Genomic DNA, 72089 nt, shown 5'->3' with positions numbered 1-72089 from the left:
CAGTCAGCTTCGCCGCCGCCATGTTGGCCGGCCTCAGATCCGCGTCCATCTTCTCCAGCACTGGCTTCGCGCGGGGGTCCGCGAGCTCAGCTTGACCGCAATCGCTGGAGCTCGTGGGCTGCTCCGTGGGCAAGATCAGCCGAGGGTGGATGCACCCAACATCCACCAAGACCCACTTGCTCCTGAAGCCCTCAATCCTTTTCCTGGGGTTCGAGATGGCAATGGCACCACCGTACGCGATGAAGCTCGCGCACGCGGAAGCAGGACCGCGAGAGGTCTGGAGGTAGAAGTAGTGGCGCAGCAAGGCCACTGAGGGCTGCACGCCTACGTGAGCCTCGCAGTAATAGGCGAAGATTGCCAGGAGAAGGACGGAGTTGGGGTGGAGATGCAGAGCCTGTAGCTTGTAATGGCGGAGGACAGAGAAGAAGAACTCAGAGAAGGGAGGCACCAGGCCGGCGGCAATGGCACTTACGAAGAACGGATAGAAGGTGCTCCCTTGGCCTTCCGGGGTGGCGGAGCCGGCCTTGAGCGCCTTCGCCCCATTGATGCCGTGCGCCGCCGCCATCCGTCGCAATCGGGCAAGGCTCTCCTCCGACACGTTTGGCGAGTCCAGGGAAGATGAGTACCAAGCTCCGGCCGGGGACTGACGAGGTGCCATGGCTTCCTAGGTCACGCGGTCAGAGTAGATCTGGAGATTTTGGAGGAAGGAAGGAGAGGCGTAAGAAAGGGGATCTGAGCAGCAACCAGAGAAAGCAAAAAGCGAAGCCTGGGCAGATGCCGCTCCCTTATCAACTCGCGCGGTTGCTGAGGCGCCCACGTCCAGTCAACCGCCATGCGGCGCCCAAGGCCGCAGGCTGTTAGGGCCCGCGGCGCTTTGCTCTTGCCCTTCCGCCTCCCTGCACAGCCAAGTCCGGGCGCGCCTTGGGTTCGGGGGCTACTGTCGGCGTTCTGGGAACGGGGGTCCCCAGACTTGCCTGCCTGCGGCCTGCGGCGTGGCTCAAGGGGGGGGCCCAGCATGGCCCATCTTCATCAACACAGACCCAAGACCCTCGTGAGGGGCCAAGCCTCGCGGGGCGGATGACACGGAGCTTCCTCAGGCACGGCCTCATCAGGCTGGCTCGCGAGGAGGCGGAGAGATCAAGGCGGGGTACCTCACGAGGTGCCCATGATGCAAGCCATGACGACCAAGGGCGCCAGGCAGGTGCCATCCCGCGCAGTGTCCTCCTTTCCTCTTTGGTGCAAGGGGGCAAGCGCAGCCGCAGAGTACCGAGGCATTAGGCAAAGGTTGCCATTTCGGTGCAACGAGACCAGAACCAGGAAGACTGCAAGACGGAGGTCATCGTGGAGCCCAGGACGGCGTCACCACCAGAGCTTTGTGCAGGCGAAGACTACTTTTGTCAGGGTAGCTAGTACTAGCTGTCCCCCTTCAAATTAGCCCGCCATTGTTGGCTCCCTTCCCGCTCGATATTTGGGAAGAGGACCAGGGCCTCTATAAATAGGACCAGCCACCCACAGAGGAGAGGGGGTTCGATCAGAGAGAGAGAGAAGGGTGGCTGAACTACTCCCAGTAGTTCATCGCCCCAGCCAAGAACAGACCCTCGCGAGGCTGTTCTTCCTTGTATCATTCATCATCATCAGCCCAAGAGGCAATCCACCACACCACAAACTGGAGTAGGGTATTACACCACAACGGTGGCCCGAACCAGTATAAACCCTGTGTCTCTTGTGTTGTTCTTTCCATAGCTTAGATCTTAGAGAGGTGGAGGGGTGCAGGTAGGTAGGAAGCGAAATCTCCGCGCGCACCCCAGTGTTCGAACCTCAAGGGTCTGCCGGAACCCGAAATCCGATAGAGGAGGAGGTCGCCGGAGAGGAGGAGGGTAGTATGGTGGAGGAGAGAAGGGAAGATGGAGTGGAGGAGAGGAGGAGATGGAGTGGAGGAGAGGTGGAGTGGAGGAGAAGAATGAAGAGGTAAGGAGGAGAGGACACGCCCAGCCATATATACGGCATAGTAATGGCGCACCATGGGCAGGTTCGCCATTACTAATTTTTTTATTTTTCTATTTATTTTGAATTTTGAAGGCGGGAAGATACTAATGGCGCACCATGGGCAGGTGCGCCATTAGTAACTTTTTATTTATTTATTTTGAATTTTGAAGGCGGGAAGATAGTAATGGCGCACCATGGGCAGGTGCGCCATTACTAAGTTTGATTTTTTTGAATTTTTTTGCCTCTCCAGATCTTAAAAGCCCCATATCTTTTTTCGGTTAGGTTTTTGAGGATTTTGAAAATGTTTAACAAGGTTCCCCTAGTTAAATTCGGATGTAACTTTTCGAGTAGATGATTTTTCTTATAAAAAACTTTTTCATCCGAGTTCGTATGCAAAAGTTATGCCCATTTTTACAAATTCTCGAGAGATTTTGCAAAAAAGTCGAAAATTCATGTTTGTAAATTTTGCTAACAACTAGACCACATATCACATGGGAATCTTATTTTTCTTTTATTTTTTTGACATTTCTATCGTTTTATTTTATTTTTTTTGAAACTGAAAAGGCGGTCCACGGGGGGAGGGGGGTGCATTCAGGGGAATGTTTGGGCCAAATTACTAATGGCGCACCGTGGGATAGTGCGCCATTACTAGTTCAACTAGTAATGGCGCACCACTCCCACGGTGTGCCATTAGTAGTTTAAAAAATAAAAATAAAAAAAATGATTTTTTTGAAACGCAATTACTAAACTAGTAATGGCGCACCATCCCACGGTGCGCCATTAGTAGTTTTGAAAAAAAAATTACTAATGGCGCACCGTGGATGTGGTGCGCCATTAGTATTTGCACACTAATGGCGCACCAACACATGGTGCGCCATTAGATGTTAGTAATGGCGCACCACATGTACAGTGTGCCATTAGTGTCCATATTGGCTATAGCTATTTTTGTAGTAGTGTTAGTAGTCACTAGCACATATGCCCGTGCGTTGCAACGGGAAAAAATGATGTTTTGTTCAAGCATAATGTCTCATAGCATCCTTCTATAAAATGAACATAAAAAATACTATGCAATTTAGCCGTGTTATATTTTCTTTGCCAGGCATAATCTTCCATCGATTCCATTTAAGTAAAATTCTTCCTTTAGTTACCATGACATCCTCACCCGTTTTAGTCGGGAATCAAATTATTCCTTTTCTAATTTAGTAGCCCAACACATTAAAGCCTACAAATCTTTTTAAAATTATGTTATATTTTTTTACCTCAAGTCCTTCCTTTAATTAGCTCGCCCTAAACACGAGGGCTGCCACTCATATATTTAGAACGAGTTGGGATTAGTAAATGTGAATGGTGTATAGGTCGTTGGTTGTTACATAAAATATCCAGATAGGAGTTCCTGTGATCAATTCCGACAATATTGATTTATTTTGACCTAATTATTATTCGCGGTCTCTATAAAATCCTATAAAAGGCCCATCAACGTACAAGTACCTGGCCCAGATCGCTTAGCGTGCACTCAAACCAAACTAAAAGGACTAAACCAAACCAAGAATACCTATTCCCTTTAATAGTAGGTATAGATGTGAATTTGGTATTTGTTCGATATTTTGATGAGATGTATGTTGTCTCTCCTCTAGTGGTGTTATGTGAACGTCAACTAAATGCCACTTCACCATTGTTTGGGCCTATAGGAAGGCATTGGGAAGTAATAAGTAGATGATGGGTTGCTAGAGTGACAGAAGCTTAAACCCTAGTTTATGCGTTGCTTCATAAGGGGCTGATCTGGATCCATATGTTTCATGCTATGGTTAGGTTTACCTTAATACTTTTGTTGTAGTTGCGGATGCTTGCAATAGAGGTTAATCATAAGTGGGATGCTTGTCCAAGTAAGGGCAGTACCCAAGCACCGGTCCACCCACATACCAAATTATCAAAGTACCGAACGCGAATCATATGAGTGTGATGAAAACTAGCTTGACGATATTCCCATGTGTCCTCGGGAGCGCTTTTCTCTATATAAGAGTTTTTCCAGGCTTGTCCTTTGCTACAAAAAGGATTGGGCCACCTTTCTGCACTTTATTTACTTTTGTTACTTGCTGCTCGTTACAAATTATCCTATCACAAAACTATTTGTTACCACTTATTTCAGTACTTGCAGAGAATACCTTGCTGGAAACTGCTTATCATTTCCTTCCGCTCCTCGTTGGGTTCGACACTCTTACTTATCGAAAGGACTGTGATATATCCCCTATACTTGTGGGTCATCAAGACTCTTTTCTGGCGCCATTGCCGGGGAGTGAAGTGCCTTTGGTAGGTGGAATTTGGTAAGGAAAAATTTATATAGTGTGCTGAAATTTACTGTCACTTATTACTATGGAAAGTAATCCTCTAAGGGGCTTGTTTGGGGTATCTTCACCCCGACCAGTAGAGCAAAGAGTTTCTCCTCAACCTACTGAACCTACTGAAAATGAAAATGTCTGCTTTGAAATTCCTTCAGGTATGATAGAAAAACTGCTAGCTAATCCCTTTTTAGGAGATGGAACAAAACATCCTGATGAGCATCTAATATATGTGGATGAAGTTTGTGGATTATTTAAGCTTGCAGGTGTACCCGGAGATGTTGTTAAGAAGAAAGTCTTCCCTTTATCTTTGAAGGGAGACGCATCGACATGGTATTGGCTATGTGATGATATGGGGTCTTGGAATTACAAACTATTGAAATTGGAATTTCATCAGAAGTTTTATCCTATGCATCTTGTTCATCGTGATCGCAATTATACATATAATTTTTGGCCTCGTGAAGGAGAAAGCATCGCTCAAGCTTGGGGGAGGCTTAAATCAATGTTATATTCATGCCCCAATCATTAGCTCTCAAGAGAAATGATTATTCAAAAAATTTATGCTCGGCTTTCTGATAGCAATCACACCATGCTTGATACTTCTTGTGCTGGCTCTTTTGTGATGAAGACTATTGAATTCAAATGGGATTTATTGGAAAGAATTAAACGCAACTCTGAAGATTGGGACCTCGACAAAGGTAAGGAGTCAGGTATGACACCTAGTTTTGATTGTGTTAAAACTTTTATGGATACCGATGTTTTCCGTAAATTTAGCACTAAATATGGACTTGACTCTGAGATAGTAGCTTCTTTCTGTGAAACTTTTGCTACTTATGTTGATCTCCCCAAGGAGAAGTGGTTTAAATATCATCCTCCCATAGAATTAAAAGTAGTTGCACCTATTAAAGTTTAAGAAAAGATTGTCACTTATAATGATCCTATTGTTCCTACTACGTATGTTGAGAAACCACCTTTCCCTGTTAGGATAAAGGATCATGCTAAAGCTTTAACTGTGGTTCGTAAAAGCAATATTAAAACATATACACCGAATATTGCTATTGTTAAAGATCTCTTGTCTAATAATATTGATGGGCATGTTATTTATTCCTGTGATGAAACTGCTAGAATTGCTAAACCTTGTGCTAAAGATAAACCTAGACCTGTGGTAGGCATGCCTGTTATTTCTGTTAAAATAGGAGATCATTGTTATCATGGCTTATGTGATATGGGTGCTAGTGCTAGCGCAATACCTCATTCCTTATACAAAGAAATTATGCATGAGATTGCACCTGCTGAAATAGAAGATATTGATGTCACAATTAAACTTGCCAATAGAGATACTATTTCACCGATGGGAATTGTTAGAGATGTTGAAGTCTTGTGTGGGAAAACTAAATATCCTGCTGATTTTCTTGTTCTTGGTTCCCCACAAGATAGCTTTTGTCCCATTATATTTGGTATACCCTTCTTAAACACTGTTAATGCTGCCATAGATTGCAAAAGGGATGTTGTTACTATCGGTTTAGATGATATGACTCATGAATTTAATTTTTCTAAATTTTGTAGACAACACCGTGAAGAAGAATTACCTAGTAAGGAAGAAATTATTGGTCTTGCTTCTATTGCCGTACCTCCTAGTGATCCCTTAGAACATTATTTGCTAGACCATGAAAATGATATGTTTATAAATGAAAGAAGGGAAATAGATGAAGTATTCTTTAAACAGGAACCTATTCTGAAAAACAATTTACCTGTTGAAATCTTAGGGGATCCTCCTCCACCCAAGGGTGATCCCGTGTTTGAGCTTAAACCGTTACCTGATACTCTTAAATATGCTTATCTTGATGAGAAAAAGATATATCCTGTTATTATTAGTGCTAACCTTTCAGAGCATGAGGAAGAGAGATTATTGAAAACTCTGAAGAAGCACCATGCTGTTATTGGGTATACTCTTGATGATCTTAAGGGCATTAGTCCCACTCCATGTCAACATAAAATTAATTTGGAAGAAGATGCTAAACCAGTTCGTGATCATCAACGCCGGCTGAATCCTAAAATGAAAGAAGTGGTAAGAAAGGAAATACTAAAGCTCCTTGAGGCAGGTATAATCTATCCCGTTGCTGATAGTCAGTGGGTAAGTCCTGTCCATTGTATCCCTAAGAAGGGAGGTATTACTGTCGTTCCTAATGATAAAGATGAATTGATTCCTAAAAGAATTATTATAGGTTATAGGATGGTAATTGATTTTCGTAAATTAAATAAGGCAACTAAAAAGGATCATTACCCCTTACCTTTTATCGATCAGATGCTAGAAAGATTATCCAAACTTACACATTTTTGCTTTCTAGATGGATATTCTGGTTTCTCTCAAATACCTGTGTCAGCCAAAGATCAATCAAAGACTACTTTTCCATGCCCTTTTGGTACTTTTGCTTATAGACGTATGCCTTTTGGTCTATGTAATGCACATGCTACCTTTCAAAGATGCATGATGGCTATATTCTCTGACTTTTGTGAAAAGATTTGTGAGGTTTTCATGGATGATTTTTCTATCTATGGATCTTCTTTTGATGATTGCTTGAGCAACCTTGATCGAGTTTTGCAGAGATGTGAAGAAACTAATCTTGTCTTGAATTGGGAAAAGTGTCACTTTTATGGTTAATGAAGGTATTGTCTTGGGGCACAGAGTTTCTGAAAGAGGTATTGAAGTTGATAAAGCCAAGGTTGATGCTATTGAAAAGATGCCATGTCCCAAGGACATCAAAGGTATAACAAGTTTCCTTGGTCATCCCGGATTTTATAGGAGGTTCTTTAAGGACTTCTCAAAAATTTGTCGGCCTCTGACTAATTTATTACAAAAAGATATACCATTTGTTTTTATGATGATTGCGTAGAAGCATTTGAAATACTTAAGAAAGCATTGATCTCTGCACCTATTGTTCAGCCACCTGATTGGAATTTACCCTTTGAAATTATGTGTGATGCTAGTGATTGTGCTGTAGGTGCTGTTCTAGGACAAAGTGTTGATAAAAAATTAAACGTTATTCAATATGAAGTAAAACCCTAGACAATGCTCAAAGAAATTATGCTACTACTGAAAAAGAATTCTTAGCAGTTGTATTTGCTTGTGATAAGTTCAGACCTTATATTGTTGATTCTAAAGTAACTATTCACACTGATCATGTTGCCATTAAATATCTTATGGAAAAGAAAGATGCTAAACCTAGACTTATTAGATGGGTTCTCTTGCTACAAGAATTTGATTTGCATCTTGTTGATAGGAAGGGAGCCGAGAACCCCGTTGCAGACAACTTGTCTAGGTTAAAAATGTGCTTGATGACCCACTACCTATTGATGATAGCTTTCCTGATGAGCAATTAAATGTCATAAATGCTTCCCATACTGCTCCATGGTATGCTGATTATGCTAATTATATTGTTGCTAAGTTTATACCACCTAGTTTCACATACCAGCAAAAGAAAAAGTTCTTCTATGATTTGAGGCATTACTTTTGGGATGACCCACATCTTTATAAAGAAGGAGTAGATGGTGTTATTAGACGTTGTGCACCTGAGCATGAACAGGAACAGATCCTACGCAAGTGTCACTCCGAAGCTTATGGAGGACACCATGCTGGAGATAGAACTGCACATAAGGTATTGCAATCTGGTTTTTATTGGCCTACTCTCTTCAAGGATGCCTGTAAGTTTGTCTTATCTTGTGATGAATGTCAAAGAATTGTTAATATTAGTAGACGTCAAGAAATGCCTATGAACTATTCACTCGTTATTGAACCATTTGATGTTTAGGGCTTTGACTATATGGGGCCCTTTCCTTCCTCTAATGGATATACACATATTTTAGTTGTTGTTGATTACGTTACTAAGTGGGTAGAAGCTATTCCAACTAGTGGTGCTGATCATAACACTTCTATTAAAATGCTTAAAGAAGTTATTTTTCCAAGATTTGGAGTCCCTAGATATTTAATGACTGGTGGTGGTTCACATTTCATTCATGGTGCTTTCCGTAAAATGCTAGCTAAATATGATGTTAATCATAGAATTGCATCTCCTTATCATCCTCAGTCTAGTGGTCAAGTAGAATTGAGTAATAGAGAGCTCAAATTAATTTTGCAAAAGGCTGTTAATAGAACTAGAAAAAATTGGTCCAAGAAACTTAATGATGCATTATGGGCCTATAGAACTGCATATAAAAATCCTATGGGTATGTCTCTGTATAAAATGGTTTATGGAAAAGCATGTCACTTACCTCTCGAACTAGAACACAAAGCATATTGGGCTATTAAAGAACTCAATTATGATTTCAAACTTGCCAGTGAGAAGAGGTTATTTGATATTAGCTCACCTGATGAATGGAGAACCCAAGCCTATGAAAATTCCAAGTTGTTTAAAGAAAAAGTTAAAAGATGGCATGACAAAAGAATACAAAAGCGTGAGTTTAATGTAGGTGATTATGTATTGCTATACAACTCTCGTTTAAGATTTTTTGCAGGAAAACTTCTCTCTAAATGGGAAGGTCCTTACGTTATCGAGGAGGTCTATCGTTCCGGTGCCATAAAAATCAACAACTTCGAAGGCACAAATCCGAAGGTGGTGAACGGTCAAAGAATCAAACATTATATCTCAGGTAATCCCATAAATGTTGAAACCAATATTATTGAAACCGTAACCCCGGAGGAATACATGAGGGACACTTTCTAGAATGTTTCAGACTCCGAAAAGGAATAGGTATGTGGTATGTTAAGTAAACCTACTCCAAAATAGTTTTTAAGCCAATATTTCTCCGTTTTGGAATATTTAGAAAAATACAAAAATAAGTTGTAGTCCGGGAAGGACACGAGGCCTCCACGAGGGTGGAGGGTGCGCCCCCTACCTCGTGGGCACCTCGTGTGCTCTCCGGACTCCGTTTTCGTACACGACACATATTTTGGTCGGTAAAAAACCATTATATAATCTCCCAGGGGTTTTGACTCCCGTATCACGCAAAAAATCCCCTGTTTTTGTTTCGAGCTATTTTTCTAACAGATCCAGGTCATCAAGTCATCTTCAAGCGCCCCCAAGGACCAGTTCTTCGAGAAGGTCATCAACCCCTACCTCGCAGAAGTGCTGCAACACCCTCAAACCATTGAGATGCGTGAGGGGTTATTGCACATCAGCGATGCTGAGGGACCAAGGAAGATCGGAAGTACGGAGGCAAGGCTCAAGGCATTGGAGCAAAAAGTTTTCAAGTGTCAGGAGATGTTGGAGCGTGGACTCGATTCCAATCACATCATGATCACGGAGTTCACCAACAACCACAAGCTCGACGTCAAGGACATTAGGGAGGCGATCTTCACGCTTCATGAGAAAAACGAGCACCTCCAAGCCCAGATCTATGACCTGCAAAACCAAAACTGTGAGTATGAATATAGATTCAAGAGGATGAGTTTGGCTGCAGATTTGAGGTTCCAGGAGACTCAGTCGTCCTTCTATGATGGTGAGCCTATGCCTTGGAAGAAGGACGACAAGCCTACGCCATCAACAAAATCATCACCGTCTCCACCAACAAAGAAGAATTGATTATCTGGTATGGGCACTCCCCTTGGCAATTGCCAAGCTTGGGGGAGTGCCTCGGTATCGTATCACCATCACTTTTATCTTTACCGTTTTTCTTAGTTCGATCCTTTTGGTAACATCTTGATCTAGTAGAATAAAAGTTCTTAGTATGATCTAGTCATGAGTTTTGCTTTATAATTCCTCTATATAATCGAGTCCATGAGCTATATAATAAAGATTAGTGTTAAGTCAAGGGCTTGATTATTTTTCCATGATCCTAAGGGAATAAAAGAAAAGAGAAAGAAATAAAAATAAACAAAGAGATCATGTGAGTCTTATGGAGAGTAATGAGCTCACATAGAAAAAGTATGATGAATAAAAGTTGTTGAGGGTTGACAAATATAGTTTTGGTCATCATTGCAATTAATAGGAAGTAATAAAGAAAGAGAGGTCTTCACATATAGATATACTATCTTGGACATCTTTCATGATTGTGAGCGCTCATTAAAATATGACATGCTAAAAGAGTTGACGTTGGACAAGGAAGACAACATAATGGTTATGTTTCTTACATCTGAGATAAATTATATTGTCATGGATCATCCAACATGGTTGAGCTTGCCTTTCCCCTTGTGCTAGCCAAATTCATCGCACCAAGTAGAGATAATACTTGTGCTTCCAAATACCCTTAAACCAGTTTTCCATGAGAGTCCACTATACCTACCTATGGATTGAGTAAGATCCTCTAAGTAAGTTGTCATCAGTGCAAGCAATAAAAATTGCTCTCTAAATATGTATGACTTATTAGTGTGGGAGAAATAAGCTTTATACGATCGTGTGATATGGAAGAAATAAAAGCGACAGAGTGCATAATAAAGGTCCATATTACAAGTGGCAATATAAAGTAACGTTCTTCGCATTAAGATTTTGTGCATCCAACTATAAAAGCGCATGACAACCTCTGCTTCCCTCTGCGAAGGGCCTATCTTTTACTTTTATCTCCTACCCTGCATAAGAGTCATGGTGATCTTCACCTTTCCTTTTTACATTTTATACCTTTGGCAAGCACAGTATGTTGGAAAGATCCTGGTATATATGGCTAATTGGATGTGAGTTTTCATGAACTATTATTGTTGACATTACCCTTGAGGTAAAACGTTGGGAGGAAAAACTATAAGCCCCTATCTTTCTCTATGTTCGATTAAAACTCCATACCCATAAGTATTGCGTGAGTGTCAGCAATTGTGAAAGACTATATGATAGTTGAGTATGTGGACTTGCTGAAAAGCTCTTATATGTTGACTCTTTCCTAAGTTATGATAAATTGCAATTGCTCCAATGACTGAGACTATAGTTTGTTAGTTTTCAATGAAGTTTACGGTTCATACTTGAAATTGTGATTGAATTATTACTCTAGCATAAGAAGTCATATGACAAGAATTATATAAGTTGCTGTTCTAAGAATGATCATGATGCCCTCATGCCCATATTTTATTTTTATCGACACCTCTATCTCTAAACATGTGGACATATTTTTCGATTTCGGCTTTTCGCTTGAGGACAAGCGAGGTCTAAGCTTGGGGGAGTTGATACGTCCATTTTGCATCATGCTTTTACATCGATATTTATTGCATTATGGGCTGTTATTACACATTATGTCACAATAATTATGCCTATTCTCTCTTATTTTACAAGGTTTACATGAAGAGGGAGAATGCCAGCAACTGGGATTCTGGGCTGGAAAAGGAGCAAATATTAGAAACCTATTCTGCACAGCTCCAAAAGTCCTGAAACTTCACGGAAGACGTTTTCAGAATATATAAAAAATACTCAGCGGAAGAAATTCACCAGGGGGGCACACCCTGCCCATGAGGGTGGGGGGCGCGCCCTACCCCCTGGCGCGCCCCCCTACCTCGTGGGCCCCCTGGTGGCCCTCCGGTGGCCATCTTCTGCTATATGATGTCTTTCGATGGGAAAAAAAATAATAAGCCATCTTCTCGGATGAAACTCCGCCCCACGAGGCGGAACCAATCTAGGGCTCCGGCGGAGCTGTTCTGCCGGGGAAACTTCCCTCCCGGAGGGGCAAATCATCGCCATTGTCATCACCAACGCTCCTCTCATCAGGAGAGGGCAATCTCCATCAACATCTTCATCAGCACCATCTCCCCTCAAAACCCTAGTTCATCTCTTGTATCCAATTCTTATCTCCATGTCCGGGATTGGTGCTAGTAGGTTGCTAGTAGTGTTAATTACTCCTTGTAGTTGATGCTAGTTTGTTTAATTGGTGGAAGATCATATGTTCAGATCCTATATGCATATTAATACCCCTCTGATTATGAAAATGTTTATGCTTTGTGAGTAGTTACTTTTGTTCCTGAGGACATGGGAGAAGTCTTGCTATTAGTAGTCATGTGAATTTGGTATTCGTTCGATATTTTGAGAGATGTATGTTGTCTCTCCTCTTGTGGTGTTATGTGAACGTCGACTACATGACACTACACAATTGTTTGGGCCTAGAGGAAAGCATTGGGAAGTAATAAGTAGATGATGGGTTGCTAGAGTGACAGAAGCTTAAACCCTAGTTTATGCGTTGCTTCGTAAGGGGCTGATTTGGATCCATATGTTTCATGCTATGGTTAGGTTTACCTTAATACTTTTGTTGTAGTTGTGGATGCTTGCAATAGAGGTTAATCATAAGTGGGATGCTTGTCCAAGTAAGGGCAGTACCCAAGCACCGGTCCACCCACATACCAAATTATCAAAGTACCGAACGCGAATCATATGAGCGTGATGAAAACTAGCTTGACGATATTCCCATGTGTCCTCGGGAGCGCTTTTCTCTATATAAGAGTTTGTCTAGGCTTATCCTTTGCTACAAAAAGGATTGGGCCACCTTGCTGCACTTTATTTACTTTTGTTACTTGTTGCTCGTTACAAATTATCCTATCACAAAACTATCTGTTACCACTTATTTCTGTACTTGCAGAGAATACCTTGCTGGAAACCGCTTATCATTTCCTTCTGCTCCTCGTTGGGTTCGACACTCTTACTTATAGAAAGGACTACGATAGATCCCCTATACTTGTGGGTCATCAGCCCCTCCCCCTCTAGTCCGAATTGGACAAGGAGGGGGGCGGCGCCCCCCTTTTTCCTTCTCCTCCTCTCTCCCTTCCTTCCCTCTCCTACTCCAACAAGGAAAAAGGAGGAGTCCTACTCCCGGTGGGAGTAGGACTCCCCCCTTGGCGCGCCCTCCTCCTAGCCGGCCACCTCCCCCCTTGATCCTTTATATACGGGGGCAGGGGGCACCCTAGTACACACAAGTTGATCTGTTGATCTATTCCAGCCATGTGTGGTGCCCCCCTCCACCATATTCCACCTCGGTTATATCGTAGCGGTGCTTAGGCGAAGCCCTGCGTCGGTAGCAACATCATCACCGTCATCACACCATCGTGCTGACAGAACTCTGTGCTGAACTCGGAGGTGTCGTACGTTCGGTACTTGGATCGGTCGGATCATGAAGACGTACGACTACATCAACCGCGTTGTGCTAACGCTTCCGCTTTCGGTCTATGAGGGTACATGGACACACTCTCCCCTCTCGTTGCTATGCATCACCATGATCCTGAGTGTGCGTAGGATTTTTTTGAAATTACTACGTTCCCCAACAGACGCACGATCACGTATGTTTGTGTGCATGCAGTTGCGCCGGGCGCGGCGCGACGATGCAGTTACCCGCTGCAAAAGCTGCCATGCAGATGCGCCAAGAATCCATGCTGCCTGGCCCCTTTTATTCCTACGGCCATTTACCTTCATCTCTCGTCTCACACGACACAATAAGCACACCCACGAGGACACATACACAGAGGACATCCAGCGGTTCCAATGGCGCTCCCCGTGGCTCCAATGGCGCTCCCAGCGGCCGACGATGACAATGGCGGGCAATTCACCATGCAACACGTCGTGGACACCCACGTGAGGGGGAAGGCTCTCTCGGTGGTGTACACGAACAATCCGGTCTCAGTGGAGAGCTCCATCCAAACTATGGAGCAGTTCCTTGCCGAGGACAAGTACCAAGTGATTGGCTTCAACCTCGAGTACACCATGGGTCGTGTCGGGCATCATCAGAAGGTTGTCGTCGCCCAGTTCTGCATGCGACATGATGTCCTCGTCTACCACTACCACCTGGCCACAAGGCCCTGCGAGCGTTTCTCCAGGTTTATAAATAGTTCCGACTACAGTTTCGCTACGGTGGACACCACAAACGATCTAAAAGCGCTCAAGGTTTCAGGTTTGAAATGCCGAAATCTTGTCAACATCTAGCACCACTACAAGGTCTGGGGGAGCGACAACAACAAAGTGAACTCCCTGGTTGACCTTGCCTCAACCATCATCGACCCCTACTACGCAAAGATGAAGGAAGAGAGCAAGAAGAATAAGAATGCCTGGCACAATGTTTGGCATGAGAGACTGGATGAAGAACACGTCAAGTACGTGGCCAAGGATGCACACACAAGCTACGAGATGTATAGGTGGATCGTTGACATGAGGAACGGTCTTCTTCCTGCCCCAGATGAGGGATCGAGCCACATAGCAGTGCCGGGAGCGTCACAAGAAGTAGATGACTAGACGATCGTTTCTCCTACTTTAGAATGCATGCAATTGTTTATTGAGGTATGTGCGAATGATCTGTATAGTCACTTATGTAATTGGATGTTTATTTCAGTTATATATATACATACATATATATACATGTTATTCATCTGTAGACAGAGCAAATCACACGACTTATTAGCAGCAATCGTCTGTGTTATTATTGGTCTTCGCACAAATTTCTGCTTATGGACCTGTTTGCCGTGTATCACACACGTCTTGTTTAGTTGAACTGTTTCCATTGTGTTCCCTAATCACACAAAGTTCATCCTAGTGAACCGTATGCTGTATATCGCGCACACCTTCATCTGGCTGCCCGTTTCTTTTGTTCCTCCTCATCACAAACAATTCATCCGAGTGAACCGTATGTTGTATATCGCACACGCCTTTATCTGGCTGCCCGTTTCTTTTGTTCCGCCTCATCGCAAACAGTTCATTGAACTGAACCGTATGCCCTGCATCACACACACAATTAAAATCAGAACCATGTTGTATGAATCCGTCATCGCAAAAATTTTGCACCTTTTTTGATGGTTTTTTACACCACCATTTGTGATTATGGCATCGCACACTATTTCGTTGAAGGGTCTCTGATCATAGTGTCGCGTTTGGACCATCCTGCAGTAGTGAATATGAAGATGCATAACGGTTGGGATCTCGGTTGCTACCATCACCGAGTTGCAGCGGAAGAAGAAAGCGTTGGTGTAGATCGTCCTTGGAGTCCCTCTAACCATTGATGAACAATTCCACAAACCGCCCACGAACAGTCCCTCGAACCGAAGATCGAAAGAACGGCCTCTCTACTTGGTTGCAAGCGTGTAGCCTTCACAACTGGCAGCGCTTCGACGTCCAGAGCTAATCGTTGCCAGAGAATTCGAGGAAGGAATTAGAACCACACTGGGATTCTAATTGTGAGGACTCGGGGATTAGTCTATCTCTAGTTAGTTAACTAGGACAAACTAGAATTAGAACTAGAAGAACTAGAGGAGGCTCCAAAACTTGTATGTTCAATTGTGGCCAATACCTCAAGTATATATATGTTGGAAGGGAAGAGGAGGGATGCCACCAAGTAGGGAAAACCTCCTTGGGGCGCTGGCCAAAGGGCATACTCCTCCCCTACCCCAATTCGGCCTCCTTCCTTAGAGAAGGGAGGTGCCTCCCCACTTGTGGCCCAAGTTGCGTTCCACCTCTTGGACTTTTTAGACATGTTGATAATAAATTAAATATAAAAGTGTTCTAAATATTCTTAGATCATCTAATATATAATTTAACATCCCCAAAAACATTTTCCAACTATATATATTTATTGCTAATACCCGGTATTACCCGATACTCTCTGAAACCCTTCCGGTGACCCCGAAACACTTTTGGATCCTCTCGAAGCCATTTCGAATATTTATGAAACAATTTCACAAATATGTTTTCATCACTCCCGTCCTACTAACACTCAGTAGATCGCAATTTCCTTAAGCTTGTGACCTGTAGGTTCGGTAACTCATAGACATGAACGAAACCCCGTCATTCAATGATCGACAGCGGAACTGTGGACGTCCATATCGATCCCTATGAGCACAAGAACAATATTCGAGTGGACCTTTGGTTATCATGTGATGTTCCCTTTGCTTTGCGGTACTTCACAAAACCCGGGATGCATCGGTATCCTCCCGAGTCAATGATACGTCTCCATTGTACGTACTTTTCCTAACGCTTTTGCTCTTGTTTTGGACTCCAATTTGCATGGTTTCAATGAAACTAACCCGGACTGATGTTGTTTTTAGCATAACTACCATGGTGTTGTTTTTGTGCAGAAATAAAATTTCTTGGAATGGAATGAAACTTTTTGGAGAATTGGTTTACAATAAAAGAAAAATACTAGAGCCAAGAACCACCGGAGGGGGGGCCTGGCTGGGCACAAGACACGAGGGCGTGCCTCCCCCCTCTGGCGCACCCTGGTGGGTTGTGCCCACCTCGTGGCCCTGCGAACCCTAATTCTGATGTTATAAAATCCTATTTTTGGAGAAAAAATAGGAGAGGAAGTTTCATCGCGTTTCACGATACGGAGCCACCGCCACCTCTAGTTCTTCATCGGGAGGCCAGATCTGGAGCCCGTTCGGGGCTCCGGAGAGGGGAATCTTCGGTCTTCGTCATCACCAACCCTCCTGATACGTCCATTTTGCATCATGTTGCTACCTCTTGAGCATGCGTTGGTTTTTCCTTGAAGAGGAAAGCCTGATGCAGTAAAGTAGCGTAAGTATTTCCCTCAGTTTTTGAGAACCAAGGTATCAATCCAATAGGAGACTACACGCAAATCGCCTAGTACCTGCACAAACAAATAAGAACCTTGCAACCAACGCGATAAAGGGGTTGTCAATCCCTTCATAGCCACTTGCAAAAGTGAGATCTGATAAAGATAATAAGATAAATATTTTTGGTATTCTTGTATAGATTGGAAAATAAAGATTGCAAAATAAACGGTGACAGAAATGGCTATGTGATGGGAAACTAATATGATGTAAAGTAGACCTGGGGGCCATAGGTTTCACTGGTGGCTTCTCTCAAGATAGCATGTATTACGGTGGGTGAACAAATTACTGCCGAGCAATTAATAGAAAAGCGCATAGCTATGAGAATATCTAGGCATGATCATAAACATAGGCATCACGTCCGTGTCAAGTAGACCGAAACGATTCTGCATCTACTACTATTACTCCACACATCGACCGCTATCCACATTGCATCTACAGTATTAAGTTCATAAGAACAGAGTAATGCATTAGGCAAGATGACATGATGTAGAGGGATAAACTCAAGCAATATGATATAAACCCCATCTTTTTATCCTCGATGGCAACAATACAATACATGCCTTGCTGCCCCTGCTGTCACTCGGAAAGGACACCGCAAGATTGAACCCAAAGCTAAGCACTTCTCCCATTGCAAGAAAGATTAATCTAGTAGGACAAACCAAACTGATAATTCGAAGAGATTTGCAAAGATATCAAATCATGCATATAAGAATTCAGAGAAGAATCAAATATTGTTCATAGATAAACTTGATCATAAACCCACAATTCATCGGATCTCGGCAAACACACCGCAAAAAGTATTACATCGAATAGATCTCTAAGAACATCGAGGAGAACTTTGTATTGAGAACCAAAGAGAGAGAAGAAGCCATCTAGCTAATAACTATGGACCCGAAGGTCTGTTGTAAAATACTCACACATCATCGGAGAGGCTATGGTATTGATGTAGAAGCCCTCCGTGATCGAATCCCCCTCCGGCAGATCGCCGGAAAAGGTCCCCAGATGGGATCTCACAGGTACAGAAGGTTGCGGCGGTGGAAAAGTGGTTTCGTGGCTCCCCTGGATGTTTTCAGGGTATAAGAGTATATATAGGCGAAAGAAGTAGGTCGGTGGAGCTACGAGGGGCCCACGAGGGTGGGGGCGCGCCTGCCCCCTGGACGCGCCGCCCTACCTTGTGGCCGCCTCGTGGCTTCCTTGACCTCCACTCCAAGTCTCCTGGATTGCGTTTGTTCCAAAAAAGATCCTCGTGAAGGTTTCATTCCATTTGGATTCGTTTGATATTCCTTTTCTGCGGAACACTGAAATAGGAAAAAATAGCAATTTGCACTGGGCCTTCGGTTAATAGGTTAGTCCCAAAAATAATATAAAAGTGCATAATAAATCCCATTAAACACCCAAAACAGATAATATAATAGCATGGAACAATCAAACACCATAGATACGTTGGAGACGTATCAAGCATGCCCAAGCTTAATTCCTGCTCATCCTCGAGTAGGTAAATGATAAAAACAGAATTTTTGATGTGGAATGCTACCTAACATAATTTTCAATGTAATTTTCTTTATTATGGCATAAATATTCAGATCCGAATGATTCAAGACAAAAGTTTAATATTGACATAAAAACAATAATACTTCAAGCATACTAACCAAGCAATTATGTCTTCTCAAAATAACATGGCCAAAGAAAGCTATCCCTACAAAATCATATAGTCTGGCTTTGCTCTATCTTCATCACACAAAATACTTAAATCATGCACAACCCCGATGACAAGCCAAGCAATTGTTTCATACTTTTGATGTTCTCAAACTTTTTCAATCTTCACGCAATACATGAGTGTGACCCATGGATATAGCACTATAGGTGGAATAGAATGGTGGTTGTGGAGAAGACAAAAAGGAGAAGATAGTCTCACATCAACTAGGCGTATCAACGGGCTATGGAGATGCCTATCAATGTATATTAATGTGAATGAGTAGGGATTGCCATGCAACGGATGCACTAGAGCTATAAATATATGAAAGCTCAACAAAAGAAACTAAGTGGGTGTGCATCCAAATTGCTTGCTCACGAAGACCTAGGGCATTTTGAGGAAGCCCATCATTGGAATATACAAGCCAAGTTCTATAATGAAAAATTACCACTAGTATATGAAAGTGAAAACATAAGAGACTCCCTATCATGAAGATCATGGTGCTACTTTGAAGCACAACTATGGACCTGAAGGTCTGTGGTAAACTACTCACACATCATCAGAGAGGCTATGGTGTTGATGTAGAAGCCCTCCGTGATCGAATCCCCCTCCGGCAGATCACCGGAAAAGGTCCCCAGATGGGATCTCATAGGTACAGAAGGTTGTGGCGGTGGAAAAGTGGTTTCGTGGCTCCCCTGGATGTTTTCAAGGTATAAGAGTATATATAGGCGAAAGAAGTAGGTCGGTGGAGCTACGAGGGGCCCACGAGGGTGGGGGCGTGCCTGCTCTCCTGGGCGTGCCGCCCTACCTTGTGGCCACCTCGTGGCTTCCTTGACCTCCACTCCAAGTCTCCTGGATTGCGTTTGTTCCAAAAAAGATCCTCGTGAAGGTTTCATTCCATTTGGATTCCGTTTGATATTCCTTTTCTGCGAAACACTGAAATAGGCAAAAAAACAGCAATTTGCACCGGGCCTTCGGTATATAGGTTAGTACCAAAAATAATATAAAAGTGCATAATAAATCCCATTAAACATCCAAAACAGATAATATAATAGCATGGAACAATCAAAAATTATAGATATGTTGGAGACGTATCAGGCATTCCCAAGCTTAATTCCTGCTCGTCCTCGAGTAGGTAAATGATAAAAACAGAATTTTTGATGTGGAATGCTACCTAACATAATTTTCAATGTAATTTTCTTTATTGTGGCATGAATATTCGGATCCGAATTATTCAATACAAAAGTTTAATATTGGCATAAAAACAATAATACTTCAAGCATACTAACCAAGCAATTATGTCTTCTCAAAAGAACATGGCCAAAGAAAGCTATCCCTACAAAATCATATAGTCTGGCTTTGCTCTATCTTCATCACACAAAATACTTAAATCATGCACAACCCCGATGACAAGCCAAGCAATTGTTTCATACTTTTGATGTTCTCAAACTTTTTCAATCTTCACGCAATACATGAGCGTGAGCCATGGAGATAGCACTATAGGTGGAATAGAATGGTGGTTGTGGAGAAGACAAAAAGGAGAAGATAGTCTCACATCAACTAGGCGTATCAATGGGCTATGGAGATGCCTATCAATAGATATTAATGTGAGTGAGTAGGGATTGCCATGCAATGGATGCACTAGAGCTATAAATATATGAAAGCTCAACAAAAGAAACTAAGTGGGTGTGCATCCAACTTGCTTGCTCACGGAGACCTAGGGCATTTTGAGGAAGCCCATCATTGGAATATACAAGCCAAGTTCTATAATGAAAATTTCCCACTAGTATATGAAAGTGACAACATAAGAGACTCTCTATCATGAAGATCATGGTGCTACTTTGAAGCACAAGTGTGGAAAAAGGATAAGAGCATTGCCCCTTCTCTCTTTTTCTCTCATTTTTTTATTTGGGCCTTTTTATGGCCTCTTTTTTTCGTCCGGAGTCTCATCCCGACTTGTGGGGGAATCATAGTCACCATCATCATTTCCTCACTGGGACAATGCTCTAATAATTATGATCATCACACTTTTATTTACTTACAACTCAAGAATTACAACTCGATACTTAGAACAAAATATGATTCTATGTGAATGCCTCCGGCGGTGTACCGGGATGTGCAATGAATCAAGAGTGACATGTATGAAAAATTATGAATGGTGGCTTTGCCACAAATACGATGTCAACTACATGATCATGCAAAGCAATATGACAATGATGGAGCGTGTCATAATAAACGAAACGGTGGAAAGTTGCATGGCAATATATCTCAGAATGGCTATGGAAATGCCATAATAGGTAGGTATGGTGGTTTTTTGAGGAAAGTAAATGGTGGGTTTATGGTACCGGCGAAAGTTGCGCGGTACTAGAGAGGCTAGCAATGGTGGAAGGGTGAGAGTGCGTATAATCCATGGACTCAACATTAGTCATAAAGAACTCACATACTTATTGCAAAAATCTATTAGTTGTCAAAACAAAGTATTGCGCACATGCTCCTAGGGGGTAGATTGGTAGGAAAATACCATCGCTCGTCCCCGACCGCCACTCATAAGGAAGACAATCAAAAAATAAATCATGCTCTGACTTCATCACATAACGGTTCACCATACGTGCATGCGACGGGAATCACAAACTTTAACACAAGTATCTCTCAAATTCAAAATTACTCAACTAGCATGACTCTAATATCACCATCTTCATATCTCAAAACAATCATCAAGTATCAAACTTCTCATAGTATTCAATGCACTTTATATGAAAGTTTTTTTTATACCCATCTTGGATGCTTATCATATTAGGACTAATTTCTTAACCAAAGCAAATTACCATGCTGTTCTAAAGGACTCTCAAAATAATATAAGTGAAGCATGATAGATCAATAATTTCTATAAAATAAAACCACCACCATGCTCTAAAAAGATATAAGTGAAGCACTAGAGCAAAATTATCTAGCTCAAAAGATATAAGTGAAGCACATAGAGTATTGTAATAAATTCTGATTCATGTGTGTCTCTCCAAAAGGTGTGTACATCAAGGATGATTGTGGTAAACTAAAAAGCAAAGACTCAAACCATACAAGATGCTCCAAGCAAAACACATATCATGTGGTGAATAAAAATATAGCCTCAAGTAAAGTTACCAATAGACGAAGACGAAAGAGGGGATGCCTTCCGGGGCATCCCCGAGCTTAGGCTCTTGGTTGTCCTTGAATTTTACCTTGGGGTGACTTGGGAATCCCCAAGCTTAGTCTCTTGCCACTCCTTGTTCCAAAATCCATCAAATCTTTACCCAAAAACTTGAAAACTTCACAACACAAAACTCAACAGAAAATCTCATGAGCTCCATTAGTATAAGAAAACAAACCACCATTTTAAGGTACTGTAATGAACTCATTCTTTATTTGAATTGGTGTTAAACCTAATGTATTACAACTTCTCTATGGTTCATACCCCCCCCCGATACTAGCCATAGATTCGTCAAAATAAGCAAACAACACACGAAAAACAGAATCTGTCAAAAACAGAACAGTGTGTAGAAATCTGTAGGTTTCGAATACTTCTGTAACTACAAAACTCCTTAGAAATTAGGGAATCCTAAATAATTTGTATATTGATCTACTGCAGTTGGAATTGGTATTTTATCGCTCTCTGGTTAAAAATGAAAATTATTCTCGTGAGCGCATACTTTCTGTTTTTTTCCAGCAAGATCAAACAACAATCATCCAAGAAGATCCTAAAGGGTTTACTTGGCACAAACACTAATTAAAACATAAAAACACAATAATAACATAGGATATATGATTTATTTATTACTAAACAGGAACAAAAGGCAAGGAACAAAAATAAAATTGGGTTGCCTCCCAACAAGCGCTATCCTTTAACGCCCCTAGCTAGGCATAAAAACAAGAATAGATCTAGGTATTGTCATCTTTGGTATGCAATCCATATGTGGATATCATAATAGATTCATAAGGTAATTTAATTTTCTTTCTAGTAAAGTGTTCCACGACTTTCCTTAAAGGAAATTGGAATCTAATATTTCCTTCTTTCATGTCAATAATTGCACCAATCATTCTAAGGAAAGGTCTACCAAGAATATAGGACATGTAGGATTGCAATCTATATCAAGAACAAAGAAATCTACAGGCACATAGTTACTATTTGCAACAATAAGAATAGCATTAATCCTTCCCATAGGTTTAAAGAACAATCATCAAATTCACGGAAACCTAACACATCACACAAAGTTTTTGGAATCATGGAAACACTAGCACCCAAATCACATAAAGCATGGCATTCATGATCTATAACCTTAATTTTAATTGTAGGTTCCCACTCATCATAAAGTTTTCTAGGGATAGAAACTTCTAATTCAAGCTTTTCTTCATGAGATTGCATTAAGGCATCAACGATATGTTTGGTAAAAGCTTTGTTTTGATCATAAGCATGAGGAGAATTTAACACGGATTGCAACAAGGAAATATAATATATCAAAGAGCAATTATCATAATTAAATTCCTTGAAATCCAAAATAGTGGGTTCATTGCTATGTAAAGTTTTGGCCTCTTCAATACCACTTTTACCAATTTTAACATCAATATCTAAAAACTCCGAATCATTGGGACGCCTTCTAACTAAAGTTGACTCATCTCCAGCCCCATCTTTATAAAGATTCATATTGGAAAACTAAGATTTAATAGGAGACACACCAATCACTTTTAGATCTTCATCATTATTATTATGAAAACTAGAAGAACACACTTTCACAAAGCAATCTTTTTTAGCACGCATCCTAGTGGTTCTTTCTTTGCACTCATCAATGGAAATTCTCATGGATTTGAGAGACTCATTGATATCATGCTTAGGTGTAATAGATCTAAGTTTCAAAGAATCAACATCAAGATAAATTGTATCCACATTCCTAGCCAACTCATCAATCTTAAGCAATTTTTCTTCAAGCAAAGCATTGAAATTCTTTTGCGAATTCATAAATTCTTTAACACTAGTCTCAAAATCAGAGGGCATCTTATTAAAATTTCCATAAGATTTGTTGTAGGAATTACCATAATTGTTAGAGGAATTACTAGGGAACGGCCTAGAATTAAAATTTCCTCTATACGCGTTGTTACCAAAATTGTTCCTACCAACAAAATTCACATCCATAGATTCATTATTATTCTCAATCAAACTGGACAAAGGCATATCATCAGGATCAGAAGAAGCACTCTTATTAGCAAACAATTTCATAAGTTCATCCATCTTTCCACTCAAAACATTAATCTCTTCAATAGCATGAACTTTTTTACTAGTGGATCTTCCGGTGTGCCATTGAGAATAATTAACCATAATATTGTCTAGGAGTTTAGTAGTTTCTCCTAAAGTGATTTCCATAAAAGTGCCTCCCAAGGCCGAATCTAAAAGATTTCTAGAAGCAAAATTCAATCCAGCATAAAGTTTTTGTATAATCATCCATAAATTCAAACTTGTGTAGGGCAATTACGTATCATTAATTTCATCCTCTCCCAAGCTTGTGCAACATGCTCATGCTCAAGTTGCTTAAAATTCATAATATCGTTTCTAAGAGAGATGATCTTAGCGGGAGGAAAATACTTAGAGATAAAAGCATCTTTGCACTTATTTCATGAATCAATACTATTTTTAGGCAAAGAAGAGAACCAAGTTTTAGCACCATCTCTAAGCGAAAACGGAAATAGCTTCAATTTAACAATATTATTATCCACATCTTTCTTCTTTTGCATATCACACAAACCAACGAAGCTGTTTAGATGGGTAGCGACATCTTCACTAGGAAGGCCAGAAAATTGATCTTTCATAACAAGATTCAACAAAGCGATATTGATTTCACAAGATTCAGCATTGGTAGTAGGAGTAATCGAAGTGCTAATAAAATCATCGTTGTCGGTATTGGAAAAGTCACATCATTTAGTATTATCTTGAGCCATCGTGACAAACAATCGATCCAACACACAAGCAAACAAGATGCAAGCGAAAAGCGGCGAACGGAAAAAGGGTGAATAAAACGGCAAAGGTGAAGTGGGGGAGAGGAAAACGAGAGGCAAATGGCAAATAATGTAATGCGAGGGATAAGAGTTTGTGATGAGTACTTGGTATGTCTTGACTTGAGCATAGATCTCCCCGACAACGGCGCCAAAAATCCTTCTTGCTACCTCTTGAGCATGTGTTGGTTTTCCCTTGAAGAGGAAAGGGTGATGCAGCAAAGTAGCGTAAGTATTTCCCTCAGTTTTTGAGAACCAAGGTATCAATCCAGTAGGAGACGACACGCAAACCGCCTAGTACCTGCACAAACAAATAAGAACCTTGCAACCAACACGATAAAAGGGGTTGTCAATCTCTTCACGACCACTTGCAGCAGTGAGATCTGATAAAGATAATAAGATAAATATTTTTGGTATTTTTTTATAGATTGGAAAATAAAGATTGCAAAATAAATAGCGACGGAAATGGCTAGTTGACGGGAAACTAATATGATGTAAAGTAGACCCGGGGGCCATAGGTTTCACTAGTGGCTTCTGTCAAGATACCATATATTACGGTGGGTGAACAAATTACTGCCGAGCAATTGATAGAAAAGCGCATAGTTATGAGAATATGTAGGCATGATCATAAACATAGGCATCACGTCCATGTCAAGTAGACCGGAACGATTCTGCATCTACTACTATTACTCCACACATCGACCGCTATCCAGCATGCATCTAGAGCATTAAGTTCATAAGAACATAGTAACACATTAAGCAAGATGACATGATGTAGAGGGATAAACTGAAGCAATATGATATAAACCCCACCTTTTTATACTCGATGGCAACAATACAATACGTGCCTTACTGCCCCTACTGTCACTGGGAAAGGACACCGCAAGATTGAACCCAAAGCTAAGCACTTCTCCCATTGCAAGAAAGATTAATCTAGTAGGACAAACCAAACTGATAATTCGAAGAGATTTGCAAAGATATCAAATCATGCATATAAGAATTCAGAGAAGAATCAAATATTGTTCATAGATAAACTTGATCATAAACCCACAATTCATCGGATCTCGGCAAACACACCGCAAAAAGTATTACATCGAATAGATCTCTAAGAACATCGAGGAGAACTTTGTATTGAGAACCAAAGAGAGAGAAGAAGCCATCTAGCTAATAACTATGGACCCGAAGGTCTGTTGTAAAATACTCACACATCATCGGAGAGGCTATGGTATTGATGTAGAAGCCCTCCGTGATCGAATTCCCCTCCGGCAGATCGCCGGAAAAGGTCCCCAGATGGGATCTCACGGGTACAGAAGGTTGCGGCGGTGGAAAAGTGGTTTCGTGGCTCCCTTGGATGTTTTCAGGGTATAAGAGTATATATAGGCGAAAGAAGTAGGTCGGTGGAGCTACGAGGGCCCCACGAGAGTGGGGGGCGCACCACCCTACCTCGTGGTCGCCTCGTGGCTTCCTTGACCTCCACTCCAAGTCTCTTGGATTATGTTTGTTCCAAAAAAGATCCTCGCAAAGGTTTAATTCCGTTTGGATTCCATTTGATATTCCTTTTCTGCGAAACACTAGAATAGGCAAAAAAACAGCAATTTGGACTGGGCCTTCGGTTAATAGGTTAGTCCGAAAAATAATATAGAAGTGCATAATAAAGCCCATTAAACATCCAAAACTGATAATATAATAGCATGGAACAATCAAAAATTATAGATACGTTGGAGACGTATCACATGTTTTCTTACTGTTATTTATAATGTTTTTATCCATAATAATGGTTTTTGGAGTAATTCTAATGCCTTTTCTCTCATAATTTGCAAGGAACACACCAAGAGGAAGAATTCCGGCAGCTGGAAATCTGGACCTGGAAAAGCTACGTTAGGCCACCTATTCTGCACAACTCCAAATGGGCTAAAACTTTACGGAGATTTTTTATAGGTTATTTATGAAATATTGGAGTCAATAAACACCAGAGGGGGCCACCAGGTGGGCACAACCCACCTGGGCGCGCCAGGCCCCCCTGGCGTGCCCTGGTGGGTTGTGGCCTCCTCGGCCCACCTCCGATGCCCATCTTCTGGTATATAAGTGGTTTTGACCTAGAAAAATAAGAGCAGGACTTTTGGGACGAAGTGCCGCCGCCTCGAGGCGGAACTTGGGCAGGAGCACTTCTGCCCTCCGGCGGAGCGATTCTGCCGGGGGAACTTCCCTCCCGGAGGGGGAAATCATCGTCATCCTCATCACCAACAACTCTCCCATCTTGGGGAGGCCAAAAATCTCGATCAACATCTTCACCAGCACCATCTAATCTCAAACCCTAGTTCATCTCTTGTATTCAATCTTGTGACCGGAACTATAGATTGTTGCTAGGGGGCGACTAGTAGTGTTGATTACATCTTGTAGTTGATTACTATATGGTTTATTTGGTGGAAGATTATATGTTCAGATCCAAATATGCTATTTAATACCCCTCTGATCTTGAGCATGATTATTATTTGTCAGTAGTTACTTTTGTTCTTGAGGTCACGGGAGAAATCATGTTGCAAGTAATCATGTGAATTTGATATGTGTTCGATATTTTGATAGTATGTATGTTGTGATTCCCTTAGTGGTGTCATGTGAACGTCGACTACATGACACTTCACTATATTTGGGCCTGAGGGAATGCATTGTGGAGTAGTAAATAGATGGTGGGTAGTGAGAGTGACAGAAACTTAAACCCTAGTTTATGCATGTAACACCCTGGATGTAATTTACCTAAAATGTATCCAACTCTTGCCGTTTCCAGCGTTAAGTTATTTTATTTTCTCGGGTTCGGGTTTTTGTCTCCATGTGTTGTTGTCGTTGTCATGCATCTCATATCATGTCATCATGTGCATTGCATTTGCATACATATTCATCTCATGCATCTGAGCATTTTCCCCGTTGTCCGTTTTGCATTCCGGCGCTCCGTTCTCCTCCGGTGGTCATTTCTACCTTTCTTTCGTGTGTGGGGTTTAAACATTTCCGGATTGGACCGAGACTTGCCAAGCGGCCTTGGTTTACTACCGATAGACCGCCTATCAAGTTTCGTACCATTTGGACTTCGTTTGATGCTCCAACGGTTAACCGAGGGACCGAGAAGGCCTCGTGTGTGTTGCAGCCCAACAGCCCTCCAATTTGGCCCAAAACCCAACAAAACCCTCTCCATCATCTAGAGCGTTCGATCACGATCGCGTGGCCGAAAACCGCACCTCTTTTGGACACTCCTAGCACCCTCTATGCCTATAAATAGCCCCCCTCCGAAATCCATGGGTCCTTCTTCCCCAAACCCTAAAAAAATCATCTCCGCTGCCACCGGACACGTCCAGACGGCGCCGGACGCGTCCGCCGCCGCCTCCGCGCCAACCCGCTCGCGCCACGTGTCGCGCCGCCGCCCCCTCCGCCGCCGGCCCGCCAGGCCCGCGCGGGGCCCTCCCCGACCCGCGCGCCCACCGCGGCCTGTCACCCGCAACCGCGCCTCGAGCCGCCCGCCTCCGCCGCCCGCGCCCTTCGCCGGCGGCCGCCGCCGCCTTGGTCGCAGTCCTCGCTGCCGTCGGGATCCGGCCACAGGAGAGCCGGATCTGCCTCCCCGACCACTCTCCGGCGCCACCCCGCGTCCACATCGCCGGACAAGGCCGCCTGCGCTCCGGTCAACCTCGGTTCGCGTGAGAACCCTAGATCTGGAGGTCCAATTTTTCTTCTAAGTCCCCGTTTTCCAGATTCAAATGCACTTATTCATCATGCCGTAACTTTGCATTAGTAGCTCCGTTTTGGGCATATAGAATATCAAAATGTTCGTCTTAGAGAGCACATTATTTCATCTCATTGCATCATTTTCATTTGAGTTCATCTTGATGTCCGAAACTCTATTGGAAGAGTGCTATTTGAGATAATTGTCAGATCTGCTGCTCCAAATAGCTATTTGTCATTTTTGCCATGATTATTGTGTGCATGATATGCCCCTGAGCTCTACATATGTTTTGTTATGTGCTTTGCCATCTTTCGAGAGGTGCAGTCCATGTATTTTTGTGATATGTGTGGTGACTAGCACAAGCTTGCAAAGTGGTGCATTCGTTAATGCTGATTTCAGGGACTTAGCAATTCCACTAAGTCCTTGATCTGTTTTTATCAATATGCCTTATGTTCATGTTGTTTCCTAGTGATCCGTGCCTCTTTTGAGGATGATCAGTAAGGATGTTTTGTTAATATTGTAGTGCTCCATCCATCCATGTCTTTGTTTGCAATTATGGAGCACCCTAGCTTGAGTCAATCGAGCTCTACTTTTGCTATTTCGTGAATCTGGGCAGATTGTCTACTTGTTAGCGATTTTGCCGAGGATGTTGTAGTTGATCCGTGCATGCTATGTTGTTGTTCGTGCCATGTCTAACTTGTATAATGTGTATCCTTGATGGGTGTATGCTTAGTTTGTCATGCCTTGATCTTTAGTGAGTGCATCGAGCTCGTAAACATGCCTACTTGATATCTGATTTGCATGCTCCAGTTTTTCACTAAGTCTGTGATCTGATTATGTTTTTGCCATGTTCACATGCTTGCAAATGTATTTTCTGATCCCTTTTGGCTCAAGGTCACTAAGGGACTTTTGTTAAGCTCTTTGAGGAGCTCCATGCCATGCCTTGCTTTGCCATGTTAAGTTCCTGTAGCATATAGTTTTCTTGCTCCAAAGTGTGTTACCTGATCTGAAATTCCAGACAAGTGTTAATTTCACTAAGTCTGAAATCTGGTTGCCAATTGCACTTTTGCCATGCTTGTTTGAACCTGTTAATGGATGAATTGGCCGTAGCTCAGTGTTCATCTTTTGTTAAGAATTATGAATGGATCCCTGCCATGTATTTTGTTGCCATGTTTGGGTGCTGTAGCATGCTTAACTTGTTGCATTTAGATGGCTACTTGCTGTATATCGCAGACCGGTGCCATATTTGAATTGCTTGCCATTTCCAAAACGTGTCTCCGATTCCGGTGTTATTTATATCAATTTCAACCGAAATCACCTCACCTTTCCAGTGGCACTCTTGGATTTCCAATTTGAGGCCAGGTTCATTCATTCCTTGCCAAATCTTGCATATGCATCACATATCGCATCCCGCACAGCATACCATGTTTGCATCATGTTGTTTGAGTTTGCACGTGGTTGATTGTGTCCTTTTTGCTTGTTTGTCTTGTTTGGGTAGAGCCAGGAGACGAGTACGCTAACGAGGAGCCCGTTGAGTTTGCTTTCGAGGATCCAGTCACTTCTATCTTTGCTTTGCTAGATGCTCGCTCTTTTACTATGCCTATGCTACGATGCCTACCACTTGCTTATCATGCCTCCCAAATTTCCATGTCAAACCTCTAACCCACCATGTCCTAGCAAACCATTGATTGGCTATGTTACCGCTTTGCTCAACCCCTCCTATAGCGTTGCTAGTTGCAGGTGAAGATTGGAGACCGTTCCTTGTTGGAACATTATTTTCTTGTTGGGATATCATTATATTGCCTTGTTATCTTAATGCATCTATATACTTGGTAAAGGGTGGAAGGCTCGGCCTTTTGCCTAGTGTTTTGTTCTACTCTTGCCGCCCTAGCTTTCCGTCATATCGGTGTTATGTTCCCGGATTTTGCGTTCCTTACACGGTTGGGTGATAATGGGAACCCCTTGATAGTTCGCCTTGAATAAAGCTTTTCCAGCAATGCCCAACCTTGGTTTTACCATTTGCCACCTAGCCTTTTTTCCCTTGGGTTTCCGGAGCCCAAGGGTCATCTTATTTAAACACCCCCGTGCCAGTGCTCCTCTGAGTGTTGGTCCACCTCGTCAGCCGTCGGTGGCCACCAGGGGCAACTCTGGGATGGCCTACCGGAAGTTTGGACAATCTGAGTGTGCCCTGAGAATGAGATATGTGCAGCTCCTATCGGGATTTGTCGGCACATTCGGGCGGTGTTGCTGGATTTGTTTTAACTTGTTGAAGTGTCTTGTAGAACCGGGATACCGAGTCTGATCAGAATGTCTCAGAAGGAGGTATATCCTTCGTTGACCATGAGAGCTTGTCATGGGTTAGTTGGGACTCCCCTGCAGGGATTTGAACTTTCGAAAGCCATGCCCGCGGTTATGGGCAGATGGGAATTTGTTAATGTCTGGTTGTAGATAACTTGAACCTAAACTTAATTAAAATGAATCAACTGTGTGAGTTACCGTGATGGTCTCTTCTCGGCGGAGTCCGGGAAGTGAACACGGTGTTGGAGTAATGCTTGCCGCAGGTTGTTCTCTAGTTATTCGTTCGCGCTTTGCCTTCTCTTCTCGCTCTCTTTTGCGAACAGGTTAGCCACCATATATGCTAGTCGCTTGCTGCAGCTCCACATATTTACCTTGCCTTACCTATAAGCTTAAATAGTCTTGATCGCGAGGGTGCGAGATTGCTGAGTCCCTGTGGCTCACAGATTACTTCCAAACCAGATGCAGGGCCTGACGACTCCGTTCCAGATGATGCTCTTGAGCTCAAGTGGGAGTTCGACGAGGACTCACGCCGTTACTATGTGTCTTTCCCTGATGATCAGTAGTGGTGCCCAGTTGGGGTGATCGGGACCGTGTCACATGTTGGGTTGATCTTTTATTTTGGCACCGTAGTCGGGCCATGAGTGATTGGATGATGTAATGCTATTTATGTACTTTGTTTGACGTGGCGAGTGTAAGCCAACTATGTACCTTCCCCTTTTATTATCTACATTACATGGGATGTTGTGAAGATTGCCTTACTTGCGACATTGCTTTCAATGCGGTTATGCCTCTAAGTCGTGCTTCGACACGTAGGAGATATAGCCGCATCGAGGGCGTTACATGTTGGTAATCAGAGCCGTCCCCGACCTTAGGAGCCCCCACTGATTGATCGTTTTTAGCAGCCGTTGTTGAGTCTAGAAAAATGTTTTGAGTCATTTAGGAATTATATATCGGAGATTTTAGGAATTCTTTTTACTCCCCAGTCTCCTCATCGCTCTGGTAAGGCTTCCTGACGTAGAGTTTTGACTCTTCTCTTCTCAAATTTCACAAAAAAAATTAGGATCACGCGGGTATCTTGGAATCGTTCCGATGGTTTTGTGATGAGAACATTGTTCTTGGTGCCTCCTGTCATTTAGGGGTTGTGGCAGTGTCCCGGGGAGTTGAGCTCCGAAGTGTTGTCGTCACAATTTTATTGTTGCAGTTCTGGAATACCTGAGTTTAGTACGCCGACATCGAAAATCTCTTTTATGCAGTTGTTGGTGAGATAACCTCGACGCCACCCAGTACTGGGGCGGGAGTTCGGGAGTATTGCCATAACTTGTATAACGGATGCTTTTCGAAGGTTGAGGTAGATGGTTTCCGAAGTTTTTCTCGGTTATGTGTTGAAGCATGGATACAACTGGATGTAGGATTTGCTAGATTTGGGTGAGATATTATGCTTCCCCTGTATCCCCAACACCTGATTGCATAACCGGAAAGGTTCGAGAGTTCATAGGTGGGAATTCTTGTAGCTCTAGTTCTTATTCCACGGATATTTGGTTTGAGATTGGGATTTCTTACCGAGTATTCGTTCTTGCTCCGTACCTTGTTGATTTATTCCTCTACCTAAATTCTAAGTGGCTTCTCAATTTATGCATATGTGACCATTTCAAGTGGAATTCATTCGTTCTTATGTTCGGATGTGAAGACTATATGTTGCAATTTCATCCCGCTTGATTCAGCTTCAATTTTATCTGTCAATGTGCTAACGGATGTCACCCTCTTCAGGATGGCTCCCGCTAAGAGCAGCAATCAGAATCAGAATCAGGATCCGCCACCACCTCCTCCTCCTCCGGAGGCATGGCAAGCTGTGATGGCCGCTACCAATGCAAACACGTAGTTGATCATGCAAATTCTTCAAGAGCGCAACCAAGCGAACCAAGGCAACCAAGGCAACAATCAGAATCACTTTGCTACACTCAACCAGTTCCTTGCAAACCAGCCAAAGACCTTCAGCAATTGTGTTGAGGCAACTGATGCTGACGATTGGCTTGTGGACTTATGCAAGCATTTCGAGTGCAGTAATGTCAGGCCTGAGGACTTTGTCAAGTTCGCTTCCTTCCAACTCAAAGACCAAGCTGCAGAATGGTTCCAGCAGTACAAGGATTCCAGAGGAGGCCGTGTGATTACCTGGGATGAATTCCGTCAAGACTTCAAAGCTCATCATATTCCTCAGAGCGTGGTTGAAAGCAAGCGTGAGGAATTCTGCAACCTGAAGCAAGGCTCTTTGTCTGTCTATGACTACAACAAGTTGTTTCAGAAGCTCGCCCGCTTTGCTAAGCAGGACGTCCCTGATGAGAAGAGCATGATATACCAGTTGAGGGGTGGTCTCAGAGAAGAAATCCAGCTAGCTCTTGTTCTCTTTTAGCCCTTGAGGTAAGATGAGTTCTACAACATGGCATTGAAGCAAGAGGCTGCTCAACTGAGGTGTGATGCTTCCAAGAAGCGAGTCAGAGATGTTACTCCTTCTTCCTCTACTCAAGTGGCCAAGCAGCAGAAGTATTGGCTTCCTCCTCCTCCGTTCCGTCAGCCGTATCAGAAGAGCAAAGGTGGAAGTGGATCTTCCCACCCACCCAACCCTGGCTTTCAGAACAAGACTGCGTCTCAAGCTTCAAGATCGAGTGCTCCGTATCACCGTCCGCTTTCAGAGGTCACGTGCAACAAGTGCCAACAGAAGGGTCACTATGCCAACAAATGCTTCAATCAGAGGCGTCTCCCTCCTCCTCCTCCTGTGAGATCGGCAAGTACAGCTGTGGTCAAGCATAACCCCAAGCACGCCAAGGTCAATTTGATGAATGCAGCTCAGGCAGAGGACTCGTCAGATGTCATCATGGGTAACCTTCCTGTTAATGATATTCTAGCTAAAGTTCTTTTTGACACTGGTGCATCGCATTGTTTCATCTCAAGACCGTTTACATCTAGGCATGAATTGACTTTGCAAGTTTTGCCTAGTCCGTTAGCAGTTGTCTCTCCCGGTAAGCGCATGCATGCTAACTCCATCGTTCTGGATATTTCTATCATGATGGGTGATTTCAAGTTTCTGGCTTCTCCAATGGTCCTTGGTAACTCAGATATTGATCTTATTCTCGGGATGGATTGGCTTTCTAAGCACAAGGCTCAGCTTGATTGTACAGCCAGGCAGATTCAATTGACGCATTCGTCTGAGGATGTAATTGTCTTTGCCGCTCGGGATAATACCATCCGTCTGTTTTCTCTCAATGAGAAGGGTGAACTGGATGCCATCTCTCAAATTCCAGTCGTTTGCGAATATCAAGACGTCTTTCTAGAAGAGCTTCCAGGAATGCCTCCGCACCGGCTAGTTGAATTCGTCATCGATCTTGAACCTGGCACGGAACCGGTTTGCAAACGTCCTTACAAGCTCGGACCTGAAGAGTTGAAGGAGCTGAAGAAGCAACTCGATATTCAAGAGCGAATGGGTCTCATCTGACCTAGTTCCTCTCTGTAGGGTTGTGGAGTTCTTTTTGTGAAGAAGAAGGATGGAACGGACCGACTTTGTGTTGACTACCGTCCATTGAACAAGAAGACTATCAAGAACAAATACCCACTTCCCAACATCAACGAGCTGTTCGAACAACTCAAAGGTGCCCAAGTATTCTCCAAGCTTGATCTCCGTATGGGTTATCATCAGATTCGAATCCGTGAGCAAGATATTCCCAAGACGGCTTTCAGGACAAGCTAGGGCTCATATCAATACACTGTCATGTCTTTTGGCCTCGTCAACGCTCCTCCGACTTTCTCTCGCATGATGAACTTCGTCTTCAACGCCTACACCAATGACTTTGTTTTTGTCTATCTCTACGACATTCTGGTCTTTTCGAAGAACAAGGAAGATCATGCTAAACACTTGCGTTTGGTGCTTGATAAGCTCAGGGAACACCAGTTCTACGCCAAGTTCTCAAAGTGTGAGTTTTGGCTCGATGAGGTTCTTTACCTTGGGCATATCATCTCTGCCAAGGGCATTGCGGTGAATCCTGAGAAGGTGTCTGCAATTGTCAATTGGGAGCCACCTCAGAACGTGTAGCAACTCCGTAGCTTCCTCGGTCTCGCAAGCTACCGTCGAAGGTTCGTTGAGAACTTTTCAAAGATCGCGAAGCCTCTTTCAAATCTTCTCCAGAAGCACGTCAAGTACGTTTGGTCTCCGGAGTGTGACATTACTTTCAACACTTTGAAAGAGAAATTGGTCACTGCTCCAGTTCTAAGTCCTCCTGATGAATCCAAACCGTTCAAGGTCTTCTGCGATGCCTCTCTTCAAGGTCTTGGTGCAGTGTTGATGCAAGAGAAGAAAGCTGTGGCTTATACCTCTCACCAGTTGAAGCCCAACGAGAAGAACTACCCCACTCATGACCTCGAGTTGGCGGCAGTTGTGCATGCTCTTTTGACTTGGAGACATCTCTTATTGGGAAGAAAAGTGGACATCTTCACTGACCACAAGAGTGTCAAGTACATCTTCACTCAGCCTAATCTCAACCTCAGGCAGACTCGATGGGTAGAAATGATTCAAGAGTATAATCCGAGTATCGAGTATACTCCAGGCAAGGCCAATGTGATTGCTGACGCATTGAGCAGGAAGGCTTACTGCAACAGTCTTATTCTCAAGCCTTATCAACCTGAGCTTTGTGAAGCTTTCTGCAAACTTAATCTGCAAGTTGTTCCTCAAGGTTTCCTCGCCAACCTTCAAGTCTCTCCTACCTTGGAAGACCATATTTGCCAAGCCCAGCTTCTTGATGCTATGGTGAAAAAGGTGAAGATTGGGATTGCCAAGAGTCAACCCAAGTACAAGTGCTACCGCCTTGATGACAAGGATACTCTCTTCTTCGAGGTCGTATTGTTGTGCCCAAAGGTGATCTTCGCAAAGTTATCATGAACGAGGCTCACAATTCACTCCTCTCCATCCACCCTGGGAGCACGAAGATGTATCAGGACCTCAAGCAGGCTTATTGGTGGACTCGAATGAAGCGCGAGATTGCTCAGTTCGTGAATGAGTATGATGTCTGCAGAAGGGTCAAGGCAGAACACCAAAGGCCAGCTGGTCTCCTCCAACCTCTTGCCATTCCAGAATGGAAGTTTGACCACATTGAGATGGACTTCGTGACTGGGTTTCCAAAGTCCAAGCGTGGCAATGATGCTATATTCGTTGTCATCGACAAACTCACTAAAGTGGCTCACTTTCTGCCTATCAAAGAGTCAATCACTGCAGCTCAATTGGCGGAGCTGTATACCTCTCGAATTGTCTCTCTGCATGGTATTCCACAGATGATCTCTTCAGACCGTGTCAGCATCTTTACCTCCAAGTTTTGGGATTCTTTTCAGAAGGCCATGGGCACCAACATCCGCTTCAGCACAACTTTCCATCCTCAAACTAGCAGTCAAGTCGAGCGTGTCAACCAGATTCTTGAAGATATGCTCAGGTCTTGTGTGATCTCCTTCGGCATGAAGTGGGAGGATTGTCTTCCATATGCTGAATTCTCCTACAATAACAGTTTTCAAGCAAGTTCGGGCAAGGCCCCATTCGAAATTCTGTATGGCAGGAAGTGCCGTACCCCTCTCAACTGGTCTGAAACCGATGAATGTCAACTTCTGGGAAATGACTTAATCACAGAGGCAGAGGAAATGTGCAAAGTCATTCGAGATAACCTCAAAGCAGCGCAATCGCGCCAGAAGAGCTACTATGATAGTAAGCACCGCGATTTGGCTTTCGAGATCGGAGATCATGTTTACCTCCGCGTCTCTCCAATGAAAGGTACTCGTCGCTTCGGTATCAAAGGGAAGCTTGCCCCTAGATACGTGGGACCTTTCAAGATCATCAACAAGAGAGGCGATCTCGCCTATCAACTCGAGCTTCCTCCAAACTTTGCAAATGTTCACGACGTGTTCCATGTCTCTCAGCTTCGTAAGTGCTTCAAGACTCCTGAACGCACCGTCAACTTCGAAGACATTGATCTCCAAGAAGATCTCTCCTATCATGAGCACCCCGTTGCTATTCTTGAAGAGACTGAACGCAAGACTCGCAATAAGTCAATCAAATTCCTCAAAGTCAAGTGGTCACAACATTCCGACCGTTAAGCCACCTGGGAACGCGAGGATCACCTCCGTTCTGAGTACCCGGCGTTTTTCCAGTCCTAGATCTCGGGACGAGATCCTTTCGTAGTGGTGGAGTGTTGTAACACCCCGGATGTAATTTACCTAAAATGTATCCAACTGTTGCCGTTTCCGGCGTTAAGTTATTTTATTTTCTCGGGTTTGGGTTTTTGTCTCCATGTGTTGTTGTCGTTGTCATGCATCTCATATCATGTGATCATGTGCATTGCATTTGCATACGTGTTCATCTCATGCATTCGAGCATTTTCCCCGTTGTCCGTTTTGCATTCCGGCGCTCCGTTCTCCTCCGGTGGTCATTTCTACCTTTCTTTCGTGTGTGGGGTTTAAACATTTCCGGATTGGACTGAGACTTGCCAAGCGGCCTTGGTTTACTACCGGTAGACAGCCTGTCAAGTTTCGTACCATTTGGACTTCGTTTGATGCTCCAACAGTTAACCGAGGGACCGAGAAGGCCTCGTGTGTGTTGCAGCCCAACTCCCCTCCAATTTGGCCCCAAACCCACCAAAACCCCCTCCATCATCTAGAGCGTTCGATCACGATCGCGTGGCCGAAAATCGCACCTCTTTTGGACACTCCTAGCTCCCTCTATGCCTATAAATAGCCCCCTCCGAAATCCATGGGTCCTTCCCCAAACCCTAAAAAAATCATCTCCGCTGCCACCGGACACGTCTGGACAGCGCCGGACGCGTCCGCCACCGCCTCCGCGCCAACCCGCTCGCGCCACGTGTCGCGCCGCCGCCCCCTCCGCCGCCGGCCCGCCAGGCCCGCGCGGGGCCCTCCCCGGCCCGCGCGCCCGCCGCCGCCTGTCACCCGCAACCGCGCCTCGCGCCGCCCGCCTCCGCCGCCCGCGCCGGCGCCCTTCGCCGGCGGCCGCCGCCGCCTTGGTCGCCGTCCTCGCCGCCGTCGGGATCCGGCCACGGGAGAGCCGGATCCGCCTCCCCGACCACTCTCCGGCGCCGCCCCGCATCCACATCACCGGACAAGGCCGCCTGCGCTTCGGTCAACCTCGGTTCGCGTGAGAACCCTAGATCTGGAGGTCCAATTTTTCTTCTAAGTCCCCGTTTTCCAGATTCAAATGCCCTTATTCATCATGTCGTAACTTTGCATTAGTAGCTCCGTTTTGAGCATATAGCATATCAAAATGTTCGTCTCAGAGAGCACATTATTTCATCTCATTGAATCATTTTCATTTGAGTTCATCTTGATGTCTGAAACTCTATTGGAAGAGTGCTATTTGAGATAATTGTCAGATCTGCTGCTCCAAATAGCTATTTGTCATTTTTGCCATGATTATTGTGTGCATGATATGCCCCTGAGCTCTACATATGTTTTGTTATGTGCTTTGCCATCTTTCCAGAGGTGCAATCCATGTATTTTTGTGATGTGTGTGGTGACTAGCACAAGCTTGCAAAGTGGTGCATTCGTTAATGCTGATTTCAGGGACTTAGCAATTCCACTAAGTCCTTGATCTGTTTTATCAATATGCCTTATGTTCATGTTGTTTCCTAGTGATCCGTGCCTCTTTTGAGGATGATCAGTAAGGATGTTTTGTTAATCTTGTAGTGCTCCATCCATCCGTGTCTTTGTTTGCAATTATGGAGCACCCTAGCTTGAGTCAATCGAGCTCTACTTTTGCTATTTCGTGAATCTGGGCAGATTGTCTACTTGTTAGCGATTTTGCCGAGGATGTTGTAGTTGATCCGTGCATGCTATGTTGTTGTTCTTGCCATGTCTAACTTGTATAATGTGTATTCTTGATGGGTGTATGCTTAGTTTGTCATGCATTGATCTGTAGTGAGTGCATCAAGCTCGTAAACATGCCTACTTGATATCTGATTTGCCTGCTCCAGTTTTTCACTAAGTCTGTGATCTGATTATGTTTTTGCCATGTTCACATGCTTGCAAATGTATTTTCTGATCCCTTTTGGCTCAAGGTCACTAAGGGACTTTTGTTAAGCTCTTTGAGTAGCTCCATGCCATGCCTTGCTTTGCCATGTTAAGTTCCTGTAGCATATAGTTTTCTTGCTCCAAAGTGTGCTACCTGATCTGAAATTCCAGACAAGTGTTAATTTCACTAAGTCTGAAATCTGGTTACCAATTGCACTTTTGCCATGCTTGTTTGAACCTGTTAATGGATGAATTGGCCATAGCTAAGTGTTCATCTTTTGTTAAGAATTATGAATGGATCCCTGCCATGTATTTTGTTGCCATGTTTGGGTGCTGTAGCATGCTTAACTTGTTGCATTTAGATGGCTACTTGTTGTATATCGCAGACCGGTGCCATATTTGAATTGCTTGCCATTTCCAAATTGTGTCTCTGATTCCGGTGTTATTTATATCAATTTCAACCGAAATCACCTCACCTTTCTAGTGGTACTCTTGGATTTCCAATTTGAGGCCAGGTTCATTCATTCCTTGCCAAATCTTGCATATGCATCACATATCGCATCCCGCACAGCATACCATGTTTGCATCATGTTGTTTGAGTTTGCACGTGGTTGATTGTGTCCTTTTTGCTTGTTTGTCTTGTTTGGGTAGAGCCAGGAGACAAGTTCACTAACGAGGAGCCCGTTGAGTTTGCTTTCGAGGATCCAGTCAACTCTGATAACTTTGCAGGCAAGATGATCATACCCTCGAAATCACTTCTATCTTTGCTTTGCTAGATGCTCGCTCTTTTGCTATGCCTATGCTACGATGCCTACCACTTGGTTATCATGCCTCCCAAATTGCCATGTCAAACCTCTAACCCACCATGTCCTAGCAAACCGTTGATTGGCTATGTTACCGCTTTGCTCAGCCCCTCTTATAGCGTTGCTAGTTGCAGGTGAAGATTGGAGACTGTTCCTTGTTGGAACATTATTTTCTTGTTGGGATATCATTATATTGCCTTGTTATCTTAATGCATCTATATACTTGGTAAAGGGTGGAAGGCTCGGCCTTTTGCCTAGTGTTTTGTTCTACTCTTGCCGCCCTTGTTTTCCGTCATATCGGTGTTATGTTCCCGGATTTTGCGTTCCTTACACGGTTGGGTGATAATGGGAACCCCTTGACAGTTCGCCTTGAATAAAGCTTTTCCAGCAATGCCCAACCTTGGTTTTACCATTTTCCACCTAGCCTTTTTTCCCTTGGGTTTCCGGAGCCCAAGGGTCATTTTATTTAAACCCCCCCGGGCCAGTGCTCCTCTGAGTGTTGGTCCACCTCGTCAGCCGCCGGTGGCCACCAGGGGCAACTCTGGGATGGCCTACCGGAAGTTTGGACAATCTGAGTGTGCCCTGAGAACGAGATATGTGCAGCTCCTATCGGGATTTGTCGGCACATTCGGGCGGTGTTGCTGGATTTGTTTTAACTTGTCGAAGTGTCTTGTAGAACCGGGATACCGAGTCTGATCGGAATGTCTCGGGAGGAGGTATATCCTTCGTTGACCGTGAGAGCTTGTCATGGGTTAGTTGGGACTCCCCTGCAGGGATTTGAACTTTCGAAAGCCGTGCCCGCGGTTATGGGCAGATGGGAATTTGTTAATGTCCGGTTGTAGATAACTTGAACCTAAACTTAATTAAAATGAATCAACTGTGTGAGTTACTGTGATGGTCTCTTCTCGGCAGAGTCCGGGAAGTGAACACGGTGTTGGAGTAATGCTTGCCGCAGGTTATTCTCTAGTTATTCGTTCGCGCTTTGCCTTCTCTTCTCGCTCTCTTTTGCGAACAGGTTAGCCACCATATATGCTATTCGCTTGCCGCAGCTCCACATATTTACCTTGCCTTACCTATAAGCTTAAATAGTCTTGATCGCGAGGGTGCGAGATTTGCTGAGTCCCTGTGGCTCACAGATTACTTCCAAACCAGATGCAGGGCCTGACGACTCCATTCCAGATGACGCGCTTGAGCTCAAGTTGGAGTTCGACGAGGACTCACGCCGTTAGTATGTGTCTTTCCCTGATGATCAGTAGTGGTGCCCAGTTGGGGCGATCGGGACCGTGTCGCATGTTGGGTTGATCTTTTATTTTGGCACCGTAGTCGGGCCATGAGTGATTGGATGATGTAATGCTATTTATGTACTTTGTTTGACGTGGCGAGTGTAAGCCAACTATGTACCTTCCCCTTTTATTATCTATATTACATGGGATGTTGTGAAGATTGCCTTACTTGCGACATTGCTTTCAATGCGGTTATGCCTCTAAGTCGTGCTTCGACACGTAGGAGATATAGCCGCATCGAGGGCGTTACAATGCACCATTCCGTAAGGGACCGATTGGATCCTAGAGTTTAATGCTATGGTGAGAATTTATTCTTAATACTTTTATCGTAGTTGCAGATGCTTGCAGGAGGGTTAATCATATTTAATGCTATGGTTTGTTCAAGTAAGAACAACACCTAAGCACCGGTCCACCCACATATCAAATTATCAAACTAGCGAACACAAATCAAACCAACATGATGAAAGTGACTAGATGAAATTCCCATGTACCCTCAAGAACACTTTGCTCATTATAAGAAACCGTTTTGGCCTGTCCTTTGCCTCAAAAGGATTGGGCTACCTTGCTGCACACTTGTTACAATTATCGTTACTTGCTCGTTACAAATTACCTTGCCATCAAACTACTCGCTACTTACAATTTCAGCACTTGCAGACACTACCCTACTGAAAACTACTTGTCATTTCCTTCTGCTCCTTGTTGGGTTCAACACTCTTAATTATCAAAAATAGCTACAATTGATCCCCTATACTTGTGGGTCATCGAGGCTATTTTCTGGCACCGTTGCCGGGGAGTGAAGCGGTTCTGGTAAGTGGAATTCGGTAAGGAAACATTTATATAGTGTGCTGAAATTTATTGTGACTTGTTACTATGGAAAACAATCCTTTGAGGGGTATGTTCGGGGTATCTTCACCTCGTCTTGAACCACAATTAGTTACCCCTCAACCTACTACACCTACTGAAAATATTGAATATGAAATTCCTTCGGGTATGATAGAACAACTGCTAGCTAATCCTTATGCAGGAGATGGAACTGAACATCCTGATATGCACTTGATATATGTGGAACAATTTGTGGATTGTTTAAGCTTGCAGGTTTACCCGGAGATGAGGTGATGAGAAAGGTTTTCCCTTTATCTTTGAAGGGAAAAGCATTGGCATGGTATAGGCTATGTGATGATATTGGATCATGTAATTGGAATCGTTTGAAATTGGAGTTTGACCAAAAAAATTATCCTATGCATCTAGTTCATCGTGATTGGAATTATATATATATATATATATATATATATATATAGTTTTTGGCCTCGTGAAGGAGAAAGTATCGCTCTAGCTTGGGGGAGGCTTAAGTCAATGTTATATTCATGCCCCAATCATGAGCTCTCAAGAGAAATTATTCTCCAGAACTTTTATGCTCGGCTTTCTCGTAATGATCAAACCATGCTTGATACTTCTTGTGCTGGTTCTTTTATGAAGAAGACTATTGAATTATGGTGGGATCTTTTGGAAAGAATTAAACACAACTCTGAAGATTGGGAACTCGACGAAGGTAAAGAGTCAGGTATTAAACTTAAGTATGATTGTGTTAAACCTTCTATGGATACCGATGCTTTTCAAAAGTTTAGCACTAAATATGGACTTGACTCTGAGATAGTAGCCTCCTTTTGTGAATCATTTTCTACTCATTTTGAACTCCCTAAGGAGAAGTGGTTTAAATATTACCCACCTATTAAAGAAGAAATTAAAGAACCAGTACCAGTTAAAGAAGAAGCTATACTTTATAATGTTGATCCAGTTGTACCTACTGCTTATTTTGACAAATCTCCTTTTCCTGTTAGGATAAAGGAACATGCTAAAGTTTCAACTGTGGTTAACAAAAGCTATGTTAGAACACCTAAACCTGATGAACAAATTAAAGTAGAACCTAGCATTGCTATGGTTAAAGATATCTTGGAAGAAGATATGGATGGGCATGTTATTTATTTCTGTGAAGAAGCTGCAAGAATTGCTAAACCTGATGGAAAAGATAAACATAGACCTGTTGTTGGCATGCCTGTTATTTTGGTTAAAATAGGAAATCACTGTTATCATGGTTTATGTGATATGGGTGCTAGTGTGAGTGTTATTCCTTACACTCTATATCAAGAAATTATAAAGGACATATCACCTGCTGAGTTAGAAGACATAGATGTTACTATTAAACTTGCTAATAGAGACACCATATCACCTTGTGGGATTATTAGAGATGTTGAAGTCTTGTGTGGGAAAATAAAATAACCTACTAATTTTCTTCTTCTTGGTACCCCACAAGATGACTTATGTCCCATTATCTTTGGTAGACCTTTCTTGAACACCGTTAATGCTAAGATAGATTGCAAGAAACAAACTATGGGTATTAGCTTTGGTGATGAGTCTCATGAGTTTAATTTTTCCAAGTTTAGTAGAAACCATCATGAAAAAGAATTGCCTAACAAGGATGAATTAATTGGTCTTGCTTCTATTGCTATGCCACCATTGATCCTTTAGAACAATATTTGCTAGACCATGAGAATGATTTACATATGCATGAAAGAAATGAAATAGATAATATTTTCTTTGAACAACGTCCTCTACTTAAACACAATTTTCCTATTGAAACTATTGGAGGTCATCCTCTACCTAAGGGTGATCCTGTGTTTGAATTAAAACAATTGCCAGACACCTTCAAATATGCTTATCTTAATGAAAAGAAGATATATCATGTTATTATTAGTGCTAACCTTTCAGAACATGAAGAAGAAAGAGTATTGAAAGTTCTAAGGAAGCACCGAGCTGCCATTGGATATACTCTTGATGATTTAAAGGGCATTAGTCCCACTCTATGTCAGCACAAAATTAATATGGAACCTGGTGCTAAACTAGTTGTTGATCACCAATGAGAGAGTCCAAGATTAGGGGGTCTCCGGATAGCCGGACTGTTGGACTATGAAGATACAAGATTGAAGACTTCGTCCCGTGTCCAGAAGGGACTCTCCTTGGCGTGGAAGGCAAGCCAGGCAATACGGATATGTAGATCTCCTCCCTTGTAACCGACCTTGTGTAACCCTAACCCCCTCCGGTGTCTATATAAATCGGAGGGTTTAGTACGTAGGATAACAGACAATCATACCATAGGCTAGCTTCTAGGGTTTAGCCTCTAGGATCTCATGGTAGATCTACTCTTGTAATATCATATCATCAAGAACAATCAAGTAGGACGCAGGGTATTACCTCCATCAAGAGGGACCGAACCTGGGTAAACATCATGTCCCCTGCCTCCTGTTACCATCCACCTTAGACGCACAGTTCGGGACCCCCTACCCGACATCCGCCGGTTTTGACACCGACATTGGTGCTTTCATTGAGAGTTCCACTGCATCGTCATCATAAGGAGGGATGGCTCGTCTCGTTGTCAAGGACAACATCACCTCTGGGGGAGCCCTGGCTGTAGGCCAAACTCTCCGAATAGGCGGCTTCGTCATGACCGCCCGCTCGGCCGCTGCGCCGACGATGACTTCTCAGGTCATCGAAAATAGCCTCCACATCAGCTCAAAATTCACCGAGCAAATGGATCCAATGGAGCTCTCCTCTTTGAATGAGCTCTTGGATCGCATCGCCGCTCTGGGAGTCGCTACGGACTATGATCGGATCAGGCTTAAACCCGACCAAATGGAGATTAACTCTCCGCCAGTCACCCATCAGATAGCGGTGGTGGAGGAGCAATGCGGCGATTCTCCCTCTATCCTGAGGACGAACTATGTCTCGATTCCCGAGCTCTCCGAGCCGGATACCCGCTCATGGGAGGGCATCGCCCTAACCCTGAACCTAGAATCAGGTCGCATACCGAACCCGTGGGGCAACATCCCGGAGCCCGAACTTCCAAGATCGGAAACTCCCCTGCCCCGGGATCTCAGATTGGGTCAAGGTCTGGAATTAAATCCACCCATCCACCCAAATACAAACGATCTTTCCCACATTAGACAAGCGCCCCAAGAGACAGTACATCACTATTGGGCCAGATTCCTCCTTGTAATGAACAAGGTCAAGGACTGTCGCGAGGAAGACGCAATTTCGTTCTTTTGCAACAATTGCAGAGACAAGGGAATCTTCAACACCATAAGTCACCGTGACATAGCACACTTCGCTGACTTGGCGGCCATAGTATGGAACTACTGTGCGATGGAAAGCGCCTGGAAAACCCAAACACAATTTTGGGATAATCCGGATCTGACAAAACCCCCAGTCCAAACTAAAAGGGTGCACTCTCATAAGTCGCCCGACTCAATTACAAAGAAGCAAAAGCCCACTACAGGGCGTGGAACCGTATTGGAGGGATGGCTTAACGGGCTTGCAAAATTCATAGTACAACGGATACCATATCAACACACAGCCTTAGAGCATGTTGGGTACTCCGGCAGGTGGCCAAGAGTGGTGAGGATCTCCTCATCCAAAATACCTCAGAACACCTTCCCGTGGATAACAATATGGTATTGACGGTCTTCGAGACCTTCGCCTCAAATAATAGGCGTAAGCCAACACTCCGCAGCCTTGCCGAAGTCTGCCACGTGGCAGCAATAAATCCATGGAGCGACACGGCTATCACCTTCAATGCCAGTGACGAACCTAAATTCCGAACAGCCCGAGCACCAGCCGCTTTGGTCCTCAGTCCAATTGTGGACGGCTTTCGGCTCACTAAAGTGCTCATGGACGGCGGCAGCGGATTAAACCTCATTTATGAGGAGACTCTTCAAATTTTGGAAATAGACAACAACCGTATTGAGCAAAGCAACATGACCTTCCGAGGGATCATCCCCAGTCGGGAGGCATGTTGCATTGGGAAAATCACACTAAATGTGGTATTCGGCACTCCGGAGAATTACAGGTTTGAAGAAATCACATTCCAAGTGGCCTCGTTCAGTAGCGGATACCACGCCCTTCTAGGGCGGGAGGCATTCACGATTTTTCAAGCCATACCCCATTACGAGTACATGAAGCTCAAAATGCCCGGACCCAATGGAATCATCACTCTAGCTAGTGATCCGGACATAGCAGTCCGCGCCGAGAACAAAACAGCTACACTGGCCCTCGAGGCATTATCCGAAGCCCTTGTGGCGGAGGAGTTAACCGCGCTGCGCTCCACAGTGGACAGGGACGACGTGATACTAGACAAAAGATCCAACTCCACCTCCTTTAAACCAGCGGATGAAATAGTCAAATTCCAAGTCCATCCAATGGACCCCACAAAAACAGCATCCATTGGGGCACAGTTAAACCCCGCCGTAGACTCCGCACTACGGGAGTTCCTGCGCAAGAATTGGGACATATTCGCCTGGCATCATTCAGACATGCTAGGAATCCCACGCAGGCTGGCCGAGCATAGCCTTAACATTCTAAAAGGATTCAAGTCGGTCAAGCAGACTCTTTGGCGTTTCTCCGAACCTAAGCGACAAGCCATGGGAAAGGAGCTAGCCAAATTACTGGAGGCCGGATTCATTAGAGAAATAAAGCATCCGGACTGGCTAGCAAACCTAGTGATGGTGCCAACGAAGGACAAATCCTAGCGCCTATGCGTCGACTTTAAGGACCTCAATAAGGCTTGCCCAAAGGATCCCTTCCCCCTCCCTCGCATCGATCAAATTATCGACGCTACCGCAGGACAAGACTCATTGTGCTTCCTCGACGCATACTCTGGTTACCACCAAATTAATATGGCAGAGTCTGACCAAGCCGCAACGGCATTTATCACCCCATACAGCCCCTTCTGTTTTAACACAATGCCCTTCGGGCTCAAAAATGCCGGCGCAACATATCAGCGCATGATTCAGACATGTCTGGAAAAGTAAATCGGCAAAACAGTGGAGGCATACGTCGACGATGTGGTCGTTAAAACCAGACACGTCGACTCCTTAATAGACGACTTGAGGCTCACGTTCGACAATCTCCGAACATATGACATTAAGCTCAATCTGGAAAAATGCTTTTCGGCGTACCCGCCGGAAAGCTCCTGGGCTTTATCGTCTCCAGCAGAGGAATTGAAGCAAATTCGGCAAAAATCCGGGCTCTGTCGCAGTTGGCTATCCCAACTGACCTCAAGCAAATCCAGAAGTTAACTGGATGTGTGGCGGCTTTAAGCCGCTTTATCTCCCGATTAGGAGAAAAGGCACTCCCCCTTTATCGCCTTCTTCGGCGCACCGAACACTTCGAGTGGACGGATGCATCCACGGCCTGATTGGAGGAAATAAAAGCCATCCTGGCCACCAAACCAATCTTGGCCTCGCCAAATGTCGGTGAACCAATGCTATTATATATAGCGGCAACTCACCAAGTTGTAAGCGCAGTGCTCGTCGTCGAACGAGAGAAGGACGGACATAAATTCCCACTTCAAAAGCCGGTATATTATGTATCCACCGTCCTCACTCCATGCAAATCACGGTACCCACATTATCAAAAGATAGCATACGCGGTATTCATGGCATCTCAGAAATTACGACACTACTTTCAAGAGTGTTCAATTACGGTGGCCTCTGAAGTACCACTCAACGACATAATAAACAACCGCAATGCCACGGGCCGGATTGCCAAATGGGCTATCAAGCTCCTCCCGTTCGACATAACATATAAACCACGGCGAGTCATTAAGTCGCAAGTACCTGCCGATTTCGTAGCCGAATGGACAGAAGCCGAACTCCCTAAAGAGTACGGGGCATACTCCAATTGGACCATGCACTTCGACGGCTCGAAAATGCTGGCTGGTCTGGGGGCTGGCGTCGTCCTGACGTCCCCCACCGGAGATACAGTGCAATACGTACTCCAAATACTATATACAGACTCCAATAAGGCAGCCGAATACAAGACCCTATTACACGGTCTCCGGATGGCAGTTTCCATGGGCATTCAACGCCTGGAGGTGCGTGGGGAATCGAACCTCGCAATATCCCAAATAAATGGAGACTTCGATGCCAAGGATCCGAAAATGGCGGCATATCACAACGCCGTCCTCAAAATGTCAGCTCGGTTCGAGGGGCTTGAATTCCACCATGTGGCTCGGGAAAACAACCAAGAGGCGGACATCCTCGGCCGTATCGGCGCTAAACGCGACCCTGTCCCACCTAACATCTTCCTGGAAAAACTGTTTAAGCCATCCGTGGTATGGGAAGGGCACACCGGCAACAATAGTCCGGACCCAACCACCACACCAGATACCAACACTCTGACACAATCGGAGGCTCTGCCATCGAAATAACACCTTCAGCCCACGTAATGATGGCCATCATCGCCCCGTGGACAGAACCATTCCTGGCCTACCTAACCAGGCAGGAACTACCCGAGGACCAAAATGAGGCACGCTGCATAGTGCGGCGATCTAAAGCCTACAAGGTCCACGAGGGAGAGCTTTGTAAGAAAAGCACTACCGGAGTCCTTCAAAGGTGCATCTCCGAAGAGGAAGGGCGGAAGCTTTTGGAAGAAATCCATGCCGGACTCGGCGGCCATCACGCTGCAGCCCAGGCCCTTGTAAGCAAGGCCTTCTGTACAGGTTTCTATTGGCCGACGGCCTGGGCAGATGTGCAGCATATGGTCCAACATTGCGTCGGTTGCCAGCTTTTTGCAAACCAAAGCCATATGCCGCCTACCGCTCTCCAAACAATCCCCATTACTTGGCCCTTTGCGGTCTGGGGGCTTGATATGGTCGGACCCCTTAAAGGGGGAACCCATAAGAAAAAATACTTACTGGTCATGGTGGATAAATTCACCAAATGGATAGAAGCCAAACCTGTCAAAACGGCTGAATCCAGACCAGTGATAGACTTCATATCCGGGGTCATACACCATTACGACATCCCCCACAACATCATCACTGATAACGGCACGAACTTTACAGCCGACGAAGTGAAACTTTGGTACAGCAACATGGCATCAAGCTCGATTATGCTTCTGTCTATAACCCGCAAATTAATGGTCAAGTCGAGCAAGCGAATGGTCTTATCATGAGCGGCATTAAACCCAGATTAGTGCGATCCTTAAAGGAATCAAACATGCACTGGGTAGAGGAGCTTGACTCCATACTATGGGGGCTGCGGACCACGCCGAATCGCACTACCGGGTACACACCGTTTTTCATGGTGTACGGCGCAGAGGCGGTTCTGCCTTGCGATATAATTCATGACTCACCTCGAGTGCGCATGTACGAAGAAAAATAGGCCGAGCTCGATCGACAGGATAGTTTGGACGCCCTGGAGGAGGAGCGCGACGTGGCAAAAGCTCATTCCGCATTGTATCAGCAACAGGCTGGAAGGTATCAAAGAAGAGAAGTACGGGCCAAAACCTATAACGTTGGCGAACTAGTTCTACGCCTGCCAGAGAAGAAAAAGAACAAGCTCAAGCCCAAATGGGAAGGTCCCTTCATTATTGACTAGGTTCTGACCGGCGGAGCGTACACTACAAAAAAAAGACACATCTGTGACATTTTGGGTCGAAAGAATTTTTTTTCTGTCATACATATGACACTTCTATGACGATAATTGTGACAAAACCCGGTATCATCATAGATGTGGTGGGCTCCTACTTCTATGACAAAAAATCATGACAGAAAATGGGCTTTTCATCTTGGGCGGGCCGGAGACGCAGCTGCATGACATTCTTTGGGCCGTCCATGACGGAAAAAACCATGGTAGAAGCGAGGGAGAGGAAAATTTCGGGGAGTTCCCGGTTATGGTGGGAGGTCGGGGGCCGAGCGATGTGCGTTTCTCTCGTACACGTACGCGCGTGTGTGCGAGGCATTGGCTCTAACTGAACCCGAGCGAGGCGTTGGGCTCTAACTGAACCCGAGCGATTGCACTGCAGACTACGCGTTACTGAACCCGAGCGATCGATCGATGACTGTTAACTGAACCCGATCGAGCGATTCCTTGGCTACTGTTGCTAACTGAAGCCGATCGATGGGATGAACAGTGAGCGTTGCGGGCGGGGGGGGGGGGGGGGGGGTTGGATGAACAGTGAGTGGTGGCGTTGCCTCTGGATGAACAGGACCCCGTGGTGTGGTGGAGGGCTGGATGAATAGTAGACGGTGGAGGGGTGCCCATTGAGGGGTGGATGAACATGACCCCGTGGTGTGGAGGGCAGGATGAACAGTAGACGGTGGAGGGGTGCCTGTGGAGGGGTGGTTGAACAAGACCCCGTGGTGTGGAGGGCTGGATGAACAGTAGACGGTGGAGGGTGGTTGAACAGTAGCCGATGGAGTAGCGCGCGGTGGAGGCTGGATGAACAGGAGCCCGTTGAGGCCGGAGGAGGTCGACGGTGGATGAATAGTAGCTCGTGGAGGCTGGAGGGGGTCGACGGTGGAGATGAACAGTATCCCGTGGAGTCCCGTTTTGCGGTACGCCACACCCCTCCCGATGAACAGGACCCCCGTTTCGACCGTAGCGCTCCAACACAAGTCCGTTTCCTCCGTTTTGTGGTACGCCACACCCCTCCCGATCAACAGGACCCCCGTTTCGACTGTAGGAGATCTGTTTCCTCCGTTTTGCTATACGCCACACCCCTCCCGATCAACAGGACCCCCGTTTCGACTGTAGGAGGTCCATTTCCTCCGTTTTGTGGTACGCCACACCCCTCCCGATCAACAGGACCCCCGTTTCGACCGTAGGAGGTCTGTTTCCTCCGTTGTGCGGTACACCAGGCCTTGTTTCCATCGCCTCTTCCGTCCAAGCCCTCCCGATGAACACGACCACGCATTCCGTTCCGACCCATGAACACGACGATGACGTTGTTTCTCCGTTCCGACCCAGCCACATACACGAGCCATCGCCGTACGTATGCGCGAGTAGGCGTTTGAGACCCCGCCCCTATGTACACATACGTGGCGTATTTTCTTTCTTGCACCCTGGCTGATGTACGTACGTGTACATGCTACGTGCGCGCCTCTACTACGACACGTGCGCGCCTATACTACGACACATGCGCGCCTCTACATCCACCAGTATATATGTACGTACACGTTGTGACCAGAATGACAACGCTACGTACGCTTCGACCAGGTGGGTCCCGACTGTCAGGCACTTCCTTGCATGCGAAGGTGTAGCTGGTGGGTCCCAGTAGTCAGGGGGAAACGTTTTTTCGCGAAATACGGTGGCCCGTCCGGTGGGTCCCTGCTGTCAGGGGGAGGAATCATCATTTTCCGCGTAATAAGGAGGCACTTCCTTGCTGCCGCTGTGGACCCAGCTGTCAGCCTCTCCACGTACAGTCCACATCCGATGGAAGTCGTTCCTTAACCACGTTGACCACGCCACGCCGAGAGCACCAGGGCGGTGGACGACGGCGAGGCCTAGGAAGGGGACGACGTGGAGCCGGGGAAGACGCGGCAGTGGAATCCCCCGCGCGTGTGGAGAGGAGTACGAGGGTTCACTGGTTCGGCTGCGGTGTGAGGTTGCCGTTGCCGCAGGGCCTGGCCAGCGGTTGGAATAGTAGGGGCGGTGAGGCCTCCGCGGCAGCACAGCCGGCCACGGGAGGCAGGAGCATGCGGCATGACCGACGCTGCTTTGGGCGGCTGGAGCAAGAAGACCAGAGGTTGAAGAAGCACTACGGACGTTGGATGGACATCGTACGGTCAATGGAGCTAGAATCGTTCATATTGACTAAGTTGACAAAGCCCTTTGTCCCCATCAACTTAGTAGGCCCACAAGTCAGCCTCCCACCAAGGTGGATCCCAGCTAGCCGGGGGAGTATTCATTTTTTATGCGTAATAAGGAGGCACTTCCGGTGGGTCCGAGCTGACAGTGGGGGGAACATTTTTTTCGCGAAATACGATGGCCCGTCCGGTGGGTCCCAGCAGTCAGGGGGAAACGATTTTTTTTGCAAAATACTGGTGGCCCGTCCGGTGGGTCTCTGCTGTCAGGTGGAGGAATAATTATCTTGCATGTAATAAGGAGGCACTTCCTTGCTGCGGCCGTGGACCCAGCTGTCAGCCTCTCCACGTACAGTCCACGTCCGATGGAAGCCGTTCCTTGACCACGTTGACCATGCCGCGCTGAGCACACCAGGGCGGTGGACGAGGGCGAGGCCTAGGAAGGGGACGAAGTAGAGTCGGGGAAGACGCGGCAGTAGATGCCCACGCATAGAGGAGTACGAGGGCACTGGTTCGCTGCTGTGTGAGGCTGCCGTCACCGCAGAGTAACAGGGGGTGTGAGTGAGTACAGGGATGGCCTAGCCAGCGGTGGGAGTAGTAGGGGCGGTGAGGCCTCCGCCGCATCGCAGCCGGCCACGGGAGGCAGGAGCACGAGGCACGACCGGCGCTGGTTTGGGCGGCTGGAGCAAGAAGACCAGAGGTTGAAGAAGCAGTACGACTGTTGGATGGGCATCGTATGGTCACTGGAGCTAGAATCATGCATTATTGACTAAGTTGACAAAGCCCTCCGTCCCCGTCAACTTAGTAGGCCCACAAGTCAGCCTGCCACTATACTGTGTCCCAGCTAATAGGGGGAGTATTCATTTTTTGTGTGCATAATAAGGAGGCACTTCCTTGCGTGCGAAGATATAGCTGGTGGGTCCGAGCTGTCAGCGGCGGTAACGTTTTTTCGTGAAATACAGAGGCCCTTTTGGTGGGTCCCTGATGTCAGGTGGAGGAATCATTATTTTGCGCGTAATAGGAGGCATTTCCTTGCGTGCGGCCATGGACCCAGCTGTCGGCCTCTCCATGTACAGTCCACTTCAGATGCATGTCGGTCGTTGACCAGGCCGCGCCGAGAGCACCAGGGCGGTGGACGATGGAGAGGCCTAGGAAGGGAACGACACGGAGGCAGGGAAGACTCGACAGTTGTTTCCCACGCAGAGGGGAGTATGACTGTACGAGGGTTTACTGGTTCGTCTGCCGTCACGGAGAATAACAGCAGGTGTGGGTGAGTAGAGGGATGGCTAGGCCAGCGCTGGGAGTACGGTGGGGCGGTGAGGCCTCTGCGGCAGCAGAGCCGGCCGCGGGGAGGAAGGAGCAGGCAGTCCCGCCGGCGCCTATTTGAGCGGCTGGAGCAGGAAGAGCAGAGATTGAAGAAGCACGACGGCCGTTGGATGGACATCCAACAGTCACTGCTTGTGCGTCAACCTTTTTTTAGGAAAGCCTCAAATCTGTGGAAAACAGCATACATCCCATCTGCCATTATTTCTAATAATTTTATGCCCATTTGCTAATTCTTAAGGTTTTTTTGGAGCCCATATTCTTTTTGTTAGCATTACAGCCCAAATTGTGGCCACGGTTAAAAAATTATAGGAAATTTTGCATATTTCGGTGCGGTCCGAACTGTTTTTAATCCCGAAATTTTGACTCACATTCAAACTGATTTTAAAAATAAATGTATATAAATATAAAATCCAACAAATTCTCCACGCATAAAAATTAATGTATTTAAAATCTTGAAATTAAAAAAAAGATATTTGAAACTAATTGCCGGTTTGATGTGTTTTAAAAATGTACATCCCATTTCTCATTACTGATGGGCCATTTTCTTGGCCAGCCGAATGAAAGCTCTCCTCCTCTTGAGAGGTTTGCAGCCCAATAGGCCTGGCAAAGCGACTTACTTGGCAAATCACAAAAAAAACTGGGCTGTGGCCATGGACCCAGCTGTCAGCCTCTCCACGTACAGTACTCTTCCGATGGAAGTCGTTCCTTGACCATGTTGACCACGCCGCGCGGAGAGCACCACGGCGGTGGATGACGACGAGGCCTAGGAAGGGGATGATGCGGATCCGGGGAAGACGCGGCAGTGGAAGCCCGCACGGAGAGGAGTACGAGGGTTCACTGGTTCGGCTGCGGTGTGAGGCTGCCGTCGCCGTAGGGCCTGGACAGCGGTGGGAATTGTAGGGGGCGGTGAAGCCTCCGCGGCAGCACAGCCGGCCATGGGAGGCAGGAGCATGCGGCACGACCGGCGCTGCTTTGGGTGGCTGGAGCAAGAAGACCAGAGGTTGAAGAAGCACTACGCCCGTTGGATGGACATCGTACGGTCACTGGAGCTAGAATCGTTCATATTGACTAAGTTGACAAAGCCCTCCGTCCCCGTCAACTTTGTTGGCCCACAAGTCATCCTCCCACTATGGTGGGTCCCAGCTAGCAGGGGGTATTCATTTTTTTGTGCGTAATAAGGAGGCACTTCCTTGCGTGCGAAGATATAGCTAGTGGGTCCGACATGTCAGCGGGGGGGACGTTTTTTTCGCGAAATACAGAGGCCCTTCCGGTGGGTCCCAGCTGTCAGGTCCTCGCAAAAAAAGGGAAAGAAAATCAAAGACTTGGGAAGGCATACAGAACTAGCTAGTGTACCAGTAAAGAGACGTTGCCGAGTTTTAGAAAAAAGAAAGACGTGCTCCTGTAGCTGGTTTGAATCCAAACCTAGACTATGACTATATATGGTGCTATGCTACTCTGCAAGTAATGAAACTGACATATCCAATGTTCACTTCTCCTCTTCTCTACTTACTCTGCCTAGCATCAGAAGCTCTGGCCGCAGCAACCATGTCCGCTGGCTGCTCGCCCACCTGCTCTTCAGCAGGCAACAACCAGATATGCGCAAGTCGCAACCCGTACCATCGCATGTGGGTCTCATCACACCCTCGCCAGCACGCGCACCGCAGCCGATTGCTCATCGCAACCCGCTGTCATTGGTGTGGTGCCACTGCTGCAAATCACGCAGAGTCATCCATCGCGTCTCAACCACAATCCGCAACCCTGGCCTAGTCTTCTACAAATGCCCGAATCATGGGGTAATAATATGTTTAAGTGTTGTTCTGCTGCTTTCAGTTGCTGATTTTTTAATAGTTTGGTTGATGATCTACCAATTTGATTCATGCACAAAAGGGAAGATTCATGTGATTTGTATTTCTAGGAAGTTGATGATGTGGGGGAATGCAACTACGCTGATTATTTGGTTAGCCGAGGAATCCCAATACCAGCAGGTTGGGGTGTTGGACAAGTAACTGAAGGAACGGCAGAAGAGGATGATGTAGAGCAGAAGGTTAAAGATGCGGTTCCTCTGATCATGGCCAAGCAACAGCTGTTGAACGGCCTTGACAGCAATGAGGAGATGAAAGATCTTGTGAAGATAATGGGCAAAATCGATGTGCTCTGTAGGATGATTGTCTCTTTATTTGCAGTGTATGTAGCACTCGTAATGTATTCAGTGGCTATGACATGAGCACTTTGTTGAAACTAGTAATGAATGAAACCTGTGTAGCAGGCTAGGCATAGTGTTTTGAACATCTAATGATTTCTATTAACGGAAATCAGGGGGTATCCCCTTTTTCTCATATAAATAAATAGCAGAGGCCCTGTCGGCTCCGCTTTGTTCTCATTCGAAGACGTTGAGCAAATTGCAGTCCAATAGCAAACTATGTCATCAAATTCAAGTTTCACAGCCAAATATGAGTACAACTAAACAAAAATGTCATCATGTTTTAGTTGTCATACAATCACCAAACATAAATCAGCATACATAACAAGTGATGTTCTCATAGCAAAATACTAAACAACATGTTCATCAGGTTTCAATTGTCATAGCAAACACAATTTCACATAGTAGATAAAAAAACGTCTTCTGACAGGCAAATACGACAAAAGCAATGTAATCATCATCTGCAGTAGCAGCGTCAACATCTTCGCCATGTGTATCAGTCTGAATCATAATTCCCCATAGTGTCATCTTCTTCTTCGTCCTCAACGTCTTAGAACGTTGGCTTCTTCTTGATCAATTCTTGTATGTCCACAGCACGACAGGCAATCTTTTCGCCGGCGTCATTGACGTGATGGTTCTCAAAGATATTAGGAACATCTGTGTTATCTTGTACATCAGGAGCAGTGTAAGCATCATCTTGTTGTGCAACTTCATTAAACGAATTCCTCTGCTCAAACCTTTGCAATACTCTCCAGTCATCGCTACATGCAAATGTGTCTTCCAAGAAAAATATCTGTGTTGCTTGATTTGCCAAAATAAAAGGCTCGTTGGTCTGGTACGCCGCCTTGACATTGATGGATTTGAAATAATCATCAGCTCTGGGTTTTGCGATCCTGGAAAACAGGTTATACCAATGACAGCACAATAGAACCACACACCGATGATCCTCGAAACTGGAGATATAATGCAACTGAACAATGTCTGTTTTGTTAGCACACATTTCAGTTGTCTCTTTGTCATACGTATCCGTGCTCATGATGGCACTATTTTGTGTCTTCCTGCCTTCATCTCGTGCAAGGGTGTTGTAGCGCACATCTCCAACAACGCAAGATTCATAATGTCTTACCCGAGTATCAGGACCCATTGCTAGTGAGTAAAGGGCATCATCAACTGCCTGCCCATGCTCCCGCATCTTCTTAACCTATGGTTAGAAAATAGACAAGCTGATCATCTTATGTACTCAATATATTAAAAAAACTGACAGTGCACTTCAAAAGCTTACATGGTTCTTGAACCATTTCGCAAATCCTGCCATAACCAGTTTGTCAATGTTTCTTGGATTTTGCGGCATCAACTCCTCTTTGTAGATGCTGCACAACATAGTGATCGCGTCAAACATCTAAATATATAAGAATGTGCTGCAAGTTTGGTAGACTACGATGTATAAGCTGCAGTACTGCACTTACTTGATATAAGGTAGTATCTCAGGACAGTTATTCAACACATACCAAAACATTTTGTCCAAATCTTTAGGTTTGTCCTCTTGTCGACTCTTCCATGTAACTCGAACAGAATAATCGAAAACATTGAGCCCGGTATTGTCTTCACCCACCTCTTTGCTAAGATGATCAGCTGTTTCAATGTATTTTGAGCAGAATGTCAATGCTTCTGTAGCAATGTAGGCCTCTGCAATGGAACCCTCGGGTCTAGCTCTGTTCCTAACATATCCCTTGAAAGTGCCTAGCCGCCTTTCAATAGGGTACATCCAGCCATACTGTACTGGACCTCTAAGTAGTGCCTCATTAGGTAGATGAACAACCAAATGCACCATCACATCAAAGAAGGCTGGATTTTGGTCATGACCCAAAGATTGGTCTTTGTTTGGATGGTTGCCATTTCTTTGGCATGCCAATGAACTCTAGCCAACTCAAGTTCATTTTTCTTGTCAATGTCGGCCAAATCATGGGCAACCAATACCTCAACCAAAATTTTGGCTACCCAATGCTTTGATGGGGCAACCTTGGGCACAAACCAAACATACCGTTGGTCGTGCCACAGCACTAACGCCACCCTCGGCAAACTGAAACCGACCGTGTCTAGCAACGATATGAGCGTGTCGCTCACCGCGGTCGCCGTGTCCAGAGGAGGTGCTGGAGCTGCGCCCCGTTGTTGGCCCCAATGACCCACATGAACGGTTGTCGGTGGCGAGGAGGTCGTGGGCCAGCTCCTCCATTGGACTAGTCTGCACTACATCGCCCCACATGTCTGTTTCCCTATTTTCCCGGCCATATTCGAGCGTCAGTGCTCCGCGTTGCGCATTAGGCCTTTCACTATGTAGGCCAAGCGAGACAACTTATTGTTTATTTGAGCCGTTCAAGTATAATCATGTGGCGTTTGCTTATTTCTCATTCCTCTCCAACCCTCTTCTCCATCGATCATGTCGCCCTCCAGTCGAGTCCATCCTCCCGCATGCCTCATTTGAACATTCCGCCGAGTATCATTCACATGTACCCACCCTAGTCCTCTTTCAATAGATCTCCGGACCCCGAGATGAAATCGAGAGGGAACGAGTGGGGGCACGTGATACCTAAGGCGGATTCAAAATTTTGAACCGGTGATCATAGCATCCGCAAATCATATATAAAGGATATTCAATGTTCATTTCGTTTTTGAACGTACAATATACTCCCTCCTGTCCTTTCTACTCCCTCCTTCCATCTATATTGGGCCTAATGCATTTTTCAAGACCGCCTTTGACTATTGACAAGATTAATAGTACATGACATGTATAATGTGAAAATTATATCATTGGAAGCTCCTTTCACATACGAATTTGATGGTATGCTTTATTTAAGTTGCTTGTCATATATTATTGCTCTACCTTTTGATCAAAGTTAGCCTCAAAAACGCATTAGGCCCTATACAGATGGAAGGAGGGAGTAGTTTACATATAAGTTTTATGTGTAGTCAAAGTATATCTACTTTGATAAAAAAGGTATCAACATTCAACAACGCCCAATCAATATTGTTAGATTCGTACGTACTCCTAGATTTGTACTCGAGATGGTTTCCAATTTGACTATTGACAAGATTAATAGTACATAAGATGTATAATGTGAAAATTATATCATTGGAAACTCCTTTCACATACTAATTTGACCGTATGCTTTGTGTAAGTTGCATGTCATATATTATTACTCTAACATTTGGTCAAAGTTAGCCTCGGAAAATGCATTAGACCCTGTATGCTTTGTGTAAGTTGCATGTCATATATTATTACTCTAACATTTGTGTAAGTTGCATGTCATATATTATTACTCTAACATTTGGTCAAATTATTATAGTGGAAGTGGATTCTCTGACGTAGGTATCCCTGCCTTACCCTCCCTTTCGGTCACTTACTGGCGGACCCCATGCTTGCTAGGCCCCGCATGTTAGTTACTCAATGGGTTCGGCCACGTCAGGGGATCCTCATCCGTAGTAATACTTCCTCTGTTTTTATTTACTCCGCATAAAACAAAGGGAGTGGTGGTATAATAAATGACACGGGCGGGGGAGGGGGAGGGACGTCGGTTTGCTCTCAACTGCGGTCCCACAAGCGAGCGAAAACGCAAGACGAAGCGTGTTCCATTCGGTGGGTGACGTGGAGGGTCCAGCGTGCCGAGCTGCAACGCGAACGCGACAAGAGCGATGTACAGTCAAAACCGATGGACCAGTCGTCGCCGGAACCACTATTCACACCAGAACCTTCGTTGCTCGGCCTACGCCAGCCACTGCCCTAAAACCACACCAAATCTCCAGCCCATTCCCCCGCCTTTCGATCCCCTAGCCCGCATCAAGCATTCCCTAGTTTGCCGGAAAGCCATGGTGCGCCGCAAGATCACTTACTACAAGATGCTGACACCGGAGCACCGCACAGAAATCGTGGTGGCGGTCGGCGCCATAGACCTCCGTTCCCAAGATCGCTTTGCGGCGGGCCAATCCCCGAGTTCTCTAGAGCCAAGCTACGACAAGGAGGAAACCGATCCAATGTTCATGGCGGAGGTCGTGGCGTAGAAGGCCCCTGATGGGTATGAGACGATGGACGTCGACTTTGTGCCGGCGTCCGAGTCCCGCATGGTGCAGGCGGACCAGCGGTTCAACATGGCGATACTAAAGGAGGACCGGGAGGCAGAGGCTCAACTCGACGCGGGGCGCACGCATCCCGCTACCATCGAGGCTCTCCTGCAGGCGGAACAGGATGTCGTGGATGTGAACCGGGTGGCGGAGGCTCAACTTGAGGCGGAGCGTGCGGATGCCGCTGCCATGAAGGCCCTCCTGCAGGCGGAGCCGGACGTCCTGGACTTGAACCGGGCGGCAGAGGCTCGACTCGATGCAGAGCGCGCGGATGCCGCTCTCATTGACGCCCTCCTGCAGGCAGAACCGGACGTCCTGGACTTGAACCGGGCGGCGGAGGCTCGACTCGACGCAGAGTGTGCGGATGCCACTGCCATCGAGGCCCTCCTACATGCGGAACCGGACGTCCTCGACTTGAACCGGGCTGTGCTCTCATCCGTGCAGAGCGCCCGCATGCTCCGCTTGAACGAGTAGCTGGAGGCCGAGGACAACCACGGTGCGGAGACACACGTCGGCAGCGACGGCTGGTTCGCGCCGGCAGCCAAAGACGACGAGGCCATCTCTTTCCACGAGCAGTGATAGTTTTTCTTTATGTTGTTGTTTTCATGGATCTTTTGCTATGTAAAAACATATATTTGTTATGCAAGTCGCCTGTCTTGGGCCAGTCTACCATTTCAGGCGCTTGGATGAATATCCTACGTCTCCTAACCCTTCTTTCCTTCTTCCTCACCTCTTCTTCTTCCCCAACAGACCACCGCACGGGCCGTACGAATACTTCCCAACATGCGGTTGGATAAACATACTCTATGAATGAAAATTATGTGTCAGTGATAGGATGGCTGAGTTTGTTGTGTTCACATGCGACAGCACGTGTCAGTGAGGGTGCGTTCCCTTGGTTGGGTTTGCAGCGTGCAGGAGCGACTGTGTGAGGGTGCGATGCGACCGCGGCGTGCAGGAGCGACCGTGTGAGGGTGCGGTGCGACCGCGATAGCCGTGCGCAAGTGTACCTCCTTCTCATTTTGAAAACTTTAGGCAAGCTTGGCAAAAATGTGTGGCGAAGTTTGGCAATGCAAGGCCTAGACCCAAACATGATAAGTATGTACTCCCTCCGTTTCTTTTTAGTACGTACTAGGAGTACTAGTGTTAAAAAAGGAAGGCTGGGTTTTCCTTCGCGGGATTTAATCGATACAAATCCTTGTTTCACGTGTCAATTAATGCGTATTTTCTTCTCCAAAGACCAAAGAGCTAACCATCTCACTCCTCATCGCTTGATTAATGCAGCGCCATGCAAACCAACCTTCTCACTTCCGCATGCATGCAGGGGATATTAATGTCCTTGGTTTCTAACCCCCATCAATTTTTCCTTGATTAGTGTTAGTGGTCCTTTCCAAATTGTAATTTTGATATACTGGCCTTGTGTACAAAAAAATGGAGGTAGTAACTATATTTGACTTCCTTCCCCATTGCGGTGACGTCGACGATTTTGTTTTGTGGTGGTTTGGCGAAGTGCGTTCGACGGAGAACACCATTTGCATCCAGGAAGTCCTTTACTAGTACTACTAGGAGTAACTAATGCGGTGAAATGGCTTCTGGAAGAAGACGATGGAGAAGCGGAGTCAGCGAAGAGTGAAATGATGGTTGCTTCGTCCGTGCTTTTGTGATTTGACACCTCACTGCTTTGTGATTTGTGACAGAAGGGACAAGGGAGTAGACTCTATGCTCTATACTGTAGTACTACATGCGTCCAAGCATGGGAGAAAGAGGAGAGACTTTGCATTTTTCTATTCCTTCAATCAATCAATCACGGAGCTTCAGTTCCATCCTTTTTGCTTTGGCAACACCATCCACAATGGTTCCCATGATGCCAAAAGCTATTTTCACATTTGGCTACACATTGTGGATGCCCTTAACCGTACCACTTGGTTTTGCTCCTATGTGCTATCTATACAAATCTCAATTATATTGATCTAAAAAATTATAGAATCTAGATTAGTAAAAAGGAGGTGATTTTGCCGCGCAGATGGCGGGGGAGGTTTCTTATTTGAGCAATGCTACATCCACGTAATGGTTTACGTAAAGTTACGAACTGATGTGATGTGGGACTATTTGATTGGATTAAAGGAGAGGATTAGGCCCACCCCACCTAAAAATCAGGGGGCATATATATATATATTAGATGGAAAGTATAAGTAGCAGCTATGTAGCCCTTTGTAAGTCCAGGATTAGGCTTCTTATTTTCGGAGGATGTTGTCCTGGCAGTTTGCTAACATGCGGTCCCACGTGTCAGTGCTTTACCAAGCCGATCCGCGTCCCACATGAGGCAGAACAACGGCAGAAGCAACACGTGGTTAAGTTGAAGAAGATTAGGGAGAAGCGGATTCAGCAACGAGTGAAATGATGGTTGCTTCGTCCCTCCAACTTAACTGTGGGAAAGGTGCAGCTTTGTGATTTGATGCCTCATTGCTCATTACTACGCCGGCGCCATGACTGGGGTGCTTCACCCTGGCTGCTCTGCACTGTATTCCGGTATGGCACGTGGACCCGGTAGCTTGATGTCCCACATGTCGGCGAAAGGGACTAGAAGATTTATGAAAGCGAGCGCTCCACTCTTATGACGGAGGAGTAGACGACACGAGGGCCCAGTGAACTGTCACTTGTACTGTATAGTGCTAGTATAGTTTTGCTGTTTTGCACGATCCATCGATACAAACCCGATTAAACAGGAAAGGGCGGGATTTTTCCCGCGCGGAAGATGATACTGGCCATACATTTCAAAGGCAATTTTAATGTATGCAAACTGAATAATTATAAGTAACAATATGATATCTAGTAAAACTAAAAACACATATGATTTATTGTGTTAGAGTGTAGTAGTAGTGCTGTATTGCATAGTTGTTAGATGTAACATGCGAGAACGTGTAGAGATGTAGTTTTGGAGGGCCTACAGAGAGAAAAGCATAATACAGTCACCGAACTTCAGAATAAGCTGATTACGGTCACTATATACGTTTTGCGGTGATTATACCGTCACTTGCTCACAACTCAGCATCGGATTGCACTCTGTTGACCAGCCAAATAGTCTACGTGGCACCATGTTGACTAGTTAAATTGACCATGTTCGTTGTGGGTCCCACCTGTCAGTTCGCACAGGCAAAAGGTCAGATAAACACAAATTTACGCAGGCACGACAAGGCTCCAACCCGGGCACGGGAATCACCTGGTTGTGTATGTGTCTGTCAGGGCCTGATGTGTGCGCATGCACTTGTAGGTTGAGCACTTGAGCGTGAGAGTGTGTGTTGGTCGTGTGGTGTACTGGTGTGTGCATGCATGCGTGCGTGTGTGCGTGTGAGTGTTGCGTGCGTGCGTGTGAGTGTTGCGTGCGTGTGTGGCTGCGTGTGTACGTGTGAGTGTTGCGTGCGTGGGTGCATGTGTTTGTGTGAGTGTTGCGTGGATGCAGTTTGTGTGCATGCGTTCGTGTGTGTATAATCACCACACCAGCTCCTGTGTGTTAAAATAGACGGCTCAGCATACCAATACAAGGCCACCTTGTCCGTTGTGCCCGCGGTCATGACTTCGAACCACCGTCCAAATATTTTTTTGTCATTTGTTTTCATTCTTACTAGCAAGATGCCCGTGCGTTGCACGTAACATCAAGATGCATTTGTATGACTTGTTTATCTTGTGAGAGAAAAGGATGAACGAGGGAAGGCCTTATTTGCAAATGTGGAGAGGTGTGTGGGTACCTTTTTGCAAAATTGCCATAGTTTCTTTCCTATCCATCAGATATAAATCGGACGGCCTATATTGCAGGATGGCAGGCACACCATCATCACCAACTCTGTTTTTTATAAGAGTGTATTTTATGTATTTTATAAGAGTGTAGATGTAGAGTAGATACAAGTCGACAGGTGGGCACGATGGTAGTGAGATAATGTGATGCAACACTAGAGGTGCCACGTGGAGCGTTTAACTGGTCAACTAGTCATGTCATGAGCAAATATAGAGTTGTACGGTGAGCCCATGACTACATAATAACCACTAAACATAAATGGTGACCGTAATGAGTGGATTCTGAAGTCCAATGTGCGTATCGTGCTTTCGCTTCAAATACAATGATCGTCATTGCATATATCGCGAGAGAAAGATGAAACATGCCTGAATTTTTTGGGGGGCTTACTTTTAGAGGACCTGGAGATAGTTTTGTATGCATACGTGAAAGGGCGTACAGGGGGTATGCGATGGAGAGAGAGATGCTCTTCGTTTCTCTTTATTATGACTAACTTTGTATATAGTTTAAAAATATACAAATTCACAGTGCGGAATAAATATCATTGTGAGCACCATGCAATGCAAATTAGCGTTCGTACTCCTCCATATAACTTTGTAATGTTGTATATATGTAGAAACTCTAAAATATTTTTTGGCCACACTTTATTCAAAAGGAATGTTGTATGAGGAATAAACGTGAAGAGAGGGCTTTTTAGATCAATGGGGTACGTGATGTAACATGTGTGAATGTGTAGTTGATGCATTTGGCGGGGCCTAGAGAGGTATGTGTGTGTATTACGTATTCGAGAGAGGCATGGATAGAGGGGCCGACGGGGGCGTGGGAGAGATAGCACAAGAAATGAGAGTGGTCTAGAGAGAGAGAGATGAATATGACGTCACGACAAGAGATTCCATTCCGTTGAGTGTGTATATGCAAGGGGGGAGGGAATAGAGGCACCAGGAGAAATTTTCTATGTGTGTGGTGTTTGTGTTGGTATTTGTGGGTGTGAGAAGATAATGAGACGTGGGGGCAGAGGGTGTGTCACCGTGTGAGGTCCGGTGGGTCGAGGTGAGGCCCTTCGTTCTGTTCCGTCCTGCGCCACATTGGTTGGCCTGTGACGCATTTAGGAAGACCCATGGATGAGTAGTCGTACAAGACAAAGATAGCAGAATTGTGAAGGACTCTGTGTCCACTGACAAAGCCGGCTAGGATTTGTAACCCTAGGTTCTCGGACTAAGGTAACCCCTTTATCTCTGATATTACTATTCATCCAACCTAACTTTAAGGGGCATCCTATAGAATGCTCTGCTAGAATCATACTCGTCGATTAGGAAGAGAGGTGTGAGACAATGCGTAAGAGACAGGCGTAAAGATAATGTGCATACAGGAGACACGTAGGCAGGTCCATGTACATAGAAAGGGTCGATGAGGGTTGTGCGTGTGTATGTTTGCGAGAGGAAGAGTGCTTGTGATAAAGGTTAGTGAAAATAGTTCTAAATGGTTACAAGAGAGAGGGAGGGTTATATCTAGAGCATGTGTGCGAGAAAGACACCTCGGGAGAGAGTGTGTGAGCATGTGTGAGAGACCACTGATGGAGAGTGAAACTACACGTAAAAGACTGCTCTACACATTGATTAAAGATATAAATTGTATCCAAATATTAGGATGGGATCATGATATTTGCAATTTGCGTAAGGAGCGGTCATTGATCCATCAGACATCTAGATTCTATCGAATTTGAGCATGTCTATGTTATTATTCGACACAATTGATCCACATAGTTGGTATTTTGAACTCCAGACAATGCATCGCTTTAGCAATCGAATATAAACGTGAGTATAGTTCATGTTGTGTGTGTAAAGGACATTATACATACGTAAGTTACACAATGGACATTATAAATAGCTACTACCTATGAACTAGCATACATTTGAATTCAACTCAAGGTGGTTTAAAAAATCAAATTCAACATGAAGTCCATTCAATTATTTGAATTTGATATCATGGCATTTGTAAACCATACCTAAATTATGGGGGCACCAATCTTTGCTCTGATTTTGTACATAATAGCATATGTAGTCGTGTACAAAATAGATTCAAATTTAGCTCCTCCATTCCAAAATAATCATAGTTATAGGATTTTCAAGTGTCAAAATTTCAAAAAGAAGCGGATAATTTAATGAGGTTTTCAAACATACAAGGTCAAATATAATGTTGTATATTTAGGTCAATCCTCATAGTTCAAGAGTACTCTAAACGTGAATGCTTGTGTTTCAAAATTTCAAACGAAGCGCCAAAAGAGCCTCTACTCGCCCGAAACCGCGTGAGACTAATGTTTGGTAGTACAAGGAAATTACTTTTCTAATAACTCTGACCCGTGAAACCTACCGGCCCGACGTCCAAAGGTCTAAACCAGGGTAGGTTTGTAGCTTCATCTAGACGCCACGCAACCGCATCCGAAAAACATTCATACACAATGGCGCCTAAGCACACATGCGCGCGGCCGAAATCGCTCCCGCCCACTATTTGGGACACCTGGGATTACCATCCTACCCTCGACCCGCAGTAGGTCCCAAATTTAAGAGGGGGCAAAGTTTGTACTTTCCCCAAATTTCAAACAAGCGCGTCCCATCTTCTGTTCAAAAAAGCCAAAAGCAAGCGCGTCCCAGACCGAGACATTGTTCCCCCCACCCGTCGTATTCCCCATTCGTACTCCGTGGGCGCCAAAACTACCTCTCCACCAGCCGCGAAACCCCGGCGTCCTCCGTCCGCCACCCCATCCCACCCATCAACCGCCGCGCTCCTCCATCACGCCGGAGCCGATACCCCGACGTCGTCATCCACCGCAACCTCAACCGCAACGCCCTCCACGGCTAGTAGTTGAAGCCGAGGCTGAGTCGTCCATACCCGAGCCAGTTCAACCACGCCGTCCTGCGCCTCACCGCTGCCTCTCCAACTTCGCCACCCTCCACTGCACCGGAGCTGTTCCTGTTATGCCATCCTTCACCGCCTCGGATCTGCTTCCCCTCCGCCGACATACGGCCACAGCAACACAGTCAACAATTTGGCCATGGGTTCGTCCAAGCATGCACCCCCCAGAACATCGGTTTCCCCGGGAAAAACAAGAAGATCGGCGCGACATCTGGGGGTGACCACACCGGCAACCGAAAAAGGTACTCCTCTTCCCTTATTTGTGCAAATCTTACGTCTCTGCTTGCACGGTATTCATCCCATAGAAGACACTAGTTGACCGCTTCTTCTTGATACTAGATGTTCCTAGTAACTCGCGATGCACAAGGTTTCTCCTCATATACTATTTCACCTTAGCTAGAGGTCCATCGCCCCCCTGAATTTCAATTTCTGGCCACTTGATTCCCAATTAACGGAAGCATTCCCTGGCGAAACAGGCGCTAGTATGCCTATTACGCCAGGGAAGCAGCGCCTTGGTGTTTATCATAGGGGCGTGTGCGGCCTAGAGCTACTGGCGCCCGATCTGGAGGTCGGCCGGGATTAAAGGGATGGCCTGGGGGCGCTGCCAAGCACGGCGGTGGTGTGAGGTCGATGGGAGGGCGGGGCGGCGGAGGCAGGGGTCTAGGCCGGTGGTCGCTGGCGGTTCGAGAAAGATCGTCAACAGAGACTGGCGGGAGGTAGACGAAGGCCATCTGCCCGTTCCTTATAGATCGGACGGTTCATTAAAAAATCGACTGACCTATTTATTTTCAGTCGACTGTTATCTTAGATATGACCACATGTGGTGGTGTGCTGCAGGAGTACCTGCATTTCCTGTGCTCATATATTACAAAATCATACAGAGTAGAATCTAATTTTGTTTGCCATGCAATGTTGTAGAGCTATCATATGTCTCCTGTCATTTATTTTTCAGCCACCTGCTATCTGCTACTTTTACAGTGTACTAGTTCTGCACACACTTCACCCTTACTCTCACTGTTGTGTTTTTATGCAAGGGTATTTCGGACTCTGCTGCCATGAGAGAAGCCAAAAAGAGAAGAGATAAGTCGCTCCAGCTTGTTGTGCGGCTAGGCAAGACACGTTTCAACGCTTTAATGGGTGCAGTGTCAGCAGATGGAGACGGGGAACGTAGCTCTGGAGTTGATGACCTCGCTCGCAATGAACCACCATCCCAGGTGCTTGCTTTAACTTCACGGTGTCATATGTGGTTGCATGTTCCATATGATGTCTAGCTTGTATTCGAAAGGCCGAAGTCGATAAGATAAGGAAAGATATTTTTTTACATGAACCACCATCCCGTGAGCACCAGAAGACAAATAGCTAGTGAGGGCACTGGCCGAGCCAGTGACAAGCCCAGCAAAGATAGGCATCACCTGGAAGCCAACTAAAAAGCTGCGATGGTGGCGAAGCAGCCCGCCTCCCGCCAGGCTCTCAGGTCCTAGATGATCATGCTCACCACTCCAGCCAGATGTCTAGCTTGTATTGCATCCAATTTGGTTAAATTGCATCTGCTTAGCTTACACATTATACCTTTGAATATGACATGCCTTTCTGTTTTTGGTACAATCTAGTACATCTGTGCATTAACCATGTTCTTACATCAAACTAATGTTCTTGTGTATCCCTCATGAATCACTTATGACGAGGCAGGCAGGCAAGGGGACTACTCCTCATTTAAAGAATGCAGCGTCAGCCTCCCAACATGATTCTCAAGAAACAGAAATGCTACATGAAGATAGTGAACGTAGCTCTGTAGTTGATTACAGCATTTCCCCTACACTAGCATCGCAGGTGCTTGCTCTAACTTGGCAGCGTGATATGTAGTTGCATGTTGCATATGGTGCCTAGTTGTAATTCTTCCAATCTGGTTAAACTGCATGTGCTAGTCTGCTTAGCTTATACATTATACCTGTTAATGTGACATGCCTTCCTGTATTTAATACATAGTACATCTGTCTACTAAGCATGTCCTTACATAAAACTATTTTTTTGTATCCCGCATCAATCAACATGACGAGACACCTTTAGTATATGTAGTGCGATATTAGTTTCATCTTTCATATTATTTATAGCATGCGCTGCTTCTAATTTGTTGAAATTCCATTTATGATGGGACGCTTTTAACTTGGCAGAGTCATATTGGTTGCATCTTTCATGTGGTGTCTAGCTTGCATTGCTTCTTATTTGCTGGAATGGTTTCTGCTTAGTTTACACAAACAGTTGTGAACATGCCATGCCGTCCTGTTTTTTGTACATATTCCATACTGGTATCATGTGTTTGCCTTATATCAAAGTAGTGATTGTCAGTATCATGCATGAATGAGTTCTGAAGAGAAAATTTTATTGCTTTTTCTTGTCGGCTTTACTTGACAATTCAAAATCAATAAAGCGGAAGGAAGTTATCAAGGCAGCGGATAAAGGTGCTCCTTCCGAACGGAGGGCCTCTACATTTTCTACTCCTCCACACCCCCAAGATGATTTCCAAGACAACACATGCATAGACACTCAACAAAACTGTGTTTATGATGAGCACGTCTCCCCTAGTGTAGCATCACCGGTGCTCCCTCTAACTTGGGACTGTTATATGTGGTTGCATGTTATGTGTGATGTCTAGCTTGTATTGCTTCTAATTTTGTTGAATTTCATCTGCTTACTTTACACATTATACTTGAGTAAGACACGTGTTCCTGTTTCTAGAACATACAATATCTGTCTATCACACCATGTTCTTACATCATATTACTACTGTTGTGTAACCTGCAACAATCACTTATCATAAGACACGTTTGACTTCGGAGTGTGATATAGGTTACATCTCACATTCTTTTCTAGCTTGTACTACTAATTTGTTGAAATGGCACTTATGATGAGACAGTTTTAACTTGGTAGAGTGATATTCGTTGCATCTTTCATATGGTGTCTAGCTTTCATTGCATCTAATTTGTTGAAATGCCTTCTCCTTAGTTTACACATCATAAGCTATGAATATGCAATGCTGTGAATATGCAATGGCACTAATGACGAGAGACCTCTAACATGGTAGTGTGATGTTGTTTGCATCATGCATACGATTTATTTCTTATACTGCTTCACATTTGTTTAAATGCCATTTATGATGAGACACTGTTAACTTGGCAGAGCGATATTTGTAGCATCTTTCATATGGTGTCTGCCTTCCATTGCATTGTTTCTAATTTGGTGAAATGTCTTCTTCTTAGTTTACACATCATAGTTCTGGTTATCTCTTACGTCCTGTTTTTCATACATATTACATCCTCCTATCATGTGGTTGTCTAACATCAAAGTTCAGTTCGTCTGCATCACGCATCAATTTGTTCTGAAGAACTAAATTGTTATTCATTTTTCTTGTCGGCTTGACTTAACATGGCACAGAGAAAGAGGAAGAAACACAGAATGGCAGGGAATGAGAAGCGGATGAATCCTGCAGATTCTGCTGGTACTGATGGTGCAATAGAAGGTCAAAGTCCAGCAAAAAATTCTACAAACACGGCATCCCATGCTACACGAGTTGCAAAAAAAGACAAACAGAAACAAATAGCTGCCACCAAACAAGCAGAGACAACCCTAGTTCTTGCAACACCTACCACAGTACTACCAGCTGCACGACGTACTCGTGCATCAACTAAGCTAGCAGCACGTTCCCAAGCTCCCTTGCCACCTGACACTACTTCCCAAGCACTCTTGACACAAGACGAGTTGGCAATATCAGATGAACCTTGTGAGCTTCAACAGCAAGAAGGTAGTTGATGGAGTCAAGTTACAGTTGCATGCTTCTTTATATGTAGTCTCACAGTTTGATGTACACTAACACTTCCTATGTTTGTTGTTGGACTAGCACCTAGGCGCAAGAGGAAACAAACATCAGGGATAATGCTCGATAGGTTTACTAAATCTAGAGTAGGAAGAATGGAGATCCGTTTTGAGGCAGGTTTAAAAAGGCCACGTGATGCTACAGAGTCAGCCAAGTTAGTATCAGAGGCAGCGGTTGCTGTTAGGTGTCATGTACGTATCCTCCCAACATGGATTCAGTACAGGAATGACAAAGACGAAACCCAGTTCAACACCTTCCTCGACCATTTATCTGTAAGTATGGTTATGTATGGAAACTAGTAATATCGTCTTGCTCTATCCAATACTTTCTAGGTTGCTGATAATGAGACTCCCATAATTTTCAATAGATGAGGTTCAAGTTGGATAGCCAAGATGATGCAACCAGACAAGCTTGCACCCATGTTTTCAAGTCTGCTCTGCGACAGTATCGGTATAACTTGAGGAAAACCCACTTTGAAGGCAAGGCTAATAGTGAACTTGCCCAAACATCTCTAGTGGAAAATATATCTGATGAAGACTGGAGAGGCCTCGTTAAACACTGGTCCTATCCGAAGTATCAGGTACATTATATATATGTCATCAGATCACATGTTGAAGTCCTATTTACGCATGTGCCATACAAATCTATCTTCTTGTAGGTGAACTGTTCAAAGAACAAGGCCAACCGTACAAAAGTGAAATTCCAACAGACGACAGGATCTCGTAGCTATATTGCACACCGCGAGGCTCTTGTAATTAGTTGCTGTTTCACTCTTTTCGCTGTACCATATTATCAGATCTATATTGACTTGTTCCAAATGCAGAGGAAAGCCCGCAAGGACCAAAAAGTACCTGAACCAAATGCTGTGGAATTCTTCAAGGACTATCACACCAGCAAAAAGAAGGGCATGACTACACCAGTCAAAGCCGCTGTTGTAAGTCCTCAATCCTCATGCCTTTTAACTACTACTTACTCTGACTTGTGCCTTGAACTGCATGGTTTGCAGCCAATGTCTATTACTCTTTTCAATTTTATACACAATTGTCTTAGCGTATCATTGCACCTTACAAGGTTTAAAAGAGAGGAGTGATATTCCTTTCATCTTGACCCGTAATCTAGTTCCGTGCTGGACTTGCCCACACAACGTTACAATTGCCGGTTTGTCTGCTCTCAGTTGTTTTGTGATATGAATGACGTCATACTATGCTTACCGTATTATAAACTTCGTCTCTTCATCCTTAGCCCTCAATACAATGTGAAGAAATAGACAATACATTAGCGATGGTACATGGTCATATGTTTGGAACCTGGTTTTATTATGTACTTTGCAATAAAATACAACTAATATTTTACATGGGTTCACCAGAATAAGTTCTGTATATAGACCAAAGCTATTTTGTTTGGTTTTGCTGCCTCCTTAATATCTGATGTTCTAGTACTACTAATGTAAAACCTCAACTTTTCAGCGAGCTATGGAAAAAATGGTGGAACTGCCACCTTCTAAAGGTGGCGAGGCAACTATAACCGCAATGTCAGCTCTTGCTGCAGTGGGTCAGTACCTATCCACTAACAGTGCCAAAAGCACGTTCCTGCGTAATACTGGGTTGGTTATTAAGGAAATATCGTCCAAACTGCCTCATGATCAAGATATGCAAGCTCAAAGCAATGTTTTATCTACGCTCCAGACACAAGTCCATTCCCTAACAGAGACACTTTGTGAAACAAGGAGAAACATTGCTCAATGTCGTCAAGATATGCATGGTTTTGAAACCAGACTATCATACATTTGCTATGTTGTTCAGGAGCCTAGGGGAAATTAAGGCGAGGGTTATGGTGCTCCATCAGACAATACAGCATGAAAACATAATAGTCAGGTCAAATGAACTGAGCTTCTGAACTTCTGGTGGTGCATTTATCTGCTAGACTGTTAAGTTTTATGCCAACCTTCCTTTTGTTATATAGTTGTAATTTGTTTTGATGCGATACAAAATGTATTCTTAACGTGCAGCCACCGTCTGAAGAAAACAGCAAGCCATTTTTGTATAGTGTAGGGTGTTCCCTATATTTGCACTGGTGGCGATCTTTGATGCCGAGTGGATGTAATCTGTGCAATTGCCTTAATAGCCTAGCATTAGTTTCTGCCTTATTTATTTCCTAGTCTTCTTTTTCCCTGGTTTGCTAGTGGCCGCAACTACCATGGGCCATATACGGGCCATAGGATCCATGGGTCACCTATGGGCCGTCGATAAATGGGCATATAATCGGTGGGCCTTGGGCCATCAGATAACTGTGTCTACATGGGCCATAATCGGGCGTAATTGGTATCGGCCCAACACGGTAACAGGCCGTTAACAGGTCGTAGGACAACAAAGGCTTAATTCTGTCACAGGCATAACGGGTCGTTAATGGGACAGAATATAGGACGGGCTGGAAACTAGGCAACAGGTTAACAGGCTAGAAACGGGCCGACTCTTGCCATGGGCCGATTTTGGCCCATTAGGGTAACAGGCCAGTAACGGGCCGACTCTTGCCATGGGCCAAATTTGGCCCATTAGTG

The sequence above is a fragment of the Triticum urartu genome, chromosome 2A (assembly GCF_056163025.1).
Source record: "Triticum urartu cultivar PI428250 chromosome 2A, HENAU_Tu73, whole genome shotgun sequence".
Classification (NCBI taxonomy): Eukaryota; Viridiplantae; Streptophyta; class Magnoliopsida; order Poales; family Poaceae; genus Triticum; species Triticum urartu.
This window is presented reverse-complemented; position numbering follows the sequence as displayed.